Source organism: Zalophus californianus, chromosome 16 (genome assembly GCF_009762305.2).
Source record: "Zalophus californianus isolate mZalCal1 chromosome 16, mZalCal1.pri.v2, whole genome shotgun sequence".
Lineage (NCBI taxonomy): Eukaryota > Metazoa > Chordata > Mammalia > Carnivora > Otariidae > Zalophus > Zalophus californianus.
In genome coordinates, this window is record NC_045610.1 from 22,939,687 (window position 1) to 23,011,165 (window position 71,479).

Consider the following 71,479-nt stretch of genomic DNA (forward strand, 5'->3'; position numbering starts at 1 on the left):
AGTGGCTGGTCAAGTCTCTCTCACCTTGCACACCACTCTGACAATGACCCTTCTGTTTCCTTCTTCCACACGGAAGGCCCCTTGTGATTACAGACTCAGATGATCCAGGATAATCTCTTTATTTTAAGGTCAGTTGATTAGCATCCTTAATTATCTCTGTAATCTTAATTCCCCATGGCTTGTAACAACATCTCTCACAGGTTCTGGGGATTAGGGTGTGGGCATCTTTGGGAGGCCATTATTCTGCCTCCCACACTCATTCTCAGTGATCTAAAGATCTGAGGGAGGGTACAGAGAGAATATTCTGAGCCACTTTCCTATACCTGCAAAAGCAAGTAGAGCATTGGACACATACCAACTGGGCTCCTTCAGGGAGAGTATAATCACCCACTGGGACAACCTCAGGATGCTCTTGGATCTCAGTGTTGGTGCTGAGGGCCAGAGAACTGAGATTCTCCCCACCATCTTCTCTCATGTGTGTGATTTGTATAAACACTTGTTAAGGATGCCTCATCCCTCCTCTGAATAAAGTTGTTGTGGTGAGGTTTCACCACACTTTGTCAAATGGCAAACATTGTTCTTAAAAAATCATAAGAATATTTATGTAAGATTTATTTTTTAAATATGTTTTTATTGAGGGGCACCTGGGTGGCACAGTCAGTTAAGCAGCTGACAGCTGACTCTTGATTTTTACCTCAGGTCATGATTTCAGGGTCATGAGATAGAGCCCTGCATTGGGCTTGGGACTCAGCTCGGACAGAGTCTCTTTAAGACGGACTCTCTCTCTCTCTCTCTCTCTCTCTCTCTCTCTCTCTCTCTCTCTCTCTCTCTCGGCGCCTGGGTGGCTGTCAGTTAAGCGTCTGCCTTCACTGCCTTCAGCTCAGGTCATGATCCCAGGGTCCTGGGATGGAGCCCCGCATCGGGCTCCCTGCTCAGCTGGGAGTCTGCTTCTCCATCTGCCCCTCCCCCCACTCATGCTCTCTCTCAAATAAATAAATAAAATCTTAAAAAAAAGATTCTCTCCTTCTGCCCCTCCCTCCTAAAATAAATAAATAAATCTTAAAAGTTTTTTAAAGAATCTGTTGTTATTGCAAAAAGTAAAAAAGAAGAAGATGGAAATGGGTTTTTGCCTGAAAAGTGAATATTATAAACAAGTTACTCAGGTTTGAAAAAAAGACTGTGGCAGCACTGATAAGGCTCTGTGCTAAAACTATAGCTCTCAGTTGCCTAGGAAAAGTCTGACCAGCCACAATGTCACTGAGCATGGAGCCCAGCGTCAGTCTCCCCGGATCTCTCATGGGGAGATGAATTGGGTTTTCTATGGACTACGATCTACAGACCATGGCATGCAGCCTCCAACCTGACTGTGACTTCAGCCTCATGTGCTGGCAGTTGTCACCCACACATGGCAGTGATTCTCTTTAATACAGCATTTCTCTTTCCATGAGACACTGCCTGAACCTTCCAAGGTGTCACATCCCTTTATTTATTTATTTATTTATTTATTTACTTACTTACTTACTTTTTAAAAAGTTTTTATTTATTTATTTGAGAGAGAGAGAGGGAGAGTGCACGAGAGAGCACAAGCAGGGGGAGCAGCAGAAGGAGAGGGAGAAGCAGGCTCCCAGCTGAGCAGGGAGCCGGATGCGGGGCTGGGTCCCAGGACCCTGGGATCATGACCTGAGCCGAAGGCAGACACTTAACCAACTGAGCCACCCAGGCGCCTTGTGATATGTCTCTTTAATCTCTTCTAAGGTGATATGTTCCTTCTCTTTAGCTTGCTCCCTGCTTAGCTTGTTGAAGGAAAAAAGATGTAAAGATTGCATTAACCGTGTGTGTGTGTGTGTGTGTGTGTGTGTGTGTGTGTGTGTGACACCAATAGTGGCTCTTGGCATTTCCTACTCTTGGACAGAGCAAACCCAAGAGTTTTACTTTTAATCTTGAGTAAATATGAAGAATAAATCACTTTCTGCCCTTACTTACCTCCTACCCTAGACAAACAAAGGGATAAAGATTAAAACTTAGTAGAGGGACAACATATCACCAAAGCATTACTCCCCTTTTCCAGGCCTTCCAGAATCTCAAGATCAGGAAGGGGGAATGGGAGAGTAGGGCTGGAACCAGAAATGAAGATGTAGTGCTGTGGTAATTATGACTCCAAAGTGCGTGGAAGCTGAAGTCTTTTCTAGAAAAAGTTGAGGAGACCTGGATAACTTGGGCACCAAAGGGGGTGGATAGAAAGGTGAGAAGGAAAGATCCGGTTCATACAGCAGTGAAATGAAAGGTCTAGATGCATGGGTAAAATTTAGAAAGATCTAGGTAAGTCTTTAAAACAAAACGTTAAGGAGTTGGAAGCAAGTTCTGCCAACTACATACAATACGATACTGTTTACATATGGCTCAAGTGTACGGAAATGTGTGAGACTCATGTATGAGTGACATCTACATATGTCATAAAAGTATACAGAATTCTATGAGGATTGTAACTTAGAATTTAGAAAATTGTATTGGTTATCAGGTGAGGAGGGCACAGGTGGGGTGAGGGAATGAGACCAGTGGGAGGTACACAAAAGTATGGCTAATGTTTTATCATTTAGCTGGGTGGTGAATACATGGGAGTTCAATGAATCATTATTTTCGTACTTTCCATACACCTCAGATATTTGACAATACATTTAAAAATTAGGGGTTGCTTGGGTGGCTCAGTCGGTTAAGTGTCTGCCTTCCGCTCAGGTCATGATCCCCGGGTCCTGGGATCAAGCCACAGATCTGCTCAGCGGGGAGTCTGCTTCTCCCTCTCCCTCTGCCTTTCCCCCTGCTCTCAATCTCTCTCTCTCTCTACCTTGCAAATAAGTAAATAAAATCTTAAAGAAAAAAAAAAGCAGGACCCCAGAGATGACCACAGATTGTGTCCTCCAGACTGGTCCCTCCTCTTTGATTTTCTGGTAACTGGCCAGCCTCCTTGTCTCTCTGGCTTGTCCTGGGTCTACAGAGTACCCTGCTGAGAGTGACCGAATCCTTTCTGGGCATAGATTTGAATGCTCTTGGGCAGCAAGGTAGACTCACCAGAGACCTGTAGTCCTACAATGACTTTCCTCCAGCCCCTTATCTCAAAGCTTCGGACTCTCCCCATGCCCAAAGGGTCTGGATGGGCCTGATCCCTAACCCGGTCTTGAGAAGTGAGCGAAACAGCAAGCGCCCCGGGGGGCCAGACTGTGGTAGCCCAGGTCCCCGCCTGACCCAGGCATCATAGGCAGCCCAAGAGACCTCTAGCTCCTGGCGAGAAGGTGGGAGAGTGTTTGCTGGGAGGGTTCATGCGGTCCTTCAGGCTGGATTCGGGAGTTGGGAGTGAAGAGATGGAGAAACAAACATTTGCCAGAATTTTAAGAGGGCGGAGGAAGACAGAAGGAGGTCCCTCCCGGAGAAGGGCAGCTGGAGTCAGGACGGGGCTGAATGCTTCAGGGGCCTCCAAGTGCTACTTCGGCCCCTGGGGGCGCGGGCTCGGATCAATCTCCCGCATCCGACTCCTCGCCCCCCTGGGCCGGCTGCGCGCTTCCTTGGGTGCCCCGCGCCGCAGTGCGCACCCTGGAGTCCAGAGAGTCCCGCGCGAAGCCAGACCTTTCGAGAGCTCCCAGAACATGTTCGGGAATAAAATTAGGACGAATGAACTGAAAACTGACGGTGTTGCACAAGACCTGGGTCTTGTCTGCAGGGACAGACGAATCGAAAGGACAATTTCTTATTTCTTTCACCAAAATACTATCGTCGGAGGCTGCTTGGGTCTCCCCCAAGCGGCGACACCCGCGGCCGTTCTCGGGGTCCGGTCATCACCCCTTTACGAAGTAAAGCATCCGCAAGAGGAGGCGGAATCAAACTTCTCGAATTGAGGTGGGGAAGCGGGACGCGAGAAAGCGGAGGCTTAATTTTCTGCCCACCGCTCGACCCAACGCTCCCACCCCCGCACTTCCCGGAAGCAGATCCCCGGCCGCGGATGCCGCAAGTCGAGCGGGAATTCAGGGGCGGGAGGTGTTGGGAGGAGACAACTGCGGAGCGCGCCGGGGGAGGCTGGGCCGCCGGGGAAGGGCTGGAGTCCCGCTGGGGAGGACTGAAAGCCGTAGGGTTGCGTTCGGATCTCCCTCCCTGAGAGTGTGTGTGTGTGGGCGGGGTGAGAACTGTAAGCTTCAAAAAATTAATCGAACAGAGAAACGATAAATAAGATCCCCCTTGGGGCGCCGGGGTGGCTGAGTCGGTTAAGCGGCTGCCTTCGGCTCCGGTTATAATCCCAGGATCCTGGAATCGAGCCCCGCGTTGGGCTCCCTGCTCAGGGGGGGAGCCTGCTTCTCTCTCTCCTTCCAGTTCATGCTCTCTATCTCTCTCGCTATCTCTGTCTCTCTGTCTCTCTCTCTCAAATAAATAAATAAAATCTTAAAAAAAGATCCCCCCCCCTCCAAAAAAACCCCACCTCTATCCACCAAATGTAACCAAAGCTGTTGTCCTTGCAGAACTGGGTTTCCGGGTCTGCAGAAACCATACTGGTGGGCTGTCCCACTGTTTCCCGCGCGGTGCCCCGCCCTGTGAGATATCGCTCAGTTCAGCGGATATAAGGCCCGGGGCACCGCAGTCAAGGTCTCGGTTGTGGACTTGGGAGGCTCCGTCGCCTACTTCCGAAGTGAGGAGGTCTGCATAGTAGAAACCTCGGCGGGTAAGGAGTTCCCCCGCGCTCGTTTGCACAGATCCTCTAAAAGCTCGGCTTCTTTCCCTTCTTAGGTCTGCGCGGGTTCCATGAGCTCACCTGAGCTCCTTTCCGCTCCGGACGTTTGGTCTGCTGTCGGTGGAAACTTCCAACGACAGGGGAGCAGTGGGGGATCCGCAAGCTAGGAGGCTGCGAAGGCCAGGTGCGCAGGGGAGGAGGGTGAGGCGCGCGGCCTCACAGCCTAGATATTTCCAAACCGAGCTCGGTAATATTTCCCCATTGTTTAAGAGCGCGAAGAACTTTCGAGGAAAGAACCAAATCAGTTTCCGGGGCCCCTGAAGGTGAAGCCAGTGAGGCTGTAGCCTGCGGATAAATAGGGTCAGTGTCCATTTTATTACGAGAGACTGTGTTCCGAGGATGCCTGTGAGGCCCTGGCTTGCAACGTCGGTCTTGAAACAACAGCATCGGGCAGGGTGGGAAGACTCCCGCAACGGTTGGGGAAGCCCTGTATCCCCCATTAAGTGGCCAGTAGGACCCCCGTGGATTCTGTCCACAGAGGCTAGGCTGCTGTGAGTGACTCCATTCCCCCTTTTGCACACGACTGTGGTAGGACCCAGAAGGGAATCCTTGAGAACGAGTGATGGTGGGAGGGGATGCCCGGACACGGTGGCCCCTCACTGATGGCAGATCTCAGAGCGAAGCTTCTACAAGGAGGTGGGGGCCCTGGCTAATGTTGGCGAGGCTATGCCTGCCTTACAAGGAAAGAGAAACTGATTCCTCTTCAGTCTGCGCGGGGCAGAAGCGGAAGGAAGTTCCTGTAGCCACAGGAGCAGCTAAGCCTGAGCGTCCCGCGTCCGACGTGTTCCTTAAAATGTCACAAAACTTTTCAACTCTTTTGTTTAAATAAGAAAACTAACAATCACAAGTTTTAGTACCTACTTGCAAATCAAAGAAGAGTGAAATATGATGGTCGGTTCCTGGCCTGATTATGAAAATGCACAAATGTTTATGCCTATCAGAAAACAGAAATCAATTTCAGTATTATTATCATAGCGACAAGACATTAAGTATATAACCATTCATAGTTATAGTATCTCTTCAGGCTAATGGACATGACCATACGCCAGAGCAACAGTCTCTGAAGACCAGGTTCTTTAGAGGATTCCCCTGCTAGGACAAAAAAAAAAAAAAAAAAAAAAAATCTACAAGGGCAACTTTATGAAATTCAGTACTTCCTGCTTTTATGCACCTGTATTGGAAGGGAGAGCATTTTCTCTCGTTTTGCTGAGGTCATTTTCACTGGCAGTTAGGAGGCCCTGCTGATTGCCACTGAGAGGGGACTTGGCAGGCCTGGTAAGTGCAAATCCACAATTTGCAAGGGAAAAGACAGGGTGGGATGGTTGTTACTAGCAACTGAGCATGGGACATACCAAGGTGTCCATCTGGAGTGTAGCACAATTTGGGATGCTGATACATAATTCTATCAAAGATATAGTATCTATGGAAGAATTTCAGTAATAGAAGGCACATCAATCTCCCACTGGTTTTTGAGCTAATTATATATATTATAAAAATACATTTTACTTATCTTTTCACCATCATTCATGTAATTTTTAATAGCTTTATTGGGTTATTAATGACATAAAATAAACTGCACATATATTTCTTTAAGTAAGCTCTATGCCCAACATCGGGCTTGAACTCAGACCCCAAGAACAAGAGTCACATGCGCTACCAACTGAGCCAGCCAGGCACCCCTAAACTGCACATATTTAAAGTGTACAAGCTGAAGCCAGCACTGCAGTTGAGATAGTGAACATAGCTTATCAGCCCCAAAGTGCCCTTTTATAACCCCCACCTCCCACCACCCTGAGCCACGGTTTTCTGTCACTATAGATTAGTTTGCATTTTCTAGAAATTTATACAAATGGATGTGCTCCCCTTATACAAGTAGCTATGATATGTACTGTCTTTTTGTCTGGCTTTTTCCACTCAGAATAATTATTTTGAGATTCATTCATGTTGTGGGTACCCATAGTTCTCTCCTTTTCCTTGCTGAGTAGGCTTCCATTATATGGACAACCCAAATTTGTTTCTGTTGGTGGGCATTTGGGTTCTTTCTAATTTGTGGCTTCTACCAATCACATTAAGGTATAGGTCTTTGTAGGGACTTATGTTTTCATTTTTCATGGGGAAATACTTAGGTGTGAAATGGCTGAGTCATATGGTAAGTGTTTGAAACTACGAAACTCTTTTCTAAAATGGTTGTATTTATGTTTCTGCCAGGAGCCTATGAGAGTTCCCTTTTCTCCGTATCCTCACCAATAGCTGGTATAGTTAGCCACATTAGCCATTAAAATAAGTGTGTAGTGCTATCTCATTGTCGTTTTAATTGGCATTTCCCTAATGACTTATGATGTTGAATAATATTTCATGTACTTACTTGCTCTCCATATGTCTTCTTTGGTGAAATATCTGTCCAAATCTTTTATCCATTTTTAAATTGGGTTTTCTGTTTTCTTATTCTCCCCTTCCAAGAGTCCTATATCTAATCTAGATACAAATTACTTATCAGATATATCATTTGCAAATATTTTCTTCTGGTCGCGACTTGTATTTGAAAATACAAAAGAATGAATTCTTTTAACGGGTGTCTTTCAAAAAGATGTTCTTAAAATCCATTGTATATTATTTTTTTTCTTTTATGTAGTGTACATTTAGTAACATCTCTAAAAAAATGTTTGCCAAACCCAAGGTAAAAATATTTTCTCCTATGTTTGCCTCTAGAAGTTTTGAGGTTGAGAGGCTGAATATATAAATGGACACTGGTCAGACCATATGTAAGCACAGAACTCTTTTTTTTTTTTAAGGAGAGAGAGGTCATGTGAAGGGGTGGGGAGAGAGAGAATCTTAAGTAGGCTCCGCCCCCAGCACAGAGCCCCACAAGGGGCTGGATCTCACAACCCTGAGATAGTGACCTGAGCTGAAATCAAGAGTTGGTCACTTAACTGAACCACCCAGGAGCCCCTAAACACAGAACTCTTGACCCACAACATGGCAGCAACCACCTCTGGAAGCAAAACTACAACCCTCGCAGCAAAAGTGGTCAGGACTTGATTTTTTTTCTTTTTAATTTTAAGATTGATTTATTTATTTGAGAGAGAGCGCGCGCACAAGGTTGGAGGTGGAGCCGAGGGAGAGAGAAACTCAAGCAGACCCTGCACTGAGCACAGAGCTGACGAGGGGCTCCAACTCAGGACCCTATCATGACCTGAGCTGAAACCAAGAGTGGGTAGCTTAACTGGCTGTACCATCCAGGCGCCCTAGGACTTAGTTAATAAATTCCAGCTTTTCTGATATTTGTCTCCACTTCCAACTCAAAACAAAACAAAGAAAGCTAAACAGGCTCCCAAACCGTCACAGAAGATGTACCACTTCTAGTAAGCTCACTTCCAGTTTCCCTAGAAGACCAATCTCAGATCAGAGCATCTCTGAACCTCCTCTCTCTCTCTGTCCCTCTCTCTGTCTCTCTCACTATAAAGCTTTCCCATTCCTCTGCCTGCTTTTGAGTCTCTGCCATCACAAGTGATGGTGGCTGACTCCCTTGTTACAGTGAGCTCTCCATAAATAGCCTCTCATTATTGTATTTGGGCAGTATTCACTTAGTTCCACATAGTCTTAGGTTTTACATTTAGGTCTGTAACACATTTTAAATACATTTTTGTAAATGGTGTCAAATATGAATTCATTTCTTTCCCTATGTGGATATCAAATTGTGTCAATCCTATTTGTTGAAAAAAATTAACACTTCCTATCCGTATGTATGTGGGTCTATTTCCAGACTCTTTATTCCATGAATCTATTTATTTGTCTTTATACTGGTTCTACACTATCTTGGTTACTGTAACTGTATAATAAGTTAATTAATTGAAATCAGTTGATGTTAGTATTCCAGTTTTATTCTTTGAGAGCGTTAAATCTTTAAAATATCTTATCTATTTACCCTTGTAGTTACCATTTCCAGTGGTCTTCCTTGCCTTGTGTATATTCATTTTCCAACTAGTATCATTTTCCACTTGACTGAAGACTTTCTTCACCATTTCTTACATTGCATTCTTTTTTTTTTTAAAGATTTTATTTATTTTTTGACAGAGAGAGAGACAGCGAGAGAGGGAACACAAGCAGGGGGAGTGGGAGAGGGAGATGCAAGCTTCCCGCGATGCAGGGAGCCCAAGCTGAAGGCAGACGCTTAACTACTGTGTCACCCAGGCGCCCCTTACACTGCATTCTTAATAAATTCTTTCAGCTTTTATATGTCTGAGAAAGTTTTTATTTCCCTTTTTTTGATTAATTTTTAAAATTGAGATGAAACTCACATAACAAAAATTAACCATTTTAAAGTGAACAAATCAGCAGCATTTAGTACATCCACAATATTGTACAACCACCACCTCCATCAAGCTTCAAAACATTTTCATCACACCCGGATAAAACCCAACTTAGCAGCTACTTACCATTCCCCTGTTCTCCTAGTCTTTGGCAATCAACCATCTTCTTTGTTTCAATGATATTATCCATTCTGAATATTTCTCATAAATGAAATTTTATAATATTTAACTGTCTTAGTTCAGGCTGCTATGACAAAAATACCATAGACTGGGAGATTTACACAACAAACGTTTATTTATCACAGTTCTGGAGGCTAGGAAGTCCAAGATCAAGGTGCTGGCAGATGTGGTATCTGGTGAGGAAACTCTTCCTGGTTTGCAGACAGCTGCCATGGTGGAAAGAGCAGAGAGAGAGGAAGCAAGCTCTCTTCGGTCTCTTCTTACAATGACACTAATCTCATCATGAGGGAGCCACTCTAATTACCTCTAGTTACCCACCTGCTAATCCATCTCAATAGGGGTTAGGGTTTCTTTTCTTTTCTTTTTTTTTTTTTTTTTTTAAGATTTTTAATTTATTTGACAGAGAGAGACACAGCAAGAGAGGGAACACAAGCAGGGGGAGTGGGAGAGGGAGAAGCAGGCCTCTCGTGGAGCAGGGAGACCCATGAGGGGCTCGATCCCAGGACCCTGGGATCATGACCTGAGCCGAAGGCAGATGTTTAATGACTGAGCCACCCAGGCGCCCCGGGGTTAGGGTTTCAACATATGAATTCTAGGGGGACATTAATATACAGTCCATAACAGTGATCTTTGTGTCTGGCTTCTTTCACTTAGCATAATGTTTTCAAGGTTCATCCGTGTTGAAGCATGTATCAGTAACTCATTCCTTTTTTTTATGTTATGTTAATCACGATTATCGTTAGTTTTTGATGTAGTGTTCCATGATTCATTGTTTGCTTATAACACCCAGTGCTCCATGCAGAATGTGCCCTCTTTAATCCCCATCACCAGGCTGACCCATCCCCCCACCCCCCTCCCCTCTAGAACCCTCAGTTTGTTATTCAGAGTCCATAGTCTCTCATGGTTCGTCTCCCCCTCTGATTCCCCCCCTTCATTCTTCTCCTCCTGCTATCTTTTTTTTTTTTTAACATATAATGTATTATTTGTTTCAGAGGTACAGGTCTGTCTGTGGTTCAGCAGTCTTGCACAATTCACAGCACTCACCATAGCACATACCCTCCCCAATGTCCATCACCCAGCCGCCCCATCCCTCCCACCCCCCACCACTCCAGCAACCCTCAGTTTGTTTCCTGAGATTAAGAATTCTTCATTATCACTGAGATCATATGATACATGTCTTTCTCTGACTGACTTATTTCACTCAGCCTCATTCCTTTTTATGGCAGAAAAATATTCTATTGAATGGATTGTAGAATATTTTGTTTATCCGTTCATCTGCTGATAGACATTTGAGTTATTTCCACCTGTTGGCTATTGTGAATAGTTCTGCTATGAACATTCATGACCTATTTGAATCTGGCGGATTTGAGTACCTGTTTTCTTTTCTTTAAATTTTTTATTGTTATGTTAATCACCATACATTACATCATTAGTTTTTGATGTAGTGTTCCATGATTCATTGTTTGTGCATAACACCCAGTGCTCCACGCAGAACATGCCCTCTTTAATACCCATCACCAGGCTAACCCATCCCCCACCCCCTCCCCCTTTAGAACCCTCAGTTTGTTTCTCAGAGTCCATCGTCTCTCATGGTTCGTCTCCCCCTCCGATTTCCTCCCCTTCATTCTTCCCCTCCTGCTATCTTCTTCTTCTTTTTTTTTCTTACCATATATTGCATTATTTGTTTCAGAAGTACAGATCTGTGAGTCAACAGTCTTGCACAATTCACAGCGCTCACCATAACACATACCCTCCCCAGTACCTATCACCCAGCCACCCCATCCACTGGGGAGGGTATGTGCTATAGTGAGCGCTGTGAATTGTGCAAGACTGTTGACTCACAGATCTGTACCTCTGAAACAAATAATACAATATATGTTAAAAAGAAGAAGAAGAAGAAGAAGATAGCAGGAGGGAAGAATGAAGATGGGGAAATCGGAGGGGGAGACAAACCATGAGAGATGATGGACTCTGAAAAACAAACTGAGGGTTCTAAAGGGGGAGAGGGGTGGGGGATGGGTTAGCCTGGTGATGGGTATTAAAGAGGGCACGTTCTGCGTGGAGCACTGGGTGTTATGCACAAACAATGAATAATGGAACATTACATCAAAAACTAATGATGTAATGTATGGTGATTAACATAACAATAAAAAATAAAAAAAATTCCTCATATTGGTGAGGTGATATGATACATGTCTTTCTCTGATTGACTACTTCACTGAGCATAACACCCTCCAGTTCTATCCACGTCGTTGCAAATGGCAAGATCTCATTCCTTTTGACAGCTGCATAATATTCCATTGTATATATATACCACTTCTTCTTATCCATTCATCTGTCAATGGACATCTTGGCTCTTTCCACAGTTTGGCTATTGTGGACATTGCTGCTATAAACATCGGGGTGCACATACCCTTTGGATCACTACATTTGTAACTTTGGGGTAAATACCCAGTAGTGCAATTGCTGGATCGTATGGTAGCTCTATTTTCAACTTTTTGAGGAACCTCCATACTGTTTTCCAGAGTGGTTGCACCAGCTTGCATTCCCACCAACAGTGTAGGAGGGTTCCCCTTTCTCCGCATCCCTGCCAACATCTGTCTTTTCCTGACTTGTTAGTTTTAGCCATTCTGACGGGTGTGAGGTGGTATCTCATTGAGGTTTTGATTTGGATTTCCCTGATGCCGAGCGATGTTCAGCACTTTTTCATGTGTCTGTTCGCCGTTTGGATGTTTTCTTTGGAAAAAAGTCTGTTCATGTCTTCTGCCCATTTCTTGATCGGATTATTTGTTCTTTGGGTGTTGAGTTTGATAAGTTCTTTATAGATTTTGGATACTAGCCCTTTATCTGATATGTCATTTGCAAATATCTTCTCCCATTCTGTCGGCTGTCTTTTGGTTTTGTTAACTGTTCCTTTTGCTGTGCAAAAGCTTTTTATCTTCCTGAAATCCCAATAGCTCATTTTTGCCCTTGCCTCTCTTGTCTTTGGCAATGTTTCTGGGAAGAAGTTGCTGCGGCTGAGGTCGAAGAGGTTACTGCCTGTGTTCTCCTTTCGGATTTTGATGGACTCTGGTCTCACGTTTAGGCTTTCAACCATTTGGAGTCTATTTTTGTGTGTGGTGTAAGGAAATGGTCCAGTTTCATTCTTCTGCACATGGCTGTCCAATTTTTCCAACACCATTTGTTGAAGAGACTGTCTTTTTTCCATTGGACATTCTTTCCTGCTTTGTCGAAGAGTAGTTAACCATAGAGTTGAGGGTCCATTTTCTGGGCTCTCTATTCTGTTCCATTGATCTATGTGTCTGTTTTTGTGCCAGTACCATACTGTCTTGAGGATGACAGCTTTGTAATAGAGCTTAAAGTCCGGAATTGTGATGCTGCCAGCTTTGCTTTTCTTTTTCAACATTCCTCTGGCTATTCGGGGTCTCTTCTGGTTCCATACAAATTTTAGGATTATTTGTTCCATTTCTTTGAGAAAAGTGGATGGTATTTTGATGGGGATTGCATTGAATGTGTAGATTGCTCTAGGTAGCATTGACATCTTCACAATGTTTGTTCTTCCAATCCATGAGCATGGAACGTGTTTCCATTTCTTTGTGTCTTCCTCAATTTCTTTCATGAATATTTTATAGTTTTCTGAGTACAGATCCTTTGCCTCTTTGGTTACATTTATTCCTAGGTATCTTATGGTTTTGGGTGCAATTGTAAATGGGATCGACTCCTTGATTTGTCTCTCTTCTGTCTTGTTGTTGGTGTATAGGAATGCCACTGATTTCTGTCTACCACTTGACTGAATTCCTGTATGAGTTCTAGCAGTTTTGGGGTGGAGTCTTTTGGCTTTTCCACATAAAGTATCATATCATCTGCAAAGAGTGAGAGTTTGACTTCCTCTTTGCCGATTTGGATGCCTTTGATTTCTTTTTGTTGTCTGATTGCTGAGGCTAGGACTTCTACTACTAAGTTGAATAGCAGTGGTGATAGTGGACATCCCTTCCGCGTTCCTGACCTTAGGGGGAAAGCTCTCAGTTTTTCCCCATTGAGAATGATATTCGCTGTAGGTTTTTCATAGATGGGTTTTATGATCTTGAGGTATATAACCTCTATCCCTATACTCTGAAGAGTTTTGATCAAGAAAGGATGCTGTACTTTTTCACATGCTTTTTCTGCATCTATTGAGAGGATCATATGATTCTTGTTCTTTCTTTTGTTAATGTATTGTATTCACGTTGATTGATTTGTGGATCTTGAACCAACCTTGCAACCCAGGGATAAATCCCACTTGGTCATGGTGAATAATCCTTTTAATGTACTGTTGGATCCTCTTGGCTAGTATTTTGGTGAGAATTTTTGCATCCATGTACACATCAAGGATATTGGTCTGTAATTCTCCTTTTTGATGGGGTCTTTGTCTGGTTTGGGGATCAAGGTAATGGTGGCCTCATAAAATGAGTTTGGAAGTTTTCCTTCCATTTCTATTTTTTGAAACAGTTTCAGAAGAATAGGTATTAATTCTTCTTTAAATGTCTGATAGAATTCCCCTGGGAAGCCATCTGGTCCTGGGCTTTTGTTTGTTGGGAGATTTTTGATGACTGCTTCAATTTCCTTAGTGGTTATAGGTCTGTTCAGGTTTTCTATTTCTTCCTGGTTCAATTTTGGTAGTTGATACATCTCTAGGAATGCACCCATTTCTGCCAGGTTATCTAATTTGCTGGCATAGAGTAGCTCATAATATGTTCTTATAATTGTTTGTATTTCTTTGGTGTTGGTTGTGATCGCTCCTCTTTCATTCATGATTTTGTTAATTTGGGTCATTTCTCTTTTCTTTTTGATAGGTCTGGCCAGGGGTTTATCAATCTTGCTAATTCTTTCAAAGAACCATCTCCTAGTTTCATTGATCTGTTCTACTATTCTTTTGGTTTCTAGTTCATTGATTTCTGCTCTGATCTTTATTATTTTTCTTCTCTTGCTGGGTTTAGGCTTTATTTGCTGTTCTTTCTCCAGCTCCTTTAGGTGTAGGGTTAGGTTGTGTATTTGAGACCTTTCTTGTTTCTTGAGAAAGGCTTGTATTGCTATATACTTTCCTCTCAGGACTGCCTTTGCTGTATCCCAAAGATTTTGAACAGTTGTGTTTTCATTTTCATTGGTTTCCATGAATTTCTTAAATTCTTCTTTAATTTCCTGGTTGACCCATTCATTCTTTACTAGGATGCTCTTTAGCCTCCATGTATTTGAGTTCTTTCTGACTTTCCTCTTGTGATTGAGTTCTAGTTTCAAAGCACTGTGGTCTGAAAATATGCAGGGAATAATCCCCATCTTTTGGTACTGGTTGAGACCTGATTTGTGACCTAGGATGTGATCAATTCTGCAGAATGTTCCATGGGCACTAGAGAAGAATGTGTATTCCATTGCTTTGGGATGGAATGTTCTGAATATGTCTGTGAAGTCCATTTGGTCCAGTGTGTCATTTAAAGTCTTTATTTCCTTGTTGATCTTTTGCTTAGATGATCTGTCCATTTCAGTCAGGGGGGTGTTAATGTCCCCCACTATTATTGTATTGTTGTCAATGTGTTTCTTCACTTTTGTTATTAATTGCCTTATAAAATTCGCTGCTCCCATGTTAGGGGCATAGATTTACAATTGTTAGATCTTCTTGTTGGATAGACCCTTTAGGTAGGATATAGTGTCCTTCTTCATCTCTTATTACAGTCTTTGTTTTAAAATCTAATTTGTCTGATATAAGGATTGCCACCCCAGCTTTCTTTTGGTGTCCATTAGCACGGTAAATGGTTTTCCACCCCCTCACTTTCAATGTGGGGGTGTCTTTGGGTCTAAAATGAGTCTCCTGCAGACAGCATATTGATGGGTCTTGGTTTTTAATCCAATCTGATAGCCTGTGTCTTTTGATTTAGCCCATTTACATCCAGGGTAACTAATGAAAGGTATGAAAATAGTGCCACTGTATTGTCTGTAGGTGACTGTTACTGTATATTGTCTGTGTTCCTTTCTGATCTATGCTGCTTTTAGGCTCTCTCTTTGCTTAGAGGATCCCTTTCAGTATTTCTTGGAGGGCTGGTTTTGTGTTTGCAAATTCCTTTAGTTTTGGTTTGTCCTGGAAGCTTTTTATCTCTCCTTCTATTTTCAATGACAGCCTAGCTGGATATAGTATTCTTGGCTGCATATTTTTCTCGTTTAGTGCTCTGAAGATATCATGCCAGTCCTTTCTGGCCTGCCAGGTCTCTGTGGATAGGTCTGTTGCCAATCTAATATTTCTACCATTATAGGTTACATATCTCTTCTCCTGAGCTGCTTTCCGGATTTCCTCTTTGTCTCTGAGACTCGTAAGTTTTACTTTTAGATGTCGGGGTGTTGACCTATTTTTATTGATTTTGAGAGGGGTTCTCTGTGCCTCCTGGATTTTGATGCCTGTTTCCTTCCCCACATTAGGGAAGTTCTCTGTTATAATTTGCTCCAATATACCTTCTGCCCCTCTCTCTCTTTCTTCTTCTTCTGGGATCCCAATTATTCTAATGTTGTTTCGTCTTATGGTATCGCTTATCTCTTGAATTCTGCCCTCGTGATCCAGTAGTTGTTTCTCTCTCTTTTTCTCAACTTCTTTATTTTCCATCATTTGGTCTTCTATATCGCTGATTCTCTCTTCTGCCTCATTTATCCTAGCAGTTAGTGCCCCCATTTTTTATTGCACCTCCTTAATAGCCTTTTTGATTTCGATTTGGTTAGATTTTAGTTTTTTATTTCTCCAGAAAGGGTTTCTCTAATAACTTCCATGCTTTTTTCAGGCCCAGCTAATAGTATCTTTAAAATCATGATTCTGAACTCTAGGTCCGACATCGTACTAATGTCCGTATTGAGTAGGTCCCTGGCAGACGGTACTACCTCTTGTTCTTTTTCTTGAGGTGATTTTTTTTGTCTTTTCATTTTATCCAGAGGAGAATAGATGAATGACAGAACAAAACGCTAACAGGGTAACAACGTCCTCAGAAAATATACTCTAGACAAATCAGAAAAGACCTGAAACCAGGGGGAAAGAAAGGGAAAGAAAGAGAAAAAAAAAGAAAAAGATAAAAACAAACAAAAGCAGAAGAAAACAATAAAAAACAGAATATGATCAAATATGATCAGGCTGGTGAATAGGTCAGTGCCACACACTAGATTTTGGGTGTATTTTGGTCTGTTAGAAGAATGTGCCTCCCAAATTTTAAAGAAAGAAAGACTTACATATGTATAAAATAACGGTTCTTACAATGAAGGGATGGAATATGACTCTAAAGATGAAAATTATAAAATTTTCATAAAAGGAATTGATAAGAAGTTGTTTGAAAAAAGAAAGAAGAGGATTTAAGAAAGAAAGAAAGAAAGAAAGAAAGAAAGAAAGAAAGAAAGAAAGAAAGAAAGAAAGAAAGAAAGAAAAAAGTGGGAGAGAATATGATCAGGCAGGAGACTAAAACAAAGCCATACACTAGAGATTTAGGGTATATTTTGATCTGTTAGAAGAAACTGTATCTCAAAATTTTAAAGAGAGAATAACTTATATATATATATATATATGCCAAAAATAAGGGTAACTACTATGAAGGGATAGGATATGACTCTAAAAATGAAAAATAATTTTTTTTTAAAAAAGGGATTAATAAGATGTTGGTTGAAAAAGGGAAAAAGAAAAATTAAAAAAAACAGTTAAAAAATTAACTTTGAAAAACTAATGAATTATGGTAAGAAAGCCATGAATTCTATGTGCAGTATTCCCCTAGCGCTGGAGTTCTCCCGTTCTCCTGGATCGGTAAACTTGGTCTTGGCTTGCTGGCTGTTCGTGCTGATCTTCTGGGGGAGGGGCCTGTTGCCGTGGTTTCCAAATGTCTTTGCCGGAGGCTGAAGTGCCCCGCCCTTGTCGGTCTGGGCTAAGCAAGCTGCTCGGGTTTGCTCTCCAGAGATTTTGTTCCCTGCAAGCTCTCAGTACAGCTTTAGAGGATGAGAGTGAAAATGGCTGCCTCCCAATCTCGCCCCAGAGGAAGCAAGAACTCGGGGCTCCGCTCCTCGGTGTGCCCCCAAAGAAAAGCAGTCACTCCTGTCTCCCTGGTCTCCAGCCGCACTCCGTGCTCACCCGGCCTGTGACCGAGCGTTTCTATCTCTGGCTCCCGACCCCGTGTGCAGTCTCCAAACCCAGCAGATCCCTGCGGTGCGTTCCCGCGCCGCTCCTCCCCGGGAAGGAAGGGGAGTCTCCCTGGATCTGCCGCTTGTTGGGTCCCTGCTGGAGGAGGAGTGGCCCGACTGGGCCGCGGATCACAGTTTATGGCCACCCCGAGCTGCGAGCCCGCGCCTCGGCTCCGTCTCTGCAGCTGGCTTCCCCGCTCCGATACCTGGGAGCTCTGCCGCACTCAGGCACCCCCGGTCTTTCTGTGACCCCGAAAGTCCTGAGACCACACTGTCCCGCAAGGGTTCCACCCCCCACTTAGCCACTGGAGCAACGTCCCTCCGCGGAGCCAACTTCTAAAAGTTCCGATTTTGTGCTCCGCGGCTCTAGCACTTGCCAGAAGTGGCCAACGGAGGCCCCCTCCCCCGCCGTCTATCCTCCCGAATATCGCCTCGGATTCACTTCTCCGCACGTCCTACCTTCCAGTAAGTGGTCGCTTCTCTGTTCAGAGAGTTGTTGCTATTCTTTTCTTTGATCTCCTGTTGAGTTCGTAGGCGTTCAGAATGGTTTGATCCCTATCCAGCTGAATTCCTGAGACCAGACGAAATCCAGGTCTCCTATTCCTCCACCATTTTGTGCCGCCTCCCTGAGTAACTGTTTTTAATTCTGTTTGGTATGTACTTTAGAGTAGAATTGCTGGGTCTTATGGTAATTCTTTGTTTAACTTTTTGAAGAATCTCCAAACTACTTTCCACAATGGTTGCATCATTTTGCATTCTTACCAGCGGTGTATGCTGATCCCAATTTCTCTAAATCCTCACTGACTCTTATTTTCATTTTCTCACCACCACCATCATCATCATCACCATCACCATTCTAATAGGTGTGAGGTGGTATCTCATTGTGGTTGTGGTTTGCATTTCCCTAATGACTAATAGTATTGAGCACCTTTTCACATGCTTAATGGTCTTTGTTCCTCTTCTTTGGAAAAACATCTGTTCAAGTCCTTTGTCCATTTAAAAAATTGATGGTCTTCTTGTTATTAACGGAATTTTTGAAAGGTATTCTCCCTGGGTATAGAACTCTAGGTTCATAATTCTCTTTTCTTCTTTCACTGGTTTAAAGATGTTGATCCATTATCTTTTTGCTTTGTTTCTGACAAAAACTTCTAACGTCATTCTCTGTTCTTTGTGTAATGTATCTTTTTCCTCTGGTTGCTTTGAAGATTTTCTCTTTATCTTTGGCTTTAATCAACTAAATTTTGATGCACTTTGGTGTAGTTTTCGTGTTTCTAGTACTTGGAGCTTGTTGAATATCTTGGATCTTGATCTTAATTTTTTGCACGTTACATCAAATTTGGAAAATTTCCAGCCATTATTTGTTTAAAAGTATTTTTGTTGTTTCAGACAGGAAAGTAATCTGGTCCCTGGTATTCTGTTCTGTCTGGGAGTGGAAGTCTCTTATATTTAGTTTTGAAAGTCAAAGTTTCATAAGACATAGTGAGAAAATCAGTGGCCCTTTATTCTGCCTCCTTCTTCTGCTCTCTAGGCAACCTCTTGCCTCTTTGGCTTTTTCTTTCAAGCAATGTTAAGTATATTTCTAAACAACATGCTCATGCTCACACATCTCCCCTGTCCCCTTTTAGATACTGTCTTTTTCCAGAGCTGATCTCGCTCCCTCCCACTTCACTACCCTTTCACACTTCACTACCCTTTCTCTCCCCACATCCTGCCAGTATGATGATACCATTTCTGATCAGAACAATATTGAGAGTTGATAACATTATGATTATCATTTTGTTCACAGCTATGCCATATCATGGCTTATGGCTATGTTTTCTCCTTTATACTATTTTTCATTTTAAACTTAGAGTTATTGTCTTATCTTTGTGTTTACATATTTTCCTAAGTTCCTATTACTCATCCACCCCCAAACTCTCTACCTCTTCAGCTGACTAACTCATTAAGCAGTCCATCAGCTGTACAGTCTCACGTGCCACTTACTGAAGTCTGCTGCCATCTTGCTCCCATTCTGGCTGGTGATCTTCTAGGCCTGCCCCACAGCTGTCACTCTGGGGTCTCCCTTCACACTTGTCCAGGGGATTGTGTTTGCTTCTCTCTTGGGTTGGATCTTTTGTTCCCTGCATCGAGCTTTTGAGGAAGGAAGTTGGGGGGGGGGCGGTGTCAGATAGCATGACAGCTTCGTTCACAGCAAAGTACCCTTGATAGAGGATTGTGTAATGATGTGTGAGTTGGTCTAGTTGCTCCTTCTCTTTCCTCAGTTGCCACGGATGAATCAAATATTGGCAGCTGTGGGGATGTGCATCACTCACACTTGCTCTTCTGTCCTGAGGTGTGGTTGGCAAAGATGGTGTGTCTGCACACTGTCACTCAGTTTAGGAAATGTCAAAAGCCCACCTTTACCCGCCAGCTTGGTTGATCCAAACAGTCAATAATTTGTCTGTTAGTTTCAAACAAATTGTATATATACTTATATTTAATTTACATATATTTTTGCATGAGATGAGAACTGCTTGGACCAGGGAAACCTAAAGGGTCTGTTCCATAGCAACAATGACAAATTACCAACTCAATCAGATTTGCTCCTTCTTCAGATTGGGCTATAAAATAATCTAAGAATTGCCCAGGTCTCAATGGGAGGAGAAAGAGCACCAAGAAAAGCAATAAACATCAAGACACCCCAGAGACACCTCTGACAGTGAAAGCCTTCCATTTGCATTCCAGCTTCAGTCCTCATGTATCTACAATTTCTTGTTTTCTGCAGGTGAACTGGGAGACACTGCCCTCAGAGATCTTGGTACAAACAGTTACTAAAATCATAGCATAAAAATAGCCTCTTGATCATTTCTCTGGTGGTAGTGGGCTTCCGGCAGACTTAGCTCCTCCCCCTGTCCTCCACACTTACTTCATGCATGAGCCTGGCTTCAAACTCTGTGGGCAGAAAGGAAGTGACCAACTTCAGAAAAGTGGCCTCAAACTGTCGGTTTTCTCACTTTCCCTCGTCTTGTCCTATTCTAATGTTCTGTCTTCCTGTTTTTTTAGGAGAACCTTTCAGGATAGGAACGGGACAAGTGCCGAGAAGATGAGTGTCAAGGTGGATTTGGAAACAAACTTTGCCGAATGTGTCTTAAATGTAGGAAAGGTCATCCTTGGGAATAAACAAAGGAACGACATGAAGCCTCAACTGCAGAAGAAACAGAATAAAATCATCATGAATGCAATCTGTGCTCTGCTGAATTCTGGTGGCGGAGTGGTCAAGGCTGAGATTGAGAACAAAGACTACAATTACAAAATCCATGGCGTAGGACTGAAAATGCCTTCAATTTTTAAAGGCTATTTAGATGAGATGCAGCAGGGAGACCTCTTTTTTATTTTTGTGAAGTCATGGAATGCCGAGGCCTCTGGTGTACGACTGGCAACCTTGTCCTCCAATCTGTACCACAGATACAGAGCATCGACTGATGTCATGAATTCTCAGGAAGCACTGGCGTTCCTCAAAGGGAGAACTCAGACTCTTGTGAATACTAATGATTCCAGTTCGTTAAGTCCCCAGAAAGTTCGAGCTGGTGTACAAGATGATGGTAACATAAGGGCCTCAGCTGCTGCTTTATTTGCTAGAACTCACCTTCAGTTCCTAGAAGAGCTCAACTTTACTACGTCCCTCCACGTTGAATTTAAAATGTTCTCAACAGAGGTGTCCCAGTGCTTTAACGAGAGTCTCCCCAGTTGTGTGTCTGCATTTGCAAACACCGAAGGAGGGTATATATTTTTTGGTGTGTGTGATGAGACCAAGCAAGTCATTGGATGTGAAAAGGAGAAAGTAGATCTTGTCGCCTTGCCTCATTTTATTGATTGCTGTATTAGGAAACTACCTGTCCATCATTTCTGTACACAGAGGCATGAGATAAAATATGCTGTCAAATTCCTTGAAGTGCACAATAAAGGGGCCCTCCATGGATATGTCTGTGCAATCAAGGTGGAACGATTTTGCTGTGCAGTGTTTGCCAAAGTGCCAAGTTCCTGGCAGGTGAAGGACAATCGTGTGAAACAGCTGGTCACAAAGGAATGGATAGCTTGGATGATGGAGGCTGATCCAGGTCAGGGAGAAGAATCCACAACGATTGCAATGTTCGCTGGGGGCAAGGGGGAGAGGTGGGGAGGGAGGAAGGGGGATATTATTTTAGAATCTAGGGAAAGAGAGGTACTCTCTGAATTGCAGATGCTTGATTTATTCTTTCCAATTGCTACAGTTGGTAGGTCACTGCACTTCATTCCCTCTGCCCATTTTGAATACCCAGCATTCAACAAAAAGATGTTGCCTTGGGCTAGTAGACCTACTAGAGGTTGGTGCAGGGGGCTGTCTGACCTAGTAATTTTTATTTTCATACCCTTTCTTGTGTTCTTATTCAGGTCTCTTCTTTTCCTTTCTGAATATGAATTCATTTAATTATTTAGGAAATTCTCTTCCACACATACATATGTGTCCTCTTTAACTTACTGCCACTTTTCCCTGCCTTTCCATTTGCCTGAGTATACTGCCACTTTTCCCCTGCCTGAATTAAACATTCTCCCTTTCTCATTGCCCCACTTCCATTCTGAACTCAAATACGACCTATCCATGGCTGGCCCCTTCCTTTCTGACCTTTCCTTTTCAGAGCCAACATGTGATGCTAACCATGACTGATAAACCAAAGCAAGTGTTGGTGATGTGCATCCCCCTTGGAAAATGAAAGCCCAGGATGAAATTGGACAAAATAAATTAGTGATAACTTCTCCAGAAGTCCAGAAAAACAAAGTCCATTTCAGAGTCTTCTCAGAAATCTGTATCTATTGACCTTTCTACCTTCTAAAACTACATTTAAAAACATAAACATTCTAAAAATATAAAGTTTGTTTCAATAGAATACAATTAAAATGAAAAATGAAAACTAGTGCTCCATACTGGTACATCCCCCCACTCCCCCAAGATATAAGTAGGCTTTCCTAAGCTGACTTAGGATGTAGACACAAGGATCTGCAGGCCAAAGCTTTGAGTTCCAAGATGAAGTGAAAGGCTTTGCAACACAGCTCAGCTATAAGTTGGCGTCTGCCTTTTTGCATATTGAACTCTTGCTTCTTGTTTCCTAAGATCTTTCCAGATTTTCTGAGATGGTCCTTGCACTGAGTTTGTCATCCAGCACACCACGTAGCAGGACTGTGTGCACTCATAAGAATTTTGAATGTCTGAAAGAACAGCAAAAACGTTACTTTCCAGGTAATTAATCTCTGGTTGCTTTGGAATGTGTTGGTTGTTCCTTCATATGCAAAAGAGAATAAAACTAGACTTCTATTTATATTATATATATATATGCTATTTATATAAATCAATTCCAGAAGGTTTAAGGACTTAAATGTCAGGAACAAGCCTTTTGAACTTTTAGAAAGAGAGGAAGAGATATCCATGAGTAATTTTGTGTCATTGAGATAGGAAAGGATTTCCTAAACTAGATGTAAAAGTATTAACCTTAAACGAAAAGATTGATAAGTTTCACTACATTAAAGTTAAGAACTTCTGTTCCTCAAAAGATATCTTAAAGAGAGTGAAAAGATTCAACTAGGAGAAGATTGCAAATCCACGTAGCTGACAAAAGATTGGTATCAAGAATATATAACGAACTTACACAATTTTTTAAGAGGACAAACCATCCAGTAGACAGATGAACAATAGTGATAAAGATATATTTCTCAGAAAAGGAAATGCATATGTCCAATGAACTTATGAAGAGATGTTCAAGCCATCAGCAATGAACGAAATGCACAAAACCACAAGTAGATACCATCTTACACCATTTAATTGAAATACCAGATGTTGGAGAGGTTGTGAGTATCAGAATCTGCTGTACATTGCTGCTATGAATTCAGTGGGCTTAATCCCTTTGGAAAACAAATTTGACATTACCTTGTATAGTTGGTCATTTGCATACTTTACCAGGTAGTAATTCTTTCTAGTTTCTAGTGCAAAATGTGTACGTGTGCATCAGATGTATATAATTGGAGAGATCCCTGTGACTTCTCATAGATTACTATTTGTAATAGCCCCAAACAGGAAACAACCAAATTATCTATTGTCACAACAATGGATAAATATATTGTAGTATATTCACATAGTGGAATATTATTCAGTGGTGAAAATGAATGTACTACAAATATATGCAAGCACAAGGCTGAATCTGAGTGATATGTAAGTACCTTACTCATAGATTTACCCAATTCTTTTATTGATTGTATAGTGTTTCATAGTATTCCTAAACATGGATGTTATTAATTTTAGCTACTTTTATTGTGAAATACATTATACATACAGAAAGTACATAGAACAAAGATATAACTTAATAAATAACTAGGCAGTGAGGAGCACCTGGTTGGCTCAGTTGGGGGAGTGTGTGACTCTTGATCTCAGGGTTGTGAGTTTGAGCCTCACAGTGGATGTAGAGATTACTTAAATAAATAACACTTTTAAAAAACAGTTATTATGCAGTGAATCCTGTGTAACCACCACCTAGGTAAAAAAAATATATATATAGAACTTTGCAAACACCCCTGCTACAACTTCTTTAACCAGTCCTTTCTTTTATAGAATTTTATATATCTAATTTTTTCTATTTTAAACAATGCTACAATATACATTTTTCTAAAAATGCCTTGAGGTATTCCTTAAAGATAAATTCCAAGTAGTAACAATCGCTTGTAAATTTAGGTGAGCATTGCCAAATTGTAATTCAAAACATATACAAGAATATGCTTTCCCCAAATTGTATTACCATGGCACTTCTCTTCTAGAAGAAGCTTAGAATCATTTTGTTCCACCAAAAAGAGAAGGACAGGTTGAAATTATTTTGATGGTAACTACATGAAATTGATAAATGATTTGGGGGAAGAATTGTCATTTTACAACAGTGAATTTTCTTATAGTTGAACATGGGATGTTTGGCCACTTGAATTAAAGTCTTCTTTTACTATATTTCATCAAACTTAAGAAAACAATATTGCACTATTATTTTATTTACCACTAAAAGAGAAAATATTACCAATTAAATTAGAAGATGTATCTTGATTTCAGAGATGTTAAAGTACATTTATAATCAGCAAAATATGATACATCTCTCAATTGTTTCAAAGTTTTATCTGTATTGTTACTATATATGTTAAATTTTATTCCTAGAATGATAAGTCAGTCATAAAAAGACAAATACCTATGTCACTCCTATGTGGAACTTAAGAAACAAAACGAAGAAAAAAAAGAGACAAACCAAAAAACAGACTCTTAACGATAGAGAACAAACTGGTGGTTACCAGAGGGGAGGTGGGGGGGAAATGGTTGAAATAGGTGATGGGGATTAAGAGTACATTTATCATGGGGCGTCTGGGTGGCTCAGTCAGTTGGGCAGCTGCCTTCGGCTCGGGTCTTGGTCCCGGGGTCCTGGGATCGAGCCCCGCATCGGGCTCCCTGTTCAGCGGGAAGCCTGCTTCTCCTTCTCCCATTCCCTCTGCTTGTGTTCCCTCTCTTCCTGTGTCTCTGTCTGTCAAATAAATAAATAAAATCTTTAAAAAAAAAAAAGAGTACATTTATCATAATGAGCACCTAATAGAGAATTGTTGAATCACTATATTTGACACCTGAAACAAATATAACACTGTGTGTTAACTACACTAGAATTAAAAATTTTTCAATTGATTACTAGACAGATCTTTGTATGATAATAATTTCTGATTGTGAATTGCTGGCATGTGAGAAAGCTCTTAGTTTAAAAATATACAGTTTACCATTTCCAGACATTTTACTTAATAATCTTGTTAATGCAAAAATAAAGATAATTTTGAAATAACTTTTCCTATATTTATACATGTTATTTCTTTACTTGGTTTAATTCACTGGCCAACAATTCCAAAATGATGTTAAATCAAAATAGTAAGAGGAGAAGCCCTTAGTTTAGTTCACTTTTTTTTTAAGTAGGCTCCACACCCAGCATGGAGCCCAATGTGGGACTTGAACTCATGATCCTGAGATCAAGACCTGAGCTGAGATCAAGAGTCAGATGCTTAACCAACTGAGCCACCCAGGCACTCCCAGTTTATTCCACTTTAATAAAAAAAAAAACTTTAGTATTTGTCTGATCCCAGACAAACTGTACTGGTATGCCCAATTACTTGCTAAATACTCAATGTACCACAGGTATCCCAAACTGAGCATTTCCAAAATCAATCTTCCACTCTGACAATCTTCTATTTCTCCTGTATATTCTGCATATTATTCTGTATTAAGTATTCTTTTTCTGCCATTTCTTCCACATTATCTCTATGAATCGGAGAGTCCATCCTGCATCCAGCCAAGCACAGAAATCTGTGTTCATCCTTGTCTCTTCCCCCTTCCCTGGATTCAAAACTCAAATTTTGTGTTTATTTGATTTTTTTTTTTTCTGGGGCAAAGGTTCATAGATCTGCTTAGATTCCAAATTTGGGATTGTGATGTGAAAAAGTTTAAGAAACTTTTTTCTACATATAAAAAAGCCAAAACTTTTTTTTAAAGAACACTTTTAAAAATTAATTTTAAAATTTACATGTATAAAAGGGACTTTTTTCTTATACAGTTCTAAGGGTCTTGAAATATATAGATTCATGTAACCACCACCAGAGTTAAGATACAGAATAATTCCATCACCCAAAAAAGACCCCTTCACACTGCCACTCTGTGGTCAAACTCTCCAATCCCTAGCCCTCAGCAGCCATTGATCTATTTTCCATCCTTATCATTTTGCCTTTCACACAATGTCGTGTAGGACACATCATATAGTTTATAACCTTTGCTAGGCTTTTTTCCCAGATTTATGGAGATATAATTGACATTTAACATCATGTATAAGGTGTACAGCATGATGTTTTATTTTTTTAAAAAGGTTTTATTTTTCGGGGCGCCTGGGTGGCTCAGTTGGTTAAAAAGGTTTTATTTTTCTAAGTAATCTCTACAACCAGTGGGGGTTTCAAACTCATAACCACAAAATCAAGAATTGCGTGCTCCACCAATTGAGCCAGCCAGGCACCCCCAGCATGATTTTTTTCATACATGTATATATTGCAAAATGACGACCACAATTAGGTTAATTAACATAAACATCACTTCACATAATTACCGAGTATGTGTGTGTGTGTGGTGAGAACATTTACGTTCTCTCTTAGCAACCTACGGATATATAACACAGTATTTTTTTATTATTTTTTTATTAACCTATAATGTATTATTTGTTTCAGGGTACAGGTCTGTGATTCATCAGTCTTACACAAATCACAGCGCTCACCATTGTACATACCCTCCCCAATGTCCATCACCCAGCCACCCCATCCCTCCCACCCCCACCACTCCAACAACCCTGTTTGTTTCCTGAGATTAAGAGTCTCTTATGGTTTATGTGTCTCTCTGGTTTCATCTTGTTTCATTTTTTTCCTCCCTTCCCCTATGGTCGGTCCTCTGTCTTGTTTCTCAAATTCCTCATATCGTTGAGATCATATGATACTTGTGTTCTCTGTTTGACTTATTTCGCTTAGCATAATACCCTCTAGTTCCATCCACATCGTTGCAAATGGCAAGATTTCATTTTTTTTAATGGCTGCATAATATTCCATTATATATATACCACATCTTTATCCATTCATCTGTCGATGAACATCTTGGCTCTTTCCATAGTTTGGCTATTGTGGACATTGCTGCTATAAACATCGGGGTGCACGTACCCCTTCAGATCACTACATTTGTAACTTTGTGGTAAATACCCAGTAGTGTAATTGCTGGGTCATAGGGTAGCTCTATTTTTAACTTTTTGAGGAACCTCCATACTGTTTTCCAGAGTGGTTGCACCAGCTTCCATTCCCACCAACAGCGTAGGAGGGTTCCCCTTTCTCTGCATCCTGTCGTTTCCTGACTTCTTAGTTTTAGCCATTCTGACTGGTGTGAGGTGGTATCTCATTGAGGTTTTGATTTGGATTTCCCTGATGCTGAATGATGTGGAACATTTTTTCATGTGTCTTTTGGCCATTTGGATGTCTTCTTTGCAGATATGTCTGTTCGTGTCTTCTGCCTATTTCTTGATTGGATTATTTGTTCTTTGGGTGTTGAGTTTGATAAGTTCTTCATAGATTTTGGATACTAGCCCTTATCTGATATGTCATTTGCAAATATCTTCTCCCTTTTTGTCAGTTGTCTTTTGGTTTTGTTGACTGTTCCTTTGCTGTGAAAAAGCTTTTTATCTTGATGAAGTCCCAGTAGTTCATTTTTGCCCTGGCTTCCCTTGCCTTTGGCGATGCTTCTAGGAAGAAGTTGCTGCGGCTGAGGTCGAAGAGGTTGCTGCCTGTGTTCTCCTCAAGGATTTCGATGGACTCTCGTCTCACATTTAGGTCTTTCATCCATTTTGAGTCTATTTTTGTGTGTGGTGTAAGGAAATGGTCCAGTTTCATTCTGCACGTGGCTGTCCAATTTTCCCAACACCATTTGTTGAAGAGACTGTCTTTTCCATTGGACATTCTTTCCTGCTTTGTCAAAGATTAATTGACCATAGAGTTGAGGGTCCATTTCTGGGCTCTCTATTCTGTTCCATTGATCTATGTGTCTGTTTTTGTGCCAGTACCATACTGTCTTGATGATGACAGCTTTGTAATAGTGCTTGAAGTCCGGAATTCTGATGCTACCAGCCTTGCTTTTCTTTTTCAACATTCCTCTAGCTATTCGGGGTCTTTTCTGGTTCCATACAAATTTTAGGATTACTTGTTCCATTTCTTTGAAAAAAGTGGATGGTATTTTGATAGGGATTGCAATTGAATGTGTAGATCGTCCTGGGTAGAATAGACATTTTCACAATATTTGTTCTTCTGATCAATGAGCATGGAACATTTTTCCATTTCTTTGTGTCTTCCTCAATTTCTTTCATGAGTATTCTATAATTTTCTGAGTACAGATTCTTTGCCTCTTTGGTTAGATTTATTCTAGGTGTCTTATGGTTTTGGGTGCAATTGTAAATGGGATCGACTCCTTAATTTCTCTTTCTTCTGTCTTCTTTTTGGTGTATAGAAATGCAACTGATTTCTGTGCATTGATTTTATATCCTGCCACTTGACTGAATTCCTGTATGATTTCTAGCAGTTTTGGGGTGGAGTCTTTTGGGTTTTCCACATAAAGTATCATATCATCTGCAAAAAGTGAGAGTTTTACCTCTTTGCCTATTTGGATGCCTTTGATTTCTTTTTGTTGTCTGATTGCTGAGGCTAGGACTTCTAGTACTATGTTGAATAGCAGTGGTGATAGTGGACATCCCTGCCATGTTCCTGATCTTAGGGGGAAAAAAATCTGTTTTCCCCCATTGAGTATGATACTCGCTGTGGGTTTTTCATACATGGCTTTTATGATATTGAGGTATGTACCCTCTATCCCTACACTGTGAAAAGTTTTAACCAAGAAAGGATGCTGTACTTTGTCAAGTGCTTTTTCTGCATCTATTGAGAGGATCGTATGGTTCTTGTTCTTTCTTTTATTAATGTATTGTATCACGTTGATTGATTTGCAGATGTTGAACCAACCTTGCAACCCAGGAATAAATCCCATTTGATTGTGGTGAATAATCCTTTTAATGTACTGCTGGATCCTATTGGCTAGTATTTTGGTGAGAATTATTGCATCCATGTTCATCAGGGATATTGGTCTGTAATTCTCCTTTTTGATGGGGTCTTTGTCTGGTTTGGGGATCAAGGTAATGGTGGAGTCATAAAACGAGTTTGGAAGTTTTCCTTCCATTTCCATTTTTGGAACAGTTTCAGAAGAACAGGTATTAATTCTTCTTTAAATGTTTGGTAGAATTCCCCTGGGAAGCCGTCTGGCCCTGGGCTCTTGTTTCTTGGGAGATTTTTGATTACTGCTTTAATTTCCTAACTGGTTATGGGTCTTTTCAGGTTTTCTATTTCTTCCTGGTTCAGTTTTGGTAGTTTATACATCTCTAGGAATGCATTCATTTCTTCCAGGTTATCTAATTTGCTGACATGGAGTTGCTCATAATATGTTCTTATTGTTGTTTGCATTTCTTTGGTGTTGGTTTTGAGCTCTCCTCTTTCATTCATGATTTTACTTATTTGGGTCCTTTCTCTTTTCTTTTTGATAAGTCTGGCCAGGGGTTTATCAATCTTACTAATTCTTTCAAAGAACCAGCTCCTAGTTTTGTTGATCTGATTTACTGTTCTTTTGGTTTCTATTTCATTGATTTCTGCTCTGATCTTTATTATTTTTCTTCTCTTGCTGGGTTTAGGCTTTATTTGCTGTTCTTTCTCCAGCTCCTTTAGGTGTAGAGTTAGGTTGTGTATTTGAGAACTTCCTTGTTTCTTGAGAAAGGCTTGTATTGCTGTATACTTTCCTCTCAGGACTGCCTTTGCTGCATCCCAAAGATTTTGAACAGTTGTATTTTCATTTTCATTTCTTTCCAAGAATTTTTAAAAATTCTTCTTTCATTTCCTGGTTGACCCATTCATTCTTTTGTAGGATGCTTTTTAGCCTCCATGTATTTGAGTTCTTTCTGACTTTCCTCTTGTGATTGAGTTCTAGTTTCAAAGCATTTTGGTCCAAAAATATGCAGGGAATGATCCCAATCTTTTGGTACCAGTTGAGACCTGATTTGTGACCTAGGATGTGATGTATTCTGGAGACTATTCCATGTGCACTAGAGAAGAATGTCTATTCTGTTGCTTTGGGATGGAATATTCTGAATATATCTGTGAAGTCCATCTGGTTCAGTGTGTCATTCAAATCTCTTATTTCTTTGTTCATCTTTTGCTTAGATGATCTGTCCATTTCAGTGAGGGTGGTGTTAAAGTCCCCTACTATTATTGTATTATTGTTGATGTGTTTCTTTGATTTTGTTATTAATTGGCTTATAGAACTGGCTGCTCCCATGTTAGGGGGAATAGATATTTAAAATTGTTAGATCTTCTTGTTGGATAGACCCTTTAAGGGTGATTTGGTGTCCTTCCTCCTCTCTTATTACAGTCTTTGGTTTAACATCTAATTTGTCTAAGGATTGCACTCCAGCTTTCTTTTGGTGTCCATTAGCATGGGAAATGGTTTTCCACTCCCTCACTTTAAATCTGGAGGGGTCTTTGGGTCTAAAATGAGTCTCTTGCAGACAGCATATTGATGGGTCTTGTTTTTTTATCCAATCTGATACCCTGTGTCTTTAGATTGGGGCATTTAGCCCATTTACACTTAGGATAACTATTGAAAGATATGAATTTAGTGCCATTGTATTGCCTGTAAGGTGACTGTTACTCTATATTGTCTGTGTTCCTTTCTGGTCTGTGTTACTTTTAGGCTCTCTCCTTGCTTAGAGGACCCCTTTCAATATTTCTTGTAAGGTTGGTTTGGTGTTTGCAAATTCTTTAAGTTTTTGTTTGTCCTGGAAGCTTTTTATCTCTCCTTCTATTTTCAGTGACAGTCTAGCTGGATATAGTATTCTTGGCTGCATATTTTTCTCGTTTAGTGCTCTGAATATATCATGCCAGTCCTTTCTGGCCTGCCAGGTCTCTGTGGATAGGTCTGCTGCCAATCTAATGTTTCTACCATTATAGGTTACATATCTCTTCTCCCGAGCTGCTTTCAGGATTTTCTCTTTGTCTCTGAGAGTCGTAAGTTTTACTATTAGATGTCAGGTTGTTGACCTATATTTACTGATTTTGAGGGGAGTTCTCTGTGCCTCCTGGATTTTGATTCCTGTTTCCTTCCCCAAATTAGGGAAGTTCTCTGCTATAATTTGTTCCAATATACCTTCTGCCCCTCTCTCTCTTTCTTCTTCTTCTGGGATCCCAGTATTCTAACGTTGTTTCGCTTATGGTATCACTTATCTCAAATTCTCCCCTCGTGATCTAGCAGTTGTTTATCTCTCTTTTTCTCAGCTTCTTTATTCTCCATCATTTGGTCTTCTATATCACTAATTCTCTCTTCTGTGTCATTTAACCTAGCAGTTAGAGCCTCCATTTTTTACTGCACCTCATTAATACCCTTTTTGATTTCGACTTGGTAAGATTTTAGTTCTTTTATTTCTCCAGAAAGGGGTTCTCTAGTATCTCCTATGCTTTTTTCAAACCCAGCTAGTATCTTTATAATCGTCATTCTGAACTCTAGTTCTGACATCTTACTAATGTCTGTATTAATTAGGTCCCTGGCAGTCCGTACCACCTCTTGTTCTTTTTTTGAGGTGAGTTTTTCCATCTTGTCATTTTGTCCAGATGAGAATAGATGAATGAGAGATCAAAATGCTAAAACGTTAACAACAACCCCAGAAAAATATACACTAAACAAATCAAAAGGGACCTGTAACTGGGGGGGAAAGAAAGGGAAAAAAAAAAAGAGAATATGATCAAGCTGGTGAATAGAACAGAGCCACAGACTAGATTTTGGATGTATTTTGGTCTGTTGGAATAAATTACCTCCTAAAATTTTAAAGAATGAAAAACTTATATATTTTCAAAAAATAAGGTTAAATACAATGAAGGGATAGAATATGACTAAAAATGAAAATTAAAAAAGATTTTTAAAAAGGAATTGATAAGATGTTGGCTGAAAAAGGAAAGAAGAAAAATTCAACTAAAAAAATAGAAAAAGAAAAAAAGAAAGAGAAATTAAAAAATTAACTTTGAAAGACTAAAGAGGGGCACCTGGGTGGCTCACTTGGTTGGGAGGCTGCCTTCGGCTCAGGTCATGATCCCAGGGCCCTGGGATCGAGCCCTGCATTGGTCTCCCTGCTCGGTGGGAAGCCTGCTTCTCCCTCTCCCACTCCCCTCTGCTTGTATTCCCTCTGTCGCTGTCTCTCTCTGTCAAATAAATAAAGAAATCTTAAAAAAAAAAAAAAAAAGAAAGAGAGAGAGAGAAAGAAGGAAGGAAGGAGGGAAGGAAGGAAAGAAGAAAGACAGGAAGAAAGGAAGAAAGAAAGAAAGAAAGAAAAGAAAGAAGACTAATGACTCATGGTAAAAAAAAAAAAAGCCATGCATTCTATGTGCAATATTCCCCTAGCGCTGGAGTTCTGCCGTTCTCATTGATTGGTAAACTTGGTCTTGGCTGACTGTTCATGCTGATCTTCTGGGGGAGGGTCCTGTTGCCGTGGTTCCCAAATGTCTTTGCTGGAGGCGGAATTGCCCCGCCCTTGCTGGTCCAGGCTAAGTAATCTGCTCGGCTTTGCTCTCAGGAGCTTTTGTTCCCTGCAAGCTCTCCGTACGGCTTTGGAGGACCAGGGTGAAAATGGTGGCCTCCCAGTCTCCGCCCAGAGGAGCTGAGAACTCGGGGCCCCGCTCCTCGGTGTGCCCCCAGAGAAAAGCAGTCACTCCCGTCTCCCTGGTCTCCGGCCGCACTCCGTGCTCACCCGGCCTGTGACCGAGCGTTTCTATCTCTGGCTCCCGACCCCGTGTGGAGTCTCCAAACCCAGCAGATCCCTGCGGTGCGCTCCCGCGCCGCTCCTCCCAGGGCGAGAGGGGAGTCTCCCCAGCTCTGCCGCTTGTTGGGTCCCTCCTGGAGGAGCAGTGGCGCGACTGGGCCGTGGATCACGGTTTATGGCAACCCCGAGCTGAGAGCCTGCGCCTCGGCTCCGTCTCTGCAGCCGGCTTTCCCACTCCGATACCTGGGAGCTCTGCCGCACTCAGGTACCCCCGGTCTTTCTGTGACCCCGAGGGGCCTGAGACCACACTGTCCCGCGAGGGTTCCACCCCCCGCTTAGCCACTGGAGCGACGTCCCTCCGCGGAGCCGACTTTTAAAAGGTCCGATTTTGTGCTCCGCGGCTCTATCACTTGCCAGAAGCGGCCGACGGAGGCCCCCTCCCCCGCCGTCTATCCTCCCGAATATCGCCTCGGATTCACTTCTCTGCACGTCCTACCTTCCAGAAAGTGGTCGCTTTTCTGTTCATAGAGTTGCTGTTATTCTTTTCTTCAGTCTGTTGAGTTTGTAGGTGTTCAGAATGGTTTGATCCCTATCCAGCTGAATTCCTGAGACCAGCTCCTCCACCATCTTGCTCCTCCCACCTATAACACAGTATTGTTAACACTAGTCAGTGTTGCCAGGTGTTAAGATGGCACTATAATGCCTTGTTCCCCATCCTCATTTCCTCCTTTGTGCTTTTCACAACACAAACTTCTTGGAGGTTCTTGCATGGACCTTGCTGTTTCTTGTCTCTGTGCTTTACTCATGAGTCCCCTTTTGCCTGTTTCTCTATTCTCCCATCCTTCGGAAAGCTAACTCACAGCCATCCCTTAAGAAGCAGCTCAGGTGTCTCCTTTTTCATAAAGACTTTCATATTTTTTTTTCTCAAGGTGTACCTCTCGTTTGTAATTGCATAATGCTCTGTGCATTTCTTTCCCATTGTATTTACCACTTTGTATAATTATTGTTTCTCTCTGTTATGCCAGTCAATTATCAGCTCCAGCAGACTGGGAATTGCTTGATCTTTTCATTATTAATGCATGCTAGTACTGATACATGGTTGGGCCCAAATATGGAGTGAATCTATTACATATAATGATGATTACTAGCTTGTCTTGGGATTCTCTAATTTATTCCAATTCTTTCCCTGTTTAGTATTATCAGACAAAGTGGTGTATACTCCAGAAAACCTCTACAAGGAACTGTTCTCAAAACATAAAGGACTCAGAGACTTAATAAATAAGGAAATGAGCCGTTTCTCTCAAGGAATACTGATTTTTTCTCGAAGCTGGGCTGTGGACTTGGGTCTGCCAGAGAAGCAGGGAGTAATCTGTGATGCTCTTCTGCTTTCCCAGAACAACATCCCACTCCTCTACACCATCCTCAGTGAGTGCAATGCAAGCAGGATGGGCTATTCTATGACAGTCGCCCGTACCTTAAAGCAGAAGCTGGTGAACACAGGTGGCTACACTGGGAAATTGTGCATCACTCCCTTGGTCTTCCTGCTGAATCCTGATAGAACAGCAGAGACTCTTCATTGTTCAGATTTTCCAATTTACCCCGAGTCCTATAACCTTAGAACCACCCAGCACGTGGAAGCTCTGTTACAGTCCCTTGTGATAGTCTTGCTTGGATTCCGATCTTTCTTAAGTGAAGAGCTGGGCTCTGAGGTTTTGAACATACTCACAGATAAACAGTATGAGTTGCTGTCAAAGAACATTCGCATGACCAGAGAACTGTTTATTCATGGCTTACCTGGATCAGGGAAGACCATCCTGGCTCTTAGGATAATGGAGAAGATCAGGAATGTTTTTCACTGTCAACCAAGTGACATTCTTTACATCTGTGAAAATCAGCCCCTGAGGAAGTTTGTGAGGTATGCAGCCTAATTATATCCATTTTCTTTTTTTGGAGTAACTTTGACTGGTTTGGCTTTAAATTCACTTGGTAAAATTCATATTGTATTTACTATGTCTAGAAGAGTTTAAGAGTAGAATTGATGGGTGCCTGGGTGGCTCAGTTGGTTAAGCCTCTGACTCTTGATTTTGGCACAGGTTATGATCTCAGGGTTGTGAGATCGAGCCCTACATTGGCTTCTGCACTGGGTGTGGAGCCTGCTTAAGATTCTCACTCTCTCTCTGCCCCTTACCCCTCTTTAAAAAGGGGGGGGTAGAATTGGCTTCCTTTGTTTGAGTGGGGAAACCTGACTATGTTTCTTACATTTTCAGCAAGAAAAACATCTGCCAGGCAGTGACCCGGAAAACCTTCATGAAAAATGACTTTCAAAAGATTCAGCACATCATTATTGATGAAGCTCAGAATTTCCGTATTGAAGACGGGGACTGGTATGAGAAGGCAAAAAACATCACTCAGAGAGAAAACGATTGCCCAGGAATTCTCTGGATCTTTCTGGACTACTTTCAGACCAGCCACTTGAGCCACAGTGGCCTCCCTGCTCTCGAAGCCCAGTATCCAAGAGAAGAGCTCACCAGAGTGGTCCGCAATGCAGATCCAATAGCTAACTACCTGCAAGAAGTAATGCAGGAGGTCAAAGAAAATCCTCCACCTAACATCCCCCTGGGGTCCCTGGATATGGTTCGTAAAGCTAAATGGGCTCAGGGTATTCCAGGCAACTTTGAGATTATGGAGTACTTGGACTTGGAAGAGATGGTTGTCCAAGTAGCAGAGAAATGTCAGTCTCTCTTTAGGAATGGTTATTCTCCCAAGGACATTGCTGTGCTTTTCAGCAAAGCAAGTGAAGTGGAAAAATATAGAGATAAGCTCCTAAGAGCAATGAGGAAAAGAAAAATATCTCAGCTCAGTGAGGAATCTGACCTGTTAGTACAGATCAAGGATGCATCAGATATCATGGCCAATCACATTGTGTTGGACAGTGTCCGACGATTTTCAGGCCTGGAAAGAAACATCGTTTTTGGGTTCAATCCAACAGCAGCCGAGCCAGCTGTTTTCCACAATCTTCTGCTCTGTCTGGCTTCCAGGGCGAAGAAACATCTCTATATTCTGAAGGTTTCCATTTGACAGGAAGATCCCAGTCTAAGAAACAATTAGGTAGCTCTCATCTCTAGTTAACCATGAAACCAGGTGACCTAAACATTTAATCATCAAATATTTAACGAGCACTCACTCTGAGGCGTATATTCTTCTAGGTGCTGGGGTGGGGGAATGGGTTAATGATAGGGTAGCAAATAAGATAGACAAGATTCCTTCTTTGGGGCAGAGGTAAATCATACCTAAGTACACAAATACAAGTACAAGAATTTCAGTTAGTTATGAGGGACATCAGAGTAGTGATTAGAGGTGCTTGAGCTGCAGAGACTCTGTGTGTGTGTGTGTGTGTGTGTGTTTACACATAGGTAGGTAAGTAGATAGAGGGAGAAGCTGGTTATTCAACATGGTTGGGGAAGTGCTTAGTGAGGGAAGACGTCATGAGAAGATCTTTGAGCCATGTGTGCCAAGTGGACTCAGATATTTTCACTATTTTTAATACAGCAATGCACAGACATGCCTGAGTAAGATGCACTGGGAGAGTAGGAAGGGCGGAGGGGGGTCATGTGTCTGCCCTTTTATGGGCCAGAAACGGTTGTACAATAGTTCAAAATGTAAGATCAGAAGGTACAAACTGTAATTTCTTATAAACCATATTACATTATTCTTTTTCATTTTATTCTTTTAATGATGTTAGTAATTTTGATCACTGTCTTTAAATTGGATTATTTAGGGGCGCCTGGGTGGCTTAGTTGGTTAAATGTCTGCCTTCAGCTCAGGTCATGATCCTAGGGTTCTGGGATCAAGTCCCCATCCCTCAGCAGAGAGTTTGTTTCTCCCTCTCCCTCTGCTGCTCCCCCTGCTTGTGTGCTCACTCTCTCTCTCTCTGTCAAATAAATACATAAAATATTTTAAAAAATAAAATTGGATTATTTCTTTTTTAGGTGTTGAATTGTATAAGTTCTTTATATATTTTGGATACTAACCCTTTATCAGATATGTCATTTGCAAATATCTTGTCCTGTTTAGTAGGAAGGCTTTTAGTCTTGTTGATTGTTTCCTTTGCCATGCAGAAGCTTTTTATTTTGATGTAGTCCCAATAGTGTATTTTTGCTTTTATTTCTCTTGCCTCAGGAGACCTATCTAGAAAAATATTGGTATAGCTGATATCAGAGACATTACTACCTTTGCTCTTTTCTAGGATTTTTATGGTTTCAGGTCTGACATTTAGGTCTTTGATTCCATTTTGAGTTTATTTTTGTGTATGGTGTAAAAAAAGTGGTCCAGTTTTGTTCTTTTCCATGTAGCTGACAGTTTTCTCAACAGCATGTGTCAAAGAGACTCTTTTTCCCACTGGATAGTCTTTCCTGCTTAATTGTGTATTTTTAAACAATTACATCTTGTCTCCTTTATTGGCTTATTAATTATAACTCTTTGTTTTGTTATTTTAGTGGCACGTTAAGGGTTTACAGTATATATCTTTAACTCATCACAGTCTTCCTTCAAGTGATATTATACCATTTCATGAACTTTATAACACTCTACTTCCATTTCTCCTTCCCAGGCTTTGTGCTTTATTGCCACACACTGTACTTCTATATATGTTATACATACCACAACACATTGATACTATTTTTGCTTTAAACAGCCACTTGTATTTTAAAGAGTTTTAAATAATAGGGAAAAAAATTCTTTTTTTTAATTTTTTATTGTTATGTTAATCACCATATATTACATCATTAGTTTTTGATGTAGTGTTCCATGATTCATTGTTTGTGCATAACACCCAGTGCTCCACGCAGAATGTGCCCTCTTTAATACCCATCACCAGGCTAACCCATCCCCCCACCCCCTCCCCTCTAGAACCCTCAGTTTGTTTTTCAGAGTCCATCCTCTCTCATGGTTCGTCTCCCCCTCCGACTTACTCCCCTTCATTCTTCCCCTCCTGCTATCTACTTCTTTTTCTTTTTTCTTAACATATGTTGCATTATTTGTTTCAGAGGTACAGATCTGTGATTCAACAGGCTTGCACAATTCACAGTGCTCACCATAGCACATACCCTCCCCAATGTCTATCACCCCAGCCACGCCATCCCTCCCACCCCCCACCACTCCAGCAACCCTCAGTTTGTTTCCTGAGATTAAGAATTCCTCATATCAGTGAGGTCATATGATACATGTCTTTCTCTGATTGACTTATTTCACTCAGCATAACACCCTCCAGTTCCATCCACGTCGTTGCAAATGGCAAGATCTCATTCCTTTTGATGGCTGCATAATATTCCATTGTGTATATATACCACTTCTTCTTTATCCATTCATCTGTCGATGGACATCTTGGCTCTTTCCTCAGTTTGGCTATTGTGGACATTGGTGCTATAAACATCGGGGTGCACGTACCCCTTTGGATCCCTACATTTGTATCTTTGGGGTAAATACCCAGTAGTGCAATTGCTGGGTCATATGGTAGCTCTATTTTCAACTGTTTGAGGGACCTCCATACTGTTTTCCAGAGGGGTTGCACCAGCTTGCATTCCCACCAACAGTGTAGGAGGGTTCCCCTTTCTCCACATCCCCGCCAACATCTGTCGTTTCCTGACTTGTTAATTTTAGCCATTCTGACGGGTGTGAGGTGGTATCTCATTGAGGTTTTGATTTGGATTTCCCTGATGCTGAGCGATGTTGAGCACTTAGGGAAAAAAATTCTTTATACTTACCATTTCTGATGGTTATCCTTCCTTTGTGTGAATCCAGATTTCTATCTTGCATCATTCTCCTACTCAAAGAAATTTCTTCATTTTTTATAGTGTAGATCTGCTGCTGATGAATTCGTTCAGATTTTGTATGTACAGAAAAAAGCATTTCACCTCTGTTTTTGAAAGATAGCTTTGTTGGGTAGAGGCCTAGATTGATAGTTTTGTTTTTCAGTTATTTAAATATATTCCTTCATTGTCTTTTATCTTGCATAATTTCCAACAATAAATCTGCTGTCATCCTCATCTTTATTGCTCTGTACACAATGTATCATTTTCTGACTGCTTTTAAGATTTTATTATTGGTTTAGGTGATTTAATTATAATGACCTTAGGTAATTAAAAAAATTTCTTGTGCTTGAGATTTGTTGAAAACTCCTTGGGTCTGTGGGTTGACAGTTTTCACTAACTGAAAATTTTTCAGTTCTTCTCTCAATTCTTTCTCTCTCTCTTTTTACATGATTTATCTTTTATTGGGGTGAACTTATTTTATTTAAAAAGATCCATCATCAATTATTTCCTGCAATATATTTTCTATACCCCTTCTTCTCCTCAGATACTTCAATTATATGTATATCAGGCCACTTGACTATGTTCCACAACTCACTGATGCTCTGTGCCTTAAATTTTTTCTCTGTTTTATATCAGCTGGTTTCTGTTGCTGTCTTCAAGTTCACTATTTTTTTCTTCTTTGTACAATGTTTAATATGCCACGAATACCGTTCAGTGTATTTTTCATCTTAGACATTGTTTCATCTTCTAATCCTTTTCTAGAAGCTTAATTCAGATCCTTTTTTAATATTTTTCTTGTTTCTACTTAATATGTTCAATCTTTCTTCCATTTCTTGAACATATGGAATACAATTATAATGTCTATTTCAACCTTATAGTCTATTAATTATATTGGCTGTGTTAATTCTGAGTTAGTTTCAAATGGATTTTTTTCCTCTCTATGGTTGGTATTTTCTAGCTTCTTTGCATACATGGTAATTTTTTATTCAATGCCAGACATTGTGAGTTTTACCTTATTGGATGCTGAATGTTTTTGTATTCTTACAAGTACTTTTGAGCTTTGGTCTGAGATATGGTTAAGTTACTTGGAATTAGTTTGATCTTTTTGGATCCTGTTTTTAAGCTTTGTTTTACAGAACCAGAGCAACATTTAATCTAGGGTTAACTTTTTACACCTACTGAGGCAAAACTCTTCTGAGTACTCTCTTACCTAATGCCTTGTGAATTTTGATGTTTTTCACTCTGGTTGGTGGGAATAGGCACTATTTCTGATCTATGTGAGCTCCAAGGATTGTTCCCTCTAATACTTTTGGGTGGGTCTTTCTTCATCCTCAAACATTTCCTCACAGACACAAGTTGATAAGTACTCAGCTGAATACTCAAAGGGGATGCTTTGCAGGTTTTAGAATTTTCTCTTTGTGAAGCTCTGTCTTCATTGGTATTCTGCCCTACAAAGTCTAGTTTCCTTGGCCTCCCTAAAGTCCCAACTCTGTCTATTCACTTCACAGAGATTGCCAAACTGTACCTAAATTTTCCCCTTTCTGAACTGCAGCCTAGAAACTCTATAGGCAGTAAACAGAGGCAGTAATAGAGATCACCTCATTAATTTCCCATATCTCAGGGATCAGTTCTTCACTGAACCCTTCATTTCATATGTTTTGTCTGATTTTGCAGTTGCAAAGTGAGGGTAAATATGATCCCTGTTACTCCACTAAGACAATGAAGCAATATGTATAAAGTTCTTGGGGGAAAATTTTTGACCTAAAAATATTAAATCTAGCTAAAATATCATTCTAATTCAAAGGAAGTTCATGGATATTTTTGTATAGGAAAGAATTCTATAAATACATAACTCATTAATCGTGCTTTTTTTTATGTTATGTTAGTCACCATACAGTACATCATTAGTTTTTGATGTAGTGTTCCATGATTCATTGTTTGTCATTAAGTATTCTTGAGTAAAAATTACTCAGTGAGGAAATCTAGCTAAATCAGGCAATATGTGAAAATAAAGGATAATGGTAATTGGACTTTAAGTCCATTCACCTGTGTATAACTAAGATAAATAGGAATTATGATTACAGAAAATACTGTTATAAACCTTGACAAAGTAAAAACATTTTTATATCACATAGATTTTTTTTTTTGTTTCAGTGAACAAAAGCAGGCTCTGGACAATTTAAACAAAAACAAAAAGAATTTATTGGAATCATGAGGGAGGACCACTCACAGAATCAAAGACAAGCTGACCAAATAGGCCTTAGAGAAGATTAGTACCTGGGAAGATCCAAGGATCTAGATGGCTGGTAGGAATTGGCTCCAGTCATTTTCTTTACTTTGGCTTATGAAGATCAAATTACAGTGAAAGACTTGTATTTGCCTAGTGTGGATACTCCACTCCACTCTTAGCTACCATAGCAAAGACCCCTTGGTTGAAAATCTCCAAAAGTCGATGTAACATGGAAAGAATATTGGTTACTAGTATAGGGTGAGAGGATGTTCTGTAGGTTGAAACAACAGATGCCCATTATGGTAATCAACAAAAGTTAGGGAGTCAGGAAGGAGAGTGAAGAATTCTAAATGCTAACGTCATCTTTCATGGCAAGGAATTGATTAATACTAATACAGATTTTAATGTAACTTTAAAAATGATTCCAAGCATTTTAATTGCTTTTTTCAATTTAATTGTTTTAATGTTGGATCTTTTAGTAGCTAAAAGTTCTTAGGTTAAAGAAATATATTATGTAGTTCAGCTCTTCAATTTTATTAGTTGCCTTTTCTTCCATTCATTTCAAGTAAAATGTGAAAATAATTTTTAAATAGTATGTATAATATCTTTCCACTTAATATAATTACTTTTGTCTAGCTGTTCTTATAGATTATGTGATATATTAAAAAAACCTGCTTTCTGGTATATTTTTAACCTTGAATGTTTCTGATTGCTGGGATTATGGGTGATGTGTTGCTTCTTTTTTTCTTTCAGTATTGCTAGAATTAATTTTATTGACTTTGTACCTTTGTATAAAGACCTCAAAGGTCACATGTTGAAATCTCTCTCTCTCTCAAAACAGAATTCATAGAAATAATGGAAAAGATATCTTAAAGCATTATTATATAGTCATGCTCTAAAATAACAAAAGCACTTCTCTGTGGACCAAAAACTATGAGGCATTTGCAGAAGGAGGGAAGAGTGGGTAAACTATAGTAATAGACAGAGGTTGGCCCCACCACAAGCCCAGGACAACAACTCTACTGCAAAGTCAGGATTCACAGCCAGAAACTTAATGTGAGACTGAGGCCAATTCCATTTGACCTCCTTGTGGCCACATCTAGGCCTCAAACTAAAATACCCATACCTCAGGCTTTCTTACTGTTGGCACTATTGGCAGATTGAGCTGGATAAATCTTTGTTGGGGGTGGGGGGCTTTCTGGGGTATTATAAGATGTTTAGCAGCAACCCCCTACTCCCAGCTACAACAAACAAAAATGCCTCTAGATATTGCCAAGTGTCCCTCAGGGGGCAAAAGCACCACTACCATACCTCCCTAGACTAAAATAGGTTCCAGAATAATGGGCAGAATAGACAAGTCCAACATGTACCATACTACCATCAAGATTCAGAACATTAAAGATATTTTTAATCCTAAAGAGAAAAAAGTTTAGATAATTTACAAAAAGAAGAATGGATTTGACAGTAACTATTTCATTAGCAAGACTGGATGCAAGAATATGGGCAGTAGGTTCAAACTGTTGTGGAAAAACAACTTTGAACCTAGACTTCTCTCCCCAAACTATCATTCAAAATTGACAGCAAAATAAATACATCTTCAGGCTTGCAACACCTTGGGATTTTTTTTTGAGTCATGACCTATATCTGAAAGACTCACTGAATAATGTACCCAGCATGAGAAAAATGAACTGAGAAGGAAGTTGTAGTTTTAAGAAAGAAGGGTGAACAAATAAATCAGTAAAACATAAAGTTAATCTATGTATATTATTTTCTATTCAATAGCCTTCATATATGCAAACTGCATCCACTTAGAATTTATCATGAAAGAAAAAAGTCCTGTAGTAATTTTAAAAAAAGATAAATTAAGAATAACTGTAAGAAGAAATGTACACACTCTGTGTGAATAAAGCTATGAAATGAAACTGAAGAACCCAAAGAGAATTGGAACCGATAAAAAGCAGACTGTTGTTGTTGTTGTTGTTGTTTAAGATTTTATTTATTTGTTTGACAGAGAGAGACACAGCAAGAGAGGGAACACAAGCAGGGGGAATGGGAGAGGGAGAAGCAGGCCTCCTATAGAGTAGGGAGCCCAATGTGGGGCTCTATCCCAGGACCCTGGGATCACAACCTGAGCTGAAGGCAGACGCTTAGAAACTGAGCCACCCAGGTGCCCCAAGCAGACTGTTTTTGGATAAGAAGACCCCAAATCATGAATTACACATTTTCACTAAGTAATCTATAAATTTAATGTTATTCCAATAAAAATACCAACAGATCTTTCCTTGAAGCATCGAAATGAGTTTAGTCATTGAAAGATAAAAAGCAAGAATATCCAGGAAAAATCTAAAAAGGAAGAAATCTGAGGGTAATTAACATTACCAAATATTAAACTGTATTTTAAAGGTATTGATTAAAACGATGTGGTTCTGCTGTGTGGCAGGTCAATGGAACAGACTAGAATGTCCAAAAATAAATCCAACTATGTGTGTGAATGTAGCATATTTTAAAGCTTGTGTTCAGATTAGTTGGAGAAAAGTGGATTATTCAATAAATGATGTTAAATGACTCGGGGACCTATCTGAAAATATTTAAGCTTGTGTCATGCATCACACTTGACACCAAATAAATTGCAGATGGACCTAATACTTATGTGTAAAAATAAGGAAACCACAGAAGTACATGAAGAAAAAGTGGGACATTTATTTTTATAATCTTAGTATAGGGAAGGCCTAAATAGAGCTCTCAATCAGAAAGCATGAAAGAAAACTATTTTTTTAATATTGACTATTTTATTATTATTTTTTTAAAGATTTTTTCATTTATTTATTTATTTATTTGAGAGAGTGAGTGGGAGAGAGCAGAGAGAGAATCTGAAGCAGACTCTGCACTGAGCACAGAACCCAATGTGGGGCTCAATCCCACAACTGTGAGATCATGACCTGAGCCGAATCCAAGAGTCAGATGCTTAACTGACTGAGCGACTGAGGCACCCTGAAAATATTGACTATTTTAAACAAAATTATCTTTGTAGCAAAAACACCACAACAAGTTCAAGAAACAACACACTGGGGAAATATTTGCAACAAAATTCAAAGACAAATAGTTAGCTCCTTATTTTTAAAAAAAAGTTTCTACAAATCAAAGAGAAAAATTCTAAGCTCCTAAAAAGAAAATTGGCAAAAGACCCAAATGTGGAAGAACATAGTAAAGGAATTTAAAATAGTTCCTGAACATACAGAAACTTTAGTCATGATATAGAAGTATCAGTTAAAAAATATAAGACATTAGTCTTTTTCACTTATTAGACTGAAAAAAAATCATTAATTTCAAACCTAATGGTTTTACTGTTTGGCAGGGGGAAAACACTATCATACATTGCCATAAAGTTCTGTCAAGAACAATCTGGCAGAAGCTGTGAACAAAATTTTTTTTTAAGATTTTATTTACTTAATTGACAGGGAGAGAGAGCACAAGTGGAGGGAGCAGCAGAGGGAGAGGGAGAAGCAGGCTCCCCGCTGAGCAAGGAGCCTGATGTGGGACTCCATCCCAGGACCCTGGGATCAGGACCTGAGCCAAAGGCAGACACTTAACTGACTGAGCCACCCAGGCATCCCAACTGTGAAAATTTTAAATGCACATTTCCCTGAGGCACCTGGGTGGCTCAATCAGTTCCGTGTTGGACTCTTGATTTCGGCTCAGGCTATGGCATCGGGGTCACAGGATCAAGCCCCTGCATTGGGCTCCACACTCGGTGGGGAGTTTGCTTCTCTCCCTCTCCCTCGTTCTCCCTCTCCCTCTCCCTCTGCCCCTCCCCCAGCTCTTGCTCTCTCACTCTCCCTCTCAAATAAATAGATATTTTTTTAAAAAATAAATAAATGCACATATCCCTTTACCGAGCAATTCCTCTTTTAGGAATTTATTCTATGTAAATGCTCAAACATGTATGAAATTACTTCTGTACAGTTAATTGAAGTTCACTTTATTTCTAATAGCAGAAGACTGCAAAATAGTAGATATCCACTGATTAACTTAGGGCATATCAACACATTGCAACACTATGAAGCCATACAGAACAAGAGATCTCTATATGTATTGATGGGAGACCATTTCTACATTGTATATAGAACAAAGCAACATGTGCAAAAATGCCTATCTTTTGCTTATAGAACTGATATAGGTATGTGCTTTTAAATGCATTAAATATCTTTTGAAGCATACTAAAAAATTGGTAATAGTGTTTGGCTCTAGGGAAGGACAAGTGAGCATCAGGGGAACACAGATGAGTAAAAGACAGCTTTTGCTTTTTGTGACTTTTGGATTTTATATAATGTAATGATTTCGAGTATTTACTGATGTGATTTTTGCCGTGTGTGTGTATGTGTACTTTTGATGTAACAGTTTTATGACTTACTTTCTTAGTTTTGTATGGGGAGTGGGGAGGGATAAATTTTGAAAAATACAAAAAGTTTAAAAATAATATTATAAAACTTTGCCAACTAGGATTTGTAAGTACTAACACTTTTTTTCATATTTGCTTCTAGCTTCCTTTTAAAATAAAAGAAAGAAAATGCCTTAGCAAAATTTGAATTCCCCTTTCTTCTCTTTCCCATGCAATTTCTCTCCCCTTTACCCGGCAGCAAAAATCATCATGATTTGGGTGGGTGCCCTTTCAAGCTATCAGTTAATAGTTTTACATATGCACATGGCAGCATCATTACCCTCAGGAGTGGCAAAGCACAAAGTGAAGGTGGAGAGCAGGGCTTTGGGAAATCATGTGACTGTGGCATTTCATTTCTCTGGTAACAATAATAATTATAGGGATGGTGGGGTGGCTCAGTTGGTTAAGTGTCTGCCTTCAGCTCAGGTCTTGCCTGGGATCGAGTCCCACATCAGGCTCCTTGTTCAGTGGGGGGCCTGCTTCTCCCTCTGCCGGCTCTGCATGCCGCTCCCCCTGCTTGTGCTCTCTCTCTCTCTGACAAATAAATAAATAAAAATCTTTAAAAAATAATAATTATAAAAATTGAAGAGTAAGCTGGCTTTTTCTGATAGCTCCAGGAAGTATACACAGTGAAAAAATTGACATTGAGAGAAAAACTATCCAGCTGAGAAGATCCACAGAAAACCCCAAAGCCTTCACAGTTTGGGAAGAGTTCCTCATCCTCTGGAGTTGCTGGGCAGCTATGGCTCAGCACCAAGCCAAGGGCCTGAGTGTTCAGTGCCAATTAAATCTGCAACCACACCACGTCCCTTACACTATGGGAAGGGCACTGTGTGGAAGAAGTGAGACCTTGAGATATGGAATAAGGACATTTGGGCAGATGCTGAGTGAGAACATTGGATGCCCAAATATCTTTTGACAGGTTGGCCACACTATGACTAAGGGAACGAGACTTCCCAAACAAAAAGGCTTTCTAGAGCTAAACAACTGCAGTTAGGCTAGCTGCCTCACAATCTGATGATGATTTTCCTCAGAACCAACCCATCTCATGGTAAGCTAGATCCCAAGTAGTCCAGATGCAGAAGTGAAGGCCTATTCTAGGAGGAGACAGCCTGAACACAAAGTTCCAGCACCTCATCAGTGTATGTTGGCAGAGCCTGGGGAGCAAGTTTGGGAGTGTATACTAAGGGTGTTCAATGAAGGAGGATGCAATAGAAAGCTCAATCTGGCTGAAATCATTGACACTTAGCTGGAATTGAAGGCATTGGCTTGGGAGTGGGGGTATCTGAAAGGGAAGAAGTGGAAAAGTGGAAAAATTAGAAAATCCTCAAACAAGGTGACAATCATCATTATATATAATAATTCAATTAATATTAGAGGGCTTATCCTATACCAGTTCTTGGGCTTGATGCTGGTAACATAAATATAACACAGTTACTGGTTTTATTTTTTTATTTTATTTTTTAAAAAGATTTTATTTATTTATTTGACAGAGAGAGACACAGCGAGAGAGGGAACACAAGCAGGGTGAGTGGGAGAGGGAGAAGCAGGCTCCCCGCAGAGCAGGGAGCCTCATGTGGGACTTGATCCCAGGACCCTGGGATCATGACCTGAGCTGAAGGCAGTTGCTTAACTGACTGAGCCACCCAGGCGCCCACACAGTTCCTGGTTTTAAAGAGATCATAATCTACTGGCATAATAAGAGACAAAAATATAATTATGATTCTATGAAGTGAAATGAGGAAACAAATGCATGGGCCATATGGAAACACCAAGAAGAGGTACTTTTGAAGTCAGTGAGGATTGGATTTATTCCTAAATAAGGTGGCACTTGAATTGAGTTTTATTACTAATTCTTACTTTGAAATAATCTCCAATTTACAGAAAAGTTGCAAGTATAGTAAGTTGCCAATATCATGCCCATCATCCTATAATACTTGAGAATGTTTTACCTACCAACAAGGACATTGTCCTAAATAATCAAAATACAACCATCAAAATCAGGACATTAATATTTATACATGATTACCATCTAATCATTAGATGCCATTAAAATTATGTTGATTGTCCCAGTAATGTCCTTTATAACAAAAATCCAGTTTAGAATCATTATTTGAATTTAATTTTTTACATCTCTAGTCTCCTTAAACATGGAAGAGAGGAAGAAAAATAGTTCAGTTGGGTACTTTTTGGGTACCTATGGTACATTAAGATGGCTAGCAAGTACTGTACACAATAAAAATATTTTGAGCTATGATAAAAATTATACTCTTTTCTACTAAAATGTAATCAAATGAGTGTGTTGGTTATCACTACTAAAATTAATTTTTTTGAAAATTTTTACTAAAGAGGTAAAAGTAAAAGAGGTATACAGCTTCACTTGTGGCAAGCTAACATTTTCACTGAGAACAGCTAGACGAGACAGTTATAATATACAAGGCATTAGAAAGCTGAGGCAACCAGCTTTGCTTTGCTTTAAACAAATCAGAGATTGGCAAAGACAAATTGGATAGCTCAACGTGTCAAACCTATCCTTGGGTCAGCTAAGTCTCTAACTGGATTAAGATAATCAGCTGCTATTATATCCACCCTGCAAAAAAGGTGTGAATTCTTTTGAGAAGACAGTATCATCTAGATCCGTTAGTTTTTTCATACACAGCATCTGGCATTTAATTGAAAATTACCTGGCACGCCAAAATACAGGGCACATGACCAAAGACTAAGAGGAAAGAAAATACAATATAAATAGACCAAAGGTAATCCAAATATTGGAACTATCACCAAGGGCTGGAAAAAAAGCTATTACTTATATGCTTAAGAAAATAGAGAAAAAAAAGGGCACCTGGGTGGCTCAGTCATTAAGCATCTGCCTTTGGCTCAGGTCATGATCTCAGGGTCCTGAGATCGAGCCCCGCATCGGGCTCCCTGCTCCGCAGGAGGCCTGCTTCTCCCTCTTCCACTCCCCCTGCTTGTGTTCCCTCTCTCGCTGTGTCTCTCTCTGTCAAATAAATAAAATCTTAAAAAAAAGAAAGTAGAGAAAAAGAGGAAGAAAATAAATGACAAGATGAAGAAAACCATCAAAGAATTAAATCTATAGAAAGATGCCAATAGGAATTATAGAAGTAAGTAATATGATAACAGAAATTTAATAGAAAATTAGATACAACAAAAGAGAGAATTAGTGAACTAGAAGACTGATGAAAATATTTAGATTGAAGCATACAGAGGGAAAAAGAAGAGCAAAAATTCAGATAAAAGAGTAACCTTCACATGAGACACAGTGAAAAAGTCAAATGTAGATTCACTGGGGATCCTACAGTGATGTGAGAGAGTTTAAGGGAGATATTTTCTTTAAGAGATAATGCTTGAAAAATTCCAAAAACAATAACACAAAGAAAAAGCCCCAGATTTATGACATTCTGTGAATCCCAGGCAGGATAAATATGATAAATATACACAGTCACATCATATTAAACTGCCAAACACCAAAGACAAAGAAAAAAAATCTTAAAATAAGCCAAAGGAAAAAAAGACATATTACCTAAAAAAAAAATAGGTATAATTGACATATAACATTATATTAGTGTCAGTTATACAACATAATTGTTTGATATTTGTATATATTATAAAATGATCCCCACAATAAGTCCAATTAACATCAATCACCATATATTGTAACATAATGAAAACTTTTTTCTCATAATGAAAACTTCTAAGATTTACTCTCTCAGCAAGTTTCAAATATACAGTACAGGGGCGCCTGGGTGGCTCAGTCAGTTAAGCGTCTGCCTTTGGCTTGAGTCATAATCCTAGAGTCCTGGGATCAATCTCAGTGTTGGACTCTCTGCTCAGTGGGCAGTCTGCTTCTCCCTCTCCCTCTGCCCCCCCCCCCCGCTTGCACATGCTCTCTCTCTCTCTCAAATAAATAAAATCTTAAAAATATATACAAAACAAAGAATGAAGGGGAGTAAGTCGGAGGGGGAGACGAACCATGAGAGATGATGGACTCTGAAAAACAAACTGAGGGTTCTAGAGGGGAGGAGGGTGAGGGGATGGGTTAGCCTGGTGATGGGTATTAAAGAGGGCACGTTCTGTGTGGAGCACTGGGTGTTATGCACAAACAATGAATCATGGAACACTACATCAAGAACTAATGATGTAATGTATGGTGATTAACATAACAATAAAAAATCTGCTCTGAAAAAAATATATATACAAAACAGTATTATTAACTAGAGTCATCATGCTGTGCATTATATCCTGTGACTTATGTATTTTATAGCTAGAGGTTTGTACTTTTTAACTTCCTTCACTCATTTCACTGACCATCCCCAGCCCCCACCTCTGGCAAGCACCAATCTATTCTCTATATACATGAGCTTGTTTTTTGTTTGTTTTAGAAGTGAGATCATACAGTATTTGTCTTTCTCCGCTTGACTTATTTAGAACTCCACGAGCTTCCTGGATATGGCTCTCTGTGTCTCTAGATTAGGATGTTTTCAGCCATTATTTCTTTGAATAAGTTTTCTGCTCCTTTCTCTCTTCTCTGGGACTCCTATATGAATACTGGTCTGCTTGATGTTGTCCCATAAATCCCTTAAGCTATCTTCATTCTTTTCCATTCTTTTTTCTTCTTGCTACTCAGCCCTGTCTTTGAGTTTGCTGATCCTTTTTTCTGCCTGATCAAGTGTGTTGTAAACCCTTCTGTTGAAATTTTCAGTTCAGTTATTATATTTTTCAGTTCTGTGATTTTTGATACTTTCATATATTTTCTTTATCTTTACTGAAATGTTCCCTTTGTTCATGCATTGTTCTCCTGATGTTGGTGAGTATCTTTATGAACATTATTTTTAATTCTCTATCAGCAAATCACATCTATTTCATTAAGCTCTGTTTCTGGGGTTTTGTTCTGTTTGGTACATATTCCTCTGTTTCTTCATTTTCCTTGACTCTCTATATTGGTTTCTGTGCATTAGATAAAACAACTACCTCTTGGGTGCCTGGGTGGCTCAGTCATTTAAGCATCTGCCTTTGGTTCATGTCATGATCTCAGTGTCCTGGGATAGAGTCCCACATAGGGATCTCCGCTCAACAGAGAGTCTGTTTCTCCCTTTCCCTATCCCTCTATGCTCTCATTCTCTCACTCTCTCAAATAAGTAAATAAAATCTTTTTAAAAAAATTTAAAAACCCAACTACCTCTTCCAGTCTTGGTCTCATGTAAGAAATGAAGCTTATTGTTCAGGCCTGGACCAAGTTCCTGATTGTCTCTCAAACCTTGTGGTTGTCCACACTACTTTCTTTGTTCTCTGTGGCTCATAGTAGTTGAGGATGTTCCAAACCTGTCAGTGCTCTGGAAGAGAGGATCTCAGTCAGCTCCTAGATGCAGGCTGATTGAAACCTGCACCCTCAGGCAGAAGCTTTTAAAAATCTTTTAAAGATCTCTTTCTGGGGTGCCTGGGTGGCTCAGTCATTAAGTGTCTGCCTTTGGCTCTGGTCATGATCCCAGGGTCCTGGGCTCGAGCCCCGCGTTGGGCTCCCTGCTTAGCGGGAAGCTGTGTCTCCCTCTTCCACTCCCCCTGCTTGTGTTCCTTCTTTCGCTGTCTCTCTCTCTGTGTCAAATAAATAAATAAAATCTTTAAAAAAAAAAAAAAAACTCTCTTTCTGGAAAAGGCAGGGAGATGGCCATTTCCATCTGCTCCCTCTGTACTGAGCCCTGGGTGGATAGCTGGCTAAGAAAGGTTTCTTTATTTGCTACAGTCCTGTGGGACCTGCAAATTCCAGCCCTGCTGGCCACCAGAGCCATGCAATGAAGACATGCATCCCCTGGACATAAGCCACAAAAACCAGGGCACCAGACATGTGCACAGGCTCCTTCAAGGGAGCAACCTTGAATGAGCCAGAGGGAGAATGTGGAGATGGTGCTCACGGGTCTCACCAGTCTCTAGGGAAGATTGGCCAACTCCTAGATTTATGCTAAATTAGAAGCCTGACTCTCGGGCAGCAGGTTTTAAAGTGTGCAAATAGGACTCTTTCAGGGATAGAGTAGGAGATAAACATTTCTGTCCACTCTCCCTGTGTTGAGCCCTGGAGGAAACAGCCACAGTGAGTCGCTGTGAGCCTATTAAGAACTGTTTATTTATTTGCCATAGTCTTCGGGGTCTTTTGGAGGCAAGCCCTATTGGCATTCAGAGTTAGATGTTTTGGGGGCCCATCTTTCTGGTGGAAATCTGAAAAGTTGGCACATTAGATGTTGGGCACAAACCCTTTATTCCTCATGCTGGGACATGCTGGGAGCTGCAAGTTCCCTTCCAATTGTGTGCTGTGGTGCTGGATGTGGGGATTATGGTGAGAGTCTGTCTCAGCTTTTTCTACTCCTATTGACACATTTTCTTATTTGCCAGATACATAGAAGTTACTTGGCTAGTTTCGAGATTTCTTTCAAAGGAAATTGTTCTATGTGTAGCTGTAGATTTATTGTGTCCATGGGAGAAGGTGAGCTCAGGTGCTTCCTATGTTGCCATCTTAGACTGGAACACTATTTTTTTATTTTTTATCTTTTTTTCCCAAATATTTTACTTATTTATTTGTCAGAGAGAGAAAGAGAGAAAGAGCAAGCACAAGCAGGAGGCAGAGGGAGAAGCAGACTCCCTGCTGAGCAAGGAGCCCAATGCGGGACTCAGTCCTAAGACCCTGGGATCATGACCTGAGCTGAAAGCAGAGGCTTTGCCAACTAAGCCACCCAGGTATCCCTCTATTTTTTTCTTAAATGGGTTTTGTTTATTCCCATTCTTTCATTTTTACTGATAAAAGTATCTAATGCTATGAATTGTCCTCTGATCACTACTTTAAATGTATCCATAGCTTCCATTATCTATTAAGTCCTTAAGCTATAATACGTGCTCTGATCTACCATGATACTTTTTAAAAGTATTTTCAGACTTAGAGTTCACTAAGTCTTTTTGGTGATGGTTTTATTTATTTGCCACGGCCCGCGTGCAAGGTCGAACAGGGGTGAGGGCAAGAGAATGAAACATAAAAGTATGGGAACAGGAGGGTTGCCCACGGGGATGCCGCGAGCAACAACTTTATTCTTACTTACACACTTTATATAAGTTCAGGTTACATAACAGTAGGACATAAACAAGTTCCACAGTTTTCTCCCTGCCCTCTCCTGGCTCCGTCCCAAGTTTTTGGTCCAAGGCCAGGTTCCTCAAGCACATAGTTTCTTCCCATGCCTTCAAAGGGCCTGGTGCGCTATTTTTCAGGGCTTATCAATAACACTGTGGTTTTCTTGGCCTATATACAACTCAAGCTAGCCAGTACAACATGTTTTTGTGTGGGGGCAGTCAGGTGGCCATGGTTCAAAGGGATCAGGGAGCCTTTGCTCTACCCGATTAACCCCTTTGTTGCTCATGGCTCCCGAGATTTCCCCCTTTTATCTTTAAACGCAACATGTGTACATTTGCTTGGGTATTGGCCATGAAAGCAAACAGACAGCGACTCCAAGCACACCATAAGCAGAGTAATAAGGTTACCCCTACAACCAGAGCACACACAATCCAGAAGGAATGTTGGAGGATATTAAAGGGGTTAAACCCCTGTAGCTTTTGTAGAAAGGATTGTGCCATGTCTCTGGGGGTGACTACATGCAGATGGGAGGAGGCTATATTGTTTATTTGTTCTTGCAATTGAAACAGATCTAGGCTTACATTTGTCTCATGCCAGATACCTTGCAAGTGCCTCTGCACCGTTTCCCAGGAGACGTTGTCAGCTTTTAGGGGGGTCACACAAATGGAACCATACCCTCCGTGGCACACAAAGGACAAACGAGTATGTAACAATGAATATTGGGTGCCCAAACATTCGACCGCCTGCTCTAAACCATCCAGGCGGGCCAAGATCTTCCTATCTATACTTCCCTGGGTGGCAAGGGTCTGGGAGACATTATGAGCCAAGCTATTTACATGAGCGGCAGTATGTATGCCCTGGGACAGTGCCACCGTGGAAACAGTAGCTGATGCTATCAAAGACACCAAGGCAGTGATGCCAGCTATTAGGAGGCCTAGGAAACGTCGTCCCCGGCTAAGTAGGCCCTCCAATTCTTGCGCAAATTGATAGCCATAATCTCTATACCAGGGCCCCCTCACCTCTACAGGCATCATTAGATAAGGGGGCTGCATGGCTAGGAAAACCTTCTTTGTTGGATTTGGGGCGCTGGGTAAAGGCAAACAGTTGGTGAGATAACACTCCTCACAAGTTATTTTGTAAAGGGTTCTATTGGCCTTAGCCTCGGGTACTACAGATCCGTCCCCCACTACAAACAGAAACGGTGGGGAAAGACATGCCTGAATTTGAAATGTCAATGGGCCCGTGGGGAAGCCAGGGAAAAGGGGTGAATTAGTTTTAACATCTCTCATGGCCGCAACAATTTTCCATAAGTCCGGGTGTCTCATCCTCCCCAGTGATAGCAGTCCCCCGGGAGCAGAATTATTGTGGTCGTATGGCCCATATCCTGAAGGCGGGGGGGAGCGGCGCAAAGGGAGATCCCTGTCTTTTGACCAGTCAATTATATAAGTGTCAGGTATGCCATGGGGAGTCACAATCTCTGGGTTGTGATGAACGCAGGTTTTCCAAGAGGGTCCATAGGTTTTCCACGTTAGGTCAGATTTACAGAGGGGATAGTCAAGGTATGGGGTCTCAAGGGATCTGGAAGCGGGTCCGAAACGGCCAACAGGCAGGGGCCTCTGATGTTGAAGGACAACCTCGTTGATGTCCCAATTCTCCACCATTACATGAGGTGCCAAAGTGTCTCCTCTAGGTGGCTCAGTTCCATACCAAGAGCGGATTCTTCGGGAGACTGATGAAGTGACCACGCATCCATAATGGGGCGCCTCAGGGCCATCGATGGCCTGGAAACAAATGGGGGGGGCAGAAGCCAGGCTGGTCCAGTTAAAAGGCGCCACAGCATGAGTGAGGCCGGAAATCTCAGGCCCATCAAAAATGTCTGTGAAGTTAGTGAACACCCTGGGTGAGGGATCCTTCCAGGTGACTGCCCTCGCGGTAGGAGGGTCCGGGACAAAAGCCCAGTAAGAAGAGGCCTGGGCAGAGTCAAGGGTTAAAAGTGATAGCATGGCAAGGAAAAGGGCAACAGCCGTGACTGGCTGGCCCCACTCACGCACGGTGGCCTCAGCTCGAGCGGTCAGGGCTTTGATGTCTCCGCATGTTATTTTCCTCTGATCCGAGGCGGGGCATCTCCTCGTCCTCCCGGAGCGGATCTGGAGCCGCCTCATTCTGCAAACCATCACGGACAATGCGGACGCATCGAAGCGGGAGCCAGCGTGGCGTCTCCTCATCCTGGGGAAAGATACAAGCGCATCCTCGGCCCTGGCGTAGGACCGGGTCGGGTCCCCTCCACTCCGCGGTGGCGGGGTCACGCCACTTTGCATAGAGGAGGGGAGCCTGCTCAGGCTGCCAAAAACGTTCGGCGGCCGTGCGGCCAACCGAGTCAACATTCAAAAAATTTAAAACAAAGAGTACTAATGAAAGGTGTAAATGAGGTGAATATTTTATTTTCCCCTGTAGTATTTCCCCCTCCTTTAATTTTTTGAGGTACATTTTGAGGGTGGAATGGGCTCTTTCGACAATGGCTTGACCTTGAGAATTATAAGGAATACCTGTTGTATGAGTGATGTGAAAATTTGCACAAAAGGTCTGGAATGCTGAAGAGGTATAGGCTGAACCATTGTCGGTCTTAAGAGCCTTCGGCATGCCCAGAACTGCGAATGCTGCGAAGAGATGATTTTGGACATCTACAAAAGCTTCACCGGAGTGTGCAGTAGCAAAAATATAGTTAGAGAAGGTGTCGATGGAGACATGGATGTATTTAAGGCGGCCAAACGGTAAGTAAGTGGTTACATCCATCTGCCAAAGGTGGTTAGGAAGGAGCCCTCTGGGGCTAATGGCATATGAGGGGGGGTTAAAAAATTGGGGACAGGACTGGCATTCTCGTACAATTTGTCGGGATTCCTCCCGGGAGATGCCGTATTGACGCCGTAAGGCCTGTGCATTCTGATGGAATTTTGCATGGCTGCTTTTTGCTGCCTGAATGGTGTTTGTAGAAAATATATGTGTATTTTCATCAGCTATGTGATTGCCCTCCGCTAGGGGGCCAGGAAGGTTAGAGTGAGCTCTGATGTGTGTTATAAACAGAGGGTGCTGCCTCTGTAATAAGAGGAGCTGGATTGACTTGAATAGATGGAATAATTCTTCATCATTGGACAGTATGTAGGCCTCAGGTAGCTGCGGGACTGTTCTGGCAGCGTATTGACTATCGGTAAATAAGTTGAGGGGTTGAGTGTAGCGCTCTAGAGTGAGTGCAATCGCTTTGAGTTCTGCTCTCTGCACAGAGGAAGTGTCATAATGCAGGTGCTGAGTATTCTTATGTTGTGGTGAGACAGCATGTATGGCAATATTTCCTCTTTTGTCTGCATCTACGAAAACAGTGAGGGCAGAAGGAAGTGGCTGGGGGACAATGATTTTTTGAGCACAAATGGCAGTTTTGGCCAGAAATTGCAGGAGTTTATCTGAGGGTAAATGGAAGTTTATTTGGCCTGGATAGGATGCAAAGGCAGTTTGCCATGCTAAATGATGTTGCAGAAGATGTTCATATTGGTTTTTGGTTAGCATTGGCAATATGATATAATTAGGTTCTCTTCCGAACAGTTGTATTGTTCGGGTCCTGCCCTTACATACTAACATGGCAATTAAGTCAGATGTCAAATTTATCACATGAAGCTGATGAAGGGCAAGATGCAGCCATTCCAAAGGGCCATGAGGCTGCCAAATAACGGCCATTGGCAATTGTCCGGGGAGTAAAAGTATTAAGTACAATGGTAAATTGATGTCCACTCTAGTTATCTGAGCATTGGAGATCTGAGAGTTGACTAGCTCTAAGGCTTGTTGGGCTGCAGGTGTTAAGGTATGAGGTGAAGATGGATCAGCATCACCTTTTAAGATATCAAACAAGGGGGTTAATTGCTCTGTAGTTAGATTTAAAGTGGGTCTAATCCAATTTATGTCTCCCATCAGTTTTTGAAAATCATTCAAGGTCACTAGGGACTGGGTTCATATTTGAACCTTCTGAGGTTTAATAGTTTGCTTTTCTATTATATGCCCCAGATATTCAAAAGGGGCCGTACGTTGTATTTTGTCAGGGGAGAGGACCAGATTATATTGTTCCAAACACTGTAAGAGATGACGGAAGGCGGCAGTCAACATACGCTCGGTTTTTGCAGCCAAAAGAATATCATCCATGTAGTGGATGCAGTAAACTTGAGGGAAATTTTTCCGTAAGGGTGCAAGAGCCCTGCTCACATACTCTTGGCAAAGAGTTGGGCTGTTCGCCATGCCTTGAGGCAGGACTTTCCATTGATATCTTTCATAGGGGGCTTGTAAATTTGTGGAGGGTACCGAGAAGGCAAACTTCTCACAGTCATCAGCAGCTAGAGGAATGGTAAAGAAGCAATCTTTCAAATCCGCCACCAACAAATGGTAATTTAAAGGGATAGCGGAAGGGGCAGGAAGACCAGGCTGTAATGCCCCCATGGGTTTCATTACAAGATTTACAGCTCTTAGATCCTGTAGCAGGCGCCATTCATCTGATTTTTTCTTTATTACAAAAATGGGTGTGTTCCATGGGCTACAAGATGGTTCCAAATGACCAAGAGAAAGTTGCTCAGTTATGAGTTTTCGGGCGGCCTTTTGTTTCTCCTCAGGTAAGGGCCATTGATCTACCCAAACTGGCCGGGTGGTGGTCCATTCTATCGGTAGGGCATGAGGTCGGATCAATGACCCTGGGAAAAACCCAGGCCCGTTCTATCATATTTGGGGACATAGCAAAGAGGCTTAACGTTACCTTGAAGCCCCTTGCCAAGCCCTTTTCCTGGTTTGTAGCCCATGTTACACATAATATTTTTCACAACCTGATTTTGGAACACCTGTGGGACGTTGGCAGTTTCCAAGGTTAGCCCCATTTCTGAGAGTATATCTCGCCCCCACAAATTGAGATCTATGTCAAGAACAAAAGGTTGGAAAGTTCCCGACAGACCATCATCAGATTTCTAAATAAGATGATTGGAGCTTATCTTGGGTGCTGAGGCCAATCCTACTCCCCTTATAGGGGTGATGGCGTCCTGCAAGGGCCAGGAGGAAGGCCATTGTTTCTGAGTCAATACAGAGACATCGGCCCCCGTGTCTATGAGTCCCTGGAAAATCTTACCATTGATAGACAGAGTTAATAGGGGTTTATCTTTTGTAATCTTTTGTAACCAATAGGCATCAGTTGACCCAAAGCCTTTAGATCCTCGCTTAGCTTTCAATGATGGATTATCTGTGTTCAAACGGGGAAGTAGTATCAATTGGGCAATGGGCACACTAGGTTGCAAAGTTATAGTGCCTTGTTGTAAGCTAACCATTATTTTAATTTCCCCAGTGTAATCTTCATCAATGACTCCTGGATATACTATTAAGCCTTTAAGGGTCCAACTAGACCTACTCAATAGTAAGCCCCATGTGTTTGGGGGGAGAGGTCCCCATATCCCTGTACCTATTGGTTGAGGGGGCATGCCAGCTTCTAAATAAACAGAACTATTTGGGGCCAGATCTAATCCTGCACTGGCTGGGGTGCCTCGGTGAAGGGATTCAATCCCAGGGAGGTCGGCCGTGTTGGCTCTGACCTCAGAGATGGGGGAGAGAGCATTGCCGCTATTGTTTGGTGGGGCTGCGGGAAGCCCCGTTGGGAGTTTCCCTGCTGCAGGGGGCGGCCAAAGCGGTCAGTTTTTGATCGACACTCATTGGCCCAATGCCGTCCCCGCATACACCTGGGACATACAGAAGGTGGCTGTGGCTTATTAGGGGGGTTCCCCGAGGGAAAGTTGAAAGATGGGGCTTGTCTTGAGCCCTTAGGGCACTCATTACGAAAGTGTCCAAGTTCCCCGCATAGAAAGCAGGGCATGCGAGCTTTAGAATTCATTGGGGACTTTCCCTTTTGTTTTTTAAGAAGTTGTGTATGTAGCTGCTGTGGAGGAATTCCTCGAAGGGCTGCTGCCAAGGTCACTCCTTGTACATAACTGGGACCAATGTCTGCACACAGCCGCAAAAAATCCTCAAGGGTGCCCGTGGACTTCCAAGGCCTTATGGCCGCTTGGCATGCTGAATTGGCATTCTCAAAGGCTAGCTGCTTCACTATAATAGTTCCTGCCTCTCCGTCCACAACAATCCTACTCACGGCTTGTAACAGCCGTGAAACAAAGTCTTGATAGCGTTCATCGGGCCCCTGTCTTATTTTAGATAATTCCTCTGTCCTTGTGCCAGTGGTCGGTAACTTTTTCCATGCAGTCAAAACAGCCTCATTGATTTGAACATAGGCAATCTCAGGGAAATGTATTTGGTTACCCACTTCATAATAAGCTCCAGTACCAGCCAACATCTCATGTGACAGGGATTTGGGTCTTTTTGTTATAGATAGCCAGATTGTTACATTTTTCCTCAAATTCGGCCTTCCACAACAAATAATCTCCCCCATTAAGGCAAGCCCGGGCAACAACCTTCCAATCTCCCGGGCAAAGAGCTTCTCTGGTAAGGTTCTCCATCATGGATAGGGTAAAGGGAGCAGTGGCCCCGTACTGACTACAGGCAGCCTTTAAGTCTTTTAACATTTTAAAATTTAAGGCAGTATATGTCCGTTGGCCTCCCTGTAAGGTTACTGGGTAGGCATTAAATTTTCCCACGTCCTCTCCCGCTTGCTGCGCTGTTAGTAAAGTTCTCTGTAAAGGGCTAATGTTGGATACAGAGGACTTGGCAGCGCTCTGCTGATGGGTCATTTTATTTGATTTTTCATCTCTTGGCCCACCCGTTTCCAATCCTCTGGGTTTGCTGTCCCTTCTAGTGGGAACCAAGGGCACAAATCTTTTATGTTCCTGAAAAATTCCTGCAGTGTGGAGGAAGACACCTTATGCCCTCTCTCTGCCAATAAAATCTGCAGGGTCCGCAGAAAATATGCATGACTAGCGGACTGACTTTGTCCCATAATTTCTTACTCCTGTCGTGCCGGTTAAACGACCGGTTCTCTTACCTGATTGCTTGCGACGTCAGTGTCCAGGATCCTCTTTCATGTGCTCAGGTCCCTGTTCGGGCGCCACTTGCCACGGCCCGCGTGCAAGGTCGAACAGGGGTGAGGGCAAGAGAATGAAACATAAAAGTATGGGAACAGGAGGGTTGCCCACGGGGATGCCGTGAGCAACAACTTTATTCTTACTTACACACTTTATATAAGTTCAGGTTACATAACAGTAGGACATAAACAAGTTCCACAGTTTTCTCCCTGCCCTCTCCTGGCTCCGTCCCAAGTTTTTGGTCCAAGGCCAGGTTCCTCAAGCACATAGTTTCTTCCCATGCCTTCAAAGGGCCTGGTGCGCTATTTTTCAGGGCTTATCAATAACACTGTGGTTTTCTTGGCCTATATACAACTCAAGCTAGCCAGTACAACATGTTTTTGTGTGGGGGCAGTCAGGTGGCCATGGTTCAAAGGGATCAGGGAGCCTTTGCTCTACCCGATTAACCCCTTTTTTGCTCATGGCTCCCGACATTTATTTATTTATTTATTTATTTATTTATTTATTTATTTTTGAAGATTTTATTTATTTTTTTGACAGAGAGAGACACACAGCAAGAGAGGGGACACAAGCAGGGGGAGTGGGAAAGGGAGAAGCAGGCTTCCCACTGAGCAGAAAGCCCAGTGCGGGGTTCAATTCCAGGACCATGACCTGAGCCGAAGGCCGATGCTTAACCAACTGAGCCATCCAGGCATCCCTTGGTGATGGTTTTAGGTCAACATTTTTTTCTGTCATTAGCTTCCTTCTCTCTTCTATGCAGTTTTTCTCAGTCTGCCTTTGCTTCAGAAAGACTTGAATTGGGGCAAGAATGGGGTAGGAGTATAAGGAGTCACACTCTGGTTTTTGGTGTTTTTATTTTTTACTTATGGTTTTTGGAATGTGTCTACTGAGGCCATAGAGGCAAAGGCTTAAACTGCAGCCAATCTGAATCTTGACAGAATGCTTTGTGATCCTTCCAGAACACAGGAGGATGGGAGGTATTGCTAGAAGGCCATGTCCCACTTGCCTCTGTCTCCCCTGGGAGGCTGTCACAGGGACAGTGTCTCTTTAGCTCACAAATTTTTTTTTTTTTTTTTTTTTTTAGTGCATGTGCATGTGAGAGAGAGAGAGAGTGAGCGAGCAAGGCAGGGGGAGGTGGGGAGGAAGGGCAGAGGAAGAGGGAGAGAGAGTATCTTAGGCAGGCTCCGCTCAACGCAGAGCCCAACACAGGGCTCTGTTCCACAACACTGAGATCACCACCTGAGCTGAAATCAAGAGTTGGATACTTAACCAACTGAGCCACCCGGGTGGCACTAGCTCATAAGTTTTGATGATGTATATGGCTTTCTGACATAACCCCTCAGCTGCAGACTATAAAACCATTCAGCTATCCTCTAGAATAGGCTCCTGGGCAATAACATATCCTACAATTCACATTTGAAGTCACCAGACTTTTTTGCTTCATTGTTTTTGCTGGTGTTTGGGACAAGGACCATAAATCCCTTACCTCACAGGTACTCAAAATATAAATCAAAATCATCTGTGGCTCTACATATACTAAAGCCACAATATGAGATCTTGCCAGAACACTCTTAGTCTCTTCAGAGTTATAGACTTTATTGGTAATAAACAATGCATACATTTCACTTGGCAAAATAAACAATGCTGGGCTCTTGCAGGAGGCATTCAATAGAACTTTCATTTTCCTAGTAGGTCCAAATAGCCTGTTTAACTGAGAAACAATGACTTCCTCAAATAATTCCTTTTAAATTTCCAGTCCAATAAGTAGTCCTCTAGATATGTCTTTATCTTACGCTGGGCCTTAACCTATTTTTATAAATTTTCAATCTTGCCCCATTCCATAAAGGCTGAAGGCCAAATCCAGGATGCACATTCTCCTGGGACCAATTAACATTGATTATCCCATGGACAGGCAGCTACTTACCTGATATCGCACTCATGTAAGCCTAAAATTCCACCACAAAATAGGGGCGCCTGGGTGGCTCAGCATCCAACTCTTGGTTTCGGCTCAGGTCACAATCTTGCATTTGGGGACTCGAGCCCCACGGCTGGCTCTGCTCAGCATGGAATGTGCTTCAGATTCTCTCTCCCTCTCCCTCCCATTCTCTCTCTCAAATAAATAAATAAAATATTTTTTAAAATTCCACCACAAAATAAACAGGCAAATAAAACAAAAAAAAAAAAACCCTATCAAATGCAGCTGCCTACCTACACACCTGATGTCTGTTGATCTTATTAGCACAGATTGGGTGCTTTCATTGCTTTACAATCCAGAGGCCCAAACCCTCCAAGCAAGCCATTGTTTCAAGCAAATATAGTTAATGCTGAGACCTACAGCAACCCAAGTAGGTACCCACTTAGAAAAAATGCCTAATTCCCATTTCCGAGATGACACTGTCCTGGCCAAGAACTCATGGTTGGAGATGACTTTGCCTTAGACAACACCACCCCTGCCCAAGACCTTGCTGTGGTAGATAACTTCGCCTCCTGTGCTAGAGAACAACTTCAGCCTCAAACACTAAAACCTCTGCTTCAGTAACATCCATAGACTGTATCTCCTAAGAAGCAAATTGAACACAGGAAATTTTTGCTTTTTCTTCTTTTGATATTAGAGATTCTATTATGTTTCTGAGTTCACTGTCTGCCTAGCCCATGATCCTGGTATACTGCTTGCTTTCTGCCAAATTGTATACCCCTATACTCCCATGCCTAAAGGAAAATCTGATAGAAGTTACTACTATCTATGCTATTGTAAAAATCAATGAAGATTATTGCTTTCCCCCAAAGGCATCTGCCTCATATTAGTCAACGTCATGATCCCCTGGGGAAAGGACAACTCACTCGCAATGCCTTCTACTAATCCTTCCAGTTGTCCACCATGACCTTCTGCCCTGCATCTCTGACATAATCACTCATTCCCCTTGGTCACATACAAATACTACTAGTGTGTGCGTGTGCATGCATTCAAGCCTTCTTTCCATGACAATTCACTTATATTCCATTTCAACTTTTTATTAAGTGTAACATACATATTTAAAAGTATACATATCACAAGTGTATGGCTCAATACATTTTCATAAACATACTTGTGTTACTACCAATAAAAATAAGACATTAAATATTCCAATAGATTAACAGCCCTCCCCTTATGCCTTCTAGAAAACATTTCCCTGTTACCTCCATAAATTAAAATAAATTAAAATCCTGGGTGTATTTTAATATGTTTCTCCAGATATCTGGAGGCTTCATCAGTGTTTACAGTTTCCTTGCAGATGTTTCAAATCATCCTATAATATCATGTACCATGAACTGGTCTCATTGTTCATCAGCACATTCTTCCCATGGTCACATTTTTTTTTTGGCCAGCAGAACCACTGAAACTGGGTTGCCATTGGTTAATTCTTTTTTTCCCCATTGGTTAACTTTGAATCCAAATTGTTTTTTTTCCAATTTGCCTCTGTCAGATATGGATGCCTACTGATACTGAAGACAATAAACAATTCATAGATTCCAGGTAATAGATCCTTGTCATTTTTCCAAATCGTTCTTGACCTGCAATGTGCCAGGTGTACCAAGGTCTGCAGGTTCCAGTGGAGAACCTTGAGTGCCAAGTCCATGCCAATGGTGGCTTGGTAGTGCGAGGAGTTCTGGTGCATGTAGTTCTTGATGATGCTGGTCTTGTCTATGCCCACATCACTGAACACTAGCAGTTTGTGTAAGGGCTCCGTGCAAGGTCTGCACCCTGGCAGCTGGCCTGTTGTGCTGGGCAGGGCGGGGGAAACACAGCTGGGGTTTGGCACTGGAGAAACTCGGGGAGTAAGTGTGTTCATACATTTTTTTTTTATTCTTTATTTTGGTTCATAAATTCATCAGCTGGACTTCACTACAAAGTAGTTTTTCAAGAAGATATTAGAGAACTATGTCCCCTAGGTTCTTTGATAAGAGTGTTTGCTTATTGGGGCACCTGGGTGGCTCAGTTGGTTAAGTGTCTGCCTTCAGCTCAGGTCATGATCTCAGGGTCCTGGGATGCAGCCCCTCATCAGCCTCCCTGCTCAGTGGGGAGGCTGCTTCCCCCTCTCCTCTACTTTTATTTTTTCCCCTCCCTTCCCCCCCACCCCCTGTTCATGCTTGCACTCTCTCTCAAATAAATAAATAAAATCTTTTTTTAAAAGTGTTTGCTTATTTACTTCATAGTCAAATGATATCTTGGTTTGGTAAAATATGGTTATGTAAAACTTAATTTTCCCCAGAATTCTGTATGCATTGCTTTACTTCTTCTGGCATTGAACATAGTGATAGAGAAGGCTGAAGCCTTGCTGGTGAACCTGGGTTCTCTTCTCTGTTCCAAGATCCCACTAAATTCATCCTAACTGAATGTCTTAGACATGGATCCACAACACGTAGTCAAAGGTGCATCCAGCTCTGTTAAGCTTCATCTTAGTCTCCCAGCTCATCTTAGATGACTGGAAAATGTCAAACTCTGGTGTTCCTTCCCCTTCTTGATGAAAATAGTCATTGTCTGAAAGGGTTTCTACTAATGCTCTGGCTGTTTTCCTCCAAAACTATGTTAAAGAGAATTTTCTGGATTTTTTTCAATTCACCTTATTCATAACTGCTTACAGAAAAAGAAAGTGACCATTCTGGTGAGTTCTTACGATGCTAGCTGAGCAGTTAAAAAAGCTGTAACTCCTCCACCTGAAGAGTGTAAAGGTAGTCCATGAAGATCAAGAGATTTTGAAGGAAGGGATAATAAATTTTACCTTCTTCATTTTCATTATGGAAATTGTGAGCGTCATCAATGATGATGTTTTCTTTTCTTTTTTTTTTTTAATTTTTTAAAGTAAGCTCTAGGCCCAATGTGGGCTTAAACTCATGACCCTGAGATCAAGAGTTGTATGCTCTACCAACTGAGCCAGCCAGGTGCCCCAATCTTTTCTAAGTAATAAAGGTTTTCTGTCTACATCCTGGGAAATTTCCATTGTTGTTGTTGTTGTTAAAAATAAAAGTATTGCAATTTTCCCCAATTTAAAACTGGAAGAAAATCTATCCATGAACTATGCAGAGAGTAAATAAGAAACTGTGCACAGAATGATTAACAAATTAATGTTCCTAAATAACCCTTAAGTAACATCTATGAAGATCATTTAGGAGGAAGCAAAGACTAACTTGATTTTCTAACATCCCAACAAGTTTCTTACCTTGCAAAGTTTTTCAAAGGCATATTTTTACAGAATTAGAGATATCATTGATTATACAATGAAAAACATCTTTGTAGTCTGGTCCAGTTGCCATGATTCAGGTGAGACTTGGAAAAGATTTAAACATCTTTGTGTCATTCCTCTGAAAATATTTCATACTGGTCATCTAAGAGGTGTTGACAAATCTCAGAAGTAAACTGGTCACTCAAAAAATGTCATCAGGACTGTATAAAGGGCCTGATTCAAGTCTCTTACTGTTTGGGTGGTTTCAAGATTGTGGGATTCGGGATAAAATATCTGGGCGCTTATATCAGTGAAAAGAACTTGCATTGTCTTCAGTCAATGTGGAAAGCTCTTCACTCAAGTAGAAGATCTTTGGCACGACACCTTCCCAGTGTAACCACCCATTTTTACCAGTTCATGCTTTAAAGTGAAGGCAGCTTGCAAAGAGTAGCCTGTTAACTCTTTATGTAGTACCCTGAAGAAGGTATGTAGGACTAGTGGATAGCCCTGGGCAATTAGAAGAGCACCACAGATTACATTCTGGTTCTTTTGCAAGCCCAGATGCAAAGACCAGGTCCTAGAAAATATCAATGTCCCTGGACCAACAGAGCCCATTTCTTTACATGTTAATTGTGCAAGTCCTTTGTGTTGTAAGAACAGTTTCTTGCAGAGGGCTTCCAGAATATCTCTTTCCTGGTGGCACTAGATGTGACAATAATTAGAATAAATTTTAAATCACTGGGAAACTTCCAATTCCAACCATGACAAAGTAGCTTGTCCCAGAACAATCCTCCCACCAAAAACAACTATGAAAGCTGTACAAAATAAATAAGAGTGATTTGAAGACCAGAGGAACAACCAATACAAGCACAACTTAAAAGTTTACGATCTTTGATAGACAGGAAGCACAGGAAGTTGCTTCACATTCACCCCAGCTTTTGGCCTAAGGATACTTTCTATATCATGTTATGGGTGAATAGAGCCCAAGCAGAAATCAGCAGTCTTACTAGGCTGAGGAAAAAGAGGTTGGGATTCACGGCTGTCAGATACTTACTCAAAAGACTTAAGTCTTACAGAGTATATTCTTTGATCACAGTAAAATTAAATTAGAAATCAGTAACAGTAAGATGTCTAAAAAATCCCCAAGTATTTGAAAATTGAACAGGAAAATTCTAAATAACATCCATCATAAGGAAAATTAGAAAAACTTTCAAACTGAATAAGTAAAATTCAACATATAAAAATTTGTGGGATGCAAATAAAGTAGTGCTTAGAGAGAAATATAAAGCTTGTGTTAAAAAGGGAAAAGTCTTAAAATTAAATGATCTTAGTTTCCACTTTAACAAATCCAAAGTAAGTAGAAGAAAGGAAGTTATAATCGCAGAACAGAAATCAATGAAAACAAACAACAGATAAAATTACCAAATCCATAAGTTGGTTCTTTGAAAATTAAATTAAATTGATAAGCCCTTTACAAGAGTCATCACAAAAAAGAGAAAAAGCACAGATGAATAATAGAAATAAAAATACTGTATCAGCACAGATCTACACATGTTTAAAAGACTAAAAGAGAATGCTATAGGGGTGCTTGGGTGGCTCAGTCGGTTAAGCATTCTAATCTTGATTTTGGCTCAGGTCATGATCTCAGGGTTGTGAGATTGAGCCCCATGTCAGGCTCTGTGCTAAGCATGGAGCCTGCTTAAGATTCTCTCTCCTCCCTTTGCCCCTCCCCACTCCTGCTCTCTCTTACTCTAAAAAAAGAAAAGAGAGAGAATGCTATACACAATTTATAAACATTTTTTGCCAATATATTTGACAAATGAGACGAAATGGACAAAATCTATGAAAATAAAACACCAAAACCGACATGAGAAAAAACAGAAAATCTGAACAGGTCTATATCTATTCAACAAATTTTGTTCATTACCAAAATCTTCCCATTAGGAAAACTTCAGGGAGTTTCAACAGTGATTTTTATAAAATATATAAGGAAACATATCACCACTCTTACTCAAACTCTTTCAGAAACTAGGAACAATGAACATATCTCAGCACATCCTATAAGGCTAGAATAATTCTGATTCCAAATCCTGACAATGCAAGAAAAGAAAGCCACAGACCAATATCCCTCATGAACACAGACAAAAAGAATTTCTCAGCAAAATATTAGCAAACAGAATCTAGAAATATATAAATAGAATAATACGACATGACTAAATGAGGTTTATTTTGGAATGCAAGGTATGTTTAACATTTAAAAAATACCATCCAATATAATTAACCATATTAACAGAAAAAGGTGGGGGGGGGAATATGGTCATCTCAATAGATCCAGAAAAAGCATTTGATAAAATTATTTCCCTAGTACTCTCAGAAAATGAGACATAAAGGGGAACTTAATCAATATGATAAAGGGCACCTAAGAAAAGAAATACAGAACACTTTCTCCTTAAGATTGAGAAAGAAAATTTTCTACTTTCAGTTCTTGTATTCAACATTTTTCTGAGATTTTAATCCTAGCCAGTGTAATAAGGTGAAGAAATAAGAGTTATTAAAATTAGAAAGTAAATACTAATACCTTTTTCTATTAACAGAAAGCAGGGTTGTTCACATAGAAAATCCATTTTATATTGATAAAAGAGTCAAGTCAAAGGAAAATACAACACATTTGTATGTACCTGATAAATGGGTTCAAAATAATAGAAGGCAGGGCGCCTGGGTGGCTCAGTCAGTTAAGCGTCTGCCTTCGGCTCAGGTCATGATCCCAGGGTCCTGGGATTGAGTCCCGCATCAGGCTCCTTGCTCTGCAGGGAGCCTGCTTCTCCCTCTCCTCCCCACTTGTGCTCTTTCTCACTATCTCTGTCTCTCTCTCTCAAATAAAGAAATAAAATCTAAAAAAAAAAAATAATAGAAGGCAAATTTGACAGAAGTAGAAGGAGATATAGATAATTTTAGCTGACTATTTTAACACACTTCTCTCACTAACTGATAGACAAAATCTTCAGAGACAGACAACAAAAATCAGTAAGGACATAGTAGATTTGAACAACACAATTAGTAAACTTAGCCTAAGTGTTTGTCCCCTTCCACATTTACCAGAATTCTGCCAAAAGTATATAGCAGAAGTGATAGTGAGACTAGGTTATAAAAGACTAGAGAACATGTTTCTTCACCCCCTACCCCAACTGCTCACTCTGGGGGAAGCTGCTATTCCATGAGGATACTCAAGTAACTCAAGAATAGATTCATGTAGGGAGGGACTAAAGTATTTGACCAACAGCCAAAGAGGAACTGAGGACTGCCAACAACCTTAGTTGCTGGCTTGGGAATAGATTCTCCCCCAGCTGACCCTTTAAAAGAGATGGGGCCCATAGCTTGATTGCAACATACTGAGAGACTTGAAGTCAGAATCACCCAGCTAAGCGACTCCCAGATTCCTGACCCACTGAAAGAGTGACATAATAAACGTTTCTTGATAATTTAAGCTGCTACATTTTGGGGGAGTTTATTACATGGCAATAGGTAATACATCAAAAAAAGCAGAAAGATCAATACAAATCTCCAGTGTTTGAAAATTAAGCAACATATTTTCAAACAACCTATAAGTTAAAATAGCACAGTGGAAATAAAAAAATATTTTGAGCTAGATGAAAATGAAAACACAACATATGAAACCTTTGGGGTATAGTTAAAATAATTCTGAGTGGGGAGGAATCAATGGCTCTAAAATAAATTTCTTGAAAAAGAAAAAACTTAAGATCAGTTACCTAGGCTTTCAGCCTTATTGTCAGATAAGAACAGCAAACTACACACACACACACACACACACACACACAAGTTTTTAAAAAGGAAAAAAAATAAGGGTAAGAGGAGATATCATTGCAATTGAAAGAAAAAATACAATAGAGGGGCACCTGGCTGGCTCAGTTGTTGGAGCATGTGACTCATGATCTCAGGGTTGTGAGTTCAAGCCCCATGTTGGGTGTAGAGATTACTTAAAAATAAAATCTTAGGGGTGCTTGGGTGGCTCAGTCGGTTAAGCGTCTGCCTTGAGCTCAGCTCATGATCCAAGAGTCCCAGGATAGAACAAATTTAACTATTTAACTATTTAACTCCCAGCCCCTCATCGGGCTCCCTGCTGGGCAGGGAGTCTGCTTCTCCCTCTGACCTTCCTCCATCTTGTGCTCTCTCTCTCACTCTCTCGAATAAATAAATAAAATCTTTTTAAAAAAATCTTAAAAAAATAAGAATAGAGAAAATCAAAAAAGTCAAAGTTGGCTCTTTTAAAAAAAAAGATTTATTTATCTGAGAGACAGAGAATGTGCAAGGGGGGAGGGGCAGAGAAAGAGAGAGAGAGAGAAACCTGAAGCAGACTCCCTGCTAAGCACAGGGCCCAACAGGGAGCTGGATGCAGAGCTTGATCCCAGAACTCTGAGATCATGACCTGAGCTGAAATCAAGAGTCAGCCACTTAACTGACTGAATCATCCAGGCACCCCAAAGTTGGTTCTTTGAAAAGATCGATAAAATAAACACTTAGCAAGACTTATCAAGAAAAAAAGAGGGAAAAAATAAGTTATCAATATCCAGAATAAAAAAGACGTCCTTGTAGTTTCTATGGACATTAAAAAGTTAAGAGGTATTTATCAACAACTGTTCAAAAACAGGCAAAACAAACTTATGGATATGGAAGTCAGAAAAATGATTGCATTTTTGTAGAATAATGACTTAAAGAATACAGGAGGGAGGCTTCTCAAGTGCTTGTAATGTTTTATTTTCTTGATATGGATATTGATTACAGAGGCATGTTCACTTTGTGAAAATTTATCAAGTGTGTATGGCTTCTGCACTTTCTTGTACGTATGCTATATTTTAATTTTAAAATTTTACTTAATAGGACATAGAGGTGAATATTTTAAGTGCTTATATTGGGATAAAAAGGATTAATACTGACTTAAGCATCTCAAGAAACAAGAAAAAGAACATCAAAATAAACCCAAGAAAAGAAAAAGAGGGGCACCTGGCTGACTCAGTTGGTAGAGCATATGACTTGATCTCAGGATTGTGAGTTTGAGCCCATGTTGGGCATAGAGTTAAATTTAAAAATAAAACCAGATTTAAAAAAAAAAGAAGAAAGGATATTATACAAACAAGAGCAAAACCTAATTTTAAAAGGATACATACAATAGACACAATAAATAAAGTCAAAAGTTGGTTCTTGGAAAAGAATAATGAAAACAATACCAATGTGAGTCTTCCAGCATGCCTGGCCAAGAACTTAAAAATAGAAAAAGTACAAAAAATCAATATCAGGAATTCAAAACAATACATCACTAGAGATCCTGCAGACAATGAAAAATTGTAAGAGATTATTACGAACAATTTTATGTCACTGAATTTGAACACTTAGAAGATACAAATTTCTAGAAAAATATAACTTGCTGAAATTGACTAAAGAATAAATAGTAAAATTGAATACTGTAATCTTTAAAGAACCATTTAGCAGTCAAAAATAACTCCACAGGGGCACCTGGGTGGCTCAGTCGTTAAGTGTCTGCCTTCGGCTCAGGTCATGATCCAGGGGTCCTGGGATCAAGCCCTGCATCGGGCTCCCTGCTCAGCGGGAGGCCTGCTTCTCCCTCTCCCACTCACCCTGCTTGTGTTCCCTCTCTCGCTGTGTCTTTCTCTGTCAAATAAATAAATAAAATCTTCAAAAAAAAATATATATATATATACATATATATATCTCCACAAAGAAAACTATAGGAAAAAAATGATAAATATGACTTCATTAAAATTAAGAACTTCTTTTCATCAAAACACAAAACACAGGGAGTGGGAAAAGTCATGCAATGGGAGAAGAGATCTACAACATAAACAACACACAGAAGACATGTATTTAGATTATACTTTTAATTCCTACAAATCAATAAGAAAAAAAGACAAACCAAAACAAAGATGCTTTAAGCAACATTTTTTAGAGAAGGAATTTCAAGTAATCAATAAGCATATGACAAAGTTCCCAACTTCATTAGTAACCAAAGAACAAATTAATGCAAATTAAATTTATAACAAAATACCTATAGGTGCCTAGAAGACAGGCAACATTTAAATGTGGCCTATTTAAAGTTTTTCAAATGTTGCCTATCTTGTATGGCTGAGGATGTGGAAGATTGGGTAAACATGTAAATCGGGAAACATTTTGGCATTAACAACTAAAGTTAAAAATACAAATACCCTGGGGTGCCTGGGTGGCTCAGTCAGTTAAGCATCTGCTTTTGGCTCAGGTCATGATCCCAGGGTCCTGGGATAGAGTCCCACATCAGGCTCCCTGCTCAGTGGGGAGCCTGATTCTCCCTGTGCCTCTGCCTACTGCTCTGCCTACTTGTGCTGGCTCTCTCTCTGTCAAATAAATAAATAAAATCTTTTTAAAAAATACAAATACCCTATGACCCAACAATTTCACTTGTGCTCAGGAAATAGATGCAAATGCCCACAGGGTGTCTGAAGCAGCATTCTTTATAACAGATCAAACTGGGTATGACTCAAATCAACATAGCAGTAGAATTTATAAAAAAATAGTTGTATGTTCACATAGGAATATTTTATTGCAAGGAAGATTAATGAACTATACACAACATCTAACAAATATAATCTCGAATGAGGAAGCACCACAAAAACAATATATACAGTGTAGTTCCATTTTAGTAAGTTCAAAAATAAGCAAAACAAAGCTGTATTTTTAGGGATGAGCACATAGAAGATAAA

General features: G+C 40.8%; 3 protein-coding genes across 9 annotated transcripts in view; 1 reads left to right on the plus strand and 2 right to left on the minus strand.

The window, feature by feature from the left end:
* Positions 1-3,781: 3,781 nt before the first annotated feature.
* Positions 3,782-44,408, plus strand: LOC113907834 (schlafen family member 5). Of its 6 annotated transcripts, XR_003515296.2 has the most exons (6): positions 4,409-4,702; positions 20,473-21,527; positions 22,559-22,684; positions 34,056-34,776; positions 35,129-36,002; positions 40,826-44,408. XR_003515296.2 is itself a non-coding variant. In XM_027567480.1 (5 exons), exons 2-5 carry the CDS (start codon positions 20,513-20,515, stop codon positions 35,937-35,939), a joined length of 2,673 nt encoding a protein of 890 aa, XP_027423281.1. In that variant the 5' UTR covers positions 3,782-3,888; positions 20,473-20,512; the 3' UTR covers positions 35,940-36,740. The 6 variants fall into 6 exon arrangements, 5 of the variants coding, with proteins under 5 accessions (XP_027423281.1, XP_027423282.1, XP_027423280.1 ...); XM_027567480.1 differs by lacking the exons at positions 4,409-4,702; positions 40,826-44,408 and adding an exon at positions 3,782-3,888 and having other exon boundaries at positions 35,129-36,740; XM_027567479.2 differs by lacking the exon at positions 40,826-44,408 and having other exon boundaries at positions 35,129-36,740.
* Positions 44,409-52,450: 8,042 nt separating this feature from the next.
* On the minus strand, positions 52,451-59,587 carry LOC118356351 (endogenous retrovirus group K member 6 Env polyprotein-like). 2 transcript variants are annotated; one of them, XM_035724388.1, is made up of 3 exons: positions 59,472-59,577; positions 55,015-55,125; positions 52,453-54,631 (listed from the first exon to the last, which is right to left on the minus strand). In XM_035724388.1, the coding sequence occupies exon 3, from the start codon at positions 54,628-54,630 to the stop codon at positions 52,735-52,737; it is 1,896 nt and encodes a 631-aa protein (XP_035580281.1). In that variant the 5' UTR covers position 54,631; positions 55,015-55,125; positions 59,472-59,577; the 3' UTR covers positions 52,453-52,734. The 2 variants fall into 2 exon arrangements, with proteins under 2 accessions (XP_035580280.1, XP_035580281.1); XM_035724387.1 differs by lacking the exon at positions 55,015-55,125 and having other exon boundaries at positions 52,451-54,694; positions 59,472-59,587.
* A 5,323-nt stretch (positions 59,588-64,910) lies between these two features.
* The window catches only part of SLFN12 (schlafen family member 12), a 21,268-nt gene continuing 14,699 nt past the window's right edge, over positions 64,911-71,479 (minus strand). Inside the window, 2 exon segments of the mRNA XM_027624678.1 lie at positions 64,911-65,414; positions 67,695-67,711. Of these exon segments, the coding sequence (XP_027480479.1) occupies positions 64,911-65,414; positions 67,695-67,711 (521 nt within the window).

What these genes read in the sequence shown, in the direction of transcription:
- LOC113907834 (XM_027567480.1), top strand. Translation starts at nt 20,513, where the DNA reads ATGAGTGTCAAGGTGGATTTGGAAACAAACTTTGCCGAATGTGTCTTA. An exon ending in GCAAAAACGTTACTTTCCAG is followed by an intron (nt 22,685 to 34,055) that starts GTAATTAATCTC and finishes TTCCCTGTTTAG; the next exon opens with TATTATCAGACAAAGTGGTG. An exon ending in CCCCTGAGGAAGTTTGTGAG is followed by an intron (nt 34,777 to 35,128) that starts GTATGCAGCCTA and finishes TTACATTTTCAG; the next exon opens with CAAGAAAAACATCTGCCAGG.
- LOC118356351 (XM_035724387.1), bottom strand. Translation starts at nt 54,693, where the DNA reads ATGAGGAGACGCCACGCTGGCTCCCGCTTCGATGCGTCCGCATTGTCC.